Source organism: Pelecanus crispus, chromosome 2 (assembly GCF_030463565.1).
Source record: "Pelecanus crispus isolate bPelCri1 chromosome 2, bPelCri1.pri, whole genome shotgun sequence".
In the NCBI taxonomy this organism is placed as follows: Eukaryota; Metazoa; Chordata; class Aves; order Pelecaniformes; family Pelecanidae; genus Pelecanus; species Pelecanus crispus.
Window position 1 is genome coordinate 40,052,857 of NC_134644.1, and position 52,999 is coordinate 40,105,855.

Genomic DNA, 52,999 nt, shown 5'->3' on the forward strand with positions numbered 1-52,999 from the left:
GCTCACGACAGTGTTTTGAGCCCTCTCCACTTTATCAATTGTACAGACATGCAGTGAGGGTTTGTTCTTTCAGGAGAAATACACCTTGCATTTCACAAGCAAGCCAGCCAAAATGTTGCTGAATACCACTGAATAGTCTTTCTCCCCTTGGAGGACAGGCAGCTGCCTGCCTCTGCTCTCCTTCAGGTAGCTAGCCATCTCCTGCTGGCACTGCAGCAGGGTTGCCCTGTGGATTAACAAGCAGATGCAACTGAGGTTAAGACAGGCAGTGCTATTTCTACTTAAGAAATCCCTTCATCTTCACAGAAGGGCTTTAACGACAGCAAATGGTAATAAAGTTGAAGTGGCTTCTCAAATCTGCTGCTGATTCTGCACTTTTGAAATGTTTTTTTTACTTCTATTTCAGAAACGTAACACAGCAACCAAGAAAAGCACTAAGAACAAAAGCCATCCACCGACCTGGCATAAACCTACACACAATGCACCAAATAAAGCATCTTGATCCTGCAGCTTTAATGCTCTGCTAGCATTAGCAAATTAAATACATGTTCACTGAAAGTTATTTTTATGAAATGCTTTAAAAAAAAAGATAATGTATATGTACTTTTCACAGCATTCCCTGACTCCCAACTCGTATTTATTACAGAGGCAAGATTGCCTTACAAGCCAACTTCATATCCTATTAGCCCTCCTCAGCCTAGGCTACGGTAATTGCCTAAGCTCCCCATGTAGTCAAGAGAAAGACAGGTATCTCTATTTGACAAGGCAGCTATCCCAATATAACATGAACAGTATACATGTGATGAGTTGCCCCCAAGTGCCTAGTGCTCTGTCGACTGTAGGAGAAATCAAGACACCCAGCACAGAACACACAGTCAACCTTGGGAGCTGAAGTCAGGCAAGCTGAATTTTCCCAAGTGATGAGTAAAAAATAATCAATATGCAAAATCATGACCAGTAAGAGCTAAACAGGGAATGATTATTCATTATTTCCTCACAACGCACGAATTTGGACAGGCAACAAGCCTAAAAACAAAGGGAAGTATTTCCTTACACTATTACTACTGTGGAACTCACTGCTACAGAACATTATGAGAGCAAAAGTATAAATGGGTTCAAGAAAACTAGATGTCATCATTGAGGAAAGAGACCTAAATGTTCCCAAAACCAAAATACGTGGCCACAATTCCATATCACATAGGCCATCAGCCACAAAATGCCAGATGCTGGAAGAAAAAAAAAACCCACCACTGCATACCTTCACTTACGCTTTTTCCCAAAACAGTCACTGTTGACAGCAATCTGTAATGTCCATATGCAGCTGAACTGTTTAATATTCTTCCAAGACCTACTTGCAACACTAGGCGGCAGGGAAAACAACTAGCTCATCTACAGCATTGAGAACCTTGAATGTCAAGTCTCACTTGCCAATAGTTAAGGATTAGTGCAATACAGCAATCTCATACAGCTGGATTTGCTTTGTGTCCCTACATAGCCTTGAGCACCATTTTTCAAGTAAAATACTGTGTTCAGAGATCTGTAAGTTAGTGGTACTAGACTACAGCCTAATTCCTTCCCTGAGATATCTTGCCCTCTCATTTAAGAGCTCACAGACAATTGCTAAATGTTTCTGCTTCTCTAGAAACAGTTCAAACAGACACAAAATGGAGTTGAAATCCTCATGGTCTCCACCTCTGTAAAGACACAGTACCATACCATTTACTTCATGCCTCTATTTTTTTCTAAAAAGTCACTTTATTATTTAAAGTTCACATCACTTGTGGGCCACTTATGAAAATACCGCAAGCAACGATGAAACAAGTTCTACAACTCAGGCAGTGGCAAAGCAGGCAGGCCAATGCAAATTACTTTTCAGGCTGTACTGACCCTCCTGTCAGTACACTCTTCCCCTTCTGCAAATGGTAAAAAACTTCAGACTTGTAACATTCTGCTCAAGATCTCCCTCAAAACTTGAGGGGAAAGGTATGATCTTTCTTCATGAATGCAAGCTCTGAGTTTCAAAACAAAAGTGTGTTTATATGTAAAGGACACCACCTCTGCACTGCAGCATAACTTGCTGTTCTCCAAATTACAGACATTTCCTAGAACATTGCTGACATTAAAAGGGAAAGTCAGACATTTAACTCCTACTTTGTTCACATAATTTAAAGAAAAATGCAGACAATTATTAGAAGAGCAAAATCGGTGCAAGATAATCATTCTTCTCATTCAGCTTTGTATCAGTTTCTCAGCTGTATAAACAGATGCTGATGCCTTCTAGCACATCTTTTAAAAATCTGCAGGAAAAAAGTGATGTCAGCACACTGCTTTTCAAGCAATGACACACAAGAAGGAAGGTCAATTAATCAAGCCACAAACTAGAAGTTATACATAAAGGAGTCACTGAAAGTAATCGTAACACACAAACAAATCACAGAAAGGCACTGAACTGGATTTTGATTTTCACAATGTTTGATAACTGGAAAGTTTGTTTCTTTGTTTCATTTCTGAAAAATAAATTAATACAAAATTTAAAAAACACTGATGTACAAGTCTTTGCTGCATAGGAGGTACATTTTCATACTTAAAATAGTTTAAAACATTTGTACAGAATGAACAGAAATTCTCTTTTATATAAACAAAGAGTGTTTTTTTGCCAACAGCAGCTGTCAACTCCAAAAACACAGAATTAAGGTGACAAGAGAACCAGACAGTCTAAGTCACTGCCATTTGTGTCAAAAAAAATTATGCCACCCTTTTCTACAGCTCATCGTGCTTGTATGTAAATTCCCTTGCAGATATAAACCCATCACTGTCTTCATCTTCTTTATCAAATATGTCTTCAACCAAAGCATCATGCTGTGTGTCATTTACCACTGCTCCATGCTTTTCAAATTCTTTCTTCAAGTAAATTTTCACCTATTAGACAAAAGGCAAGAGTTAATGTTTTTAGGCTTATGAAATAATTGATTACTGTAGTGTAAAAGAGGGCCACTATGTTCAGGATGGTAGTATTACGACAACAGATACCTTCCTATGACACTGCCACAACAATACTTGTCTGACTGATTCTGCAGCCCTGTTCAGTGATGAAAGGCTCTGCAGTAATATAAGCAACAGTAAAACTAGCAAATCAGTTCCATACATTTATGGTATCTGACTGATAAGTAAGTCAGAAAAACCTGTCATCTGACATCTATACAGTAAAGTATCAATAGCTAGGCAGAAGTTATTAGCTACCAACTGGTCAGAGACCCAAACAGCTTTTTCACATCCTAACACTTTGACAAGCCAGCAGATGTAAACAGCCGCCTCAAATATATACAAAAATCTGCCCACAGTCTCAGCATTTGCTGCTCTAATGGGAGCTACATTAATAAAGATTTATTTCTAGACATCTCAAAATTTTGAAGGACAAAGATTCAAGTCAGCTTAATGTAAATAACTGTTCCAGTGTTTAAAAGCTAGTTACTAATGGTGAGCAGTGCTTTGAACAACATCAGATTATTTTTACTGAATTTAAGGTTTAACTATTGAGATCCCAAGTGTTCTAAATTGCAGAGCCTTCTACAAGAACATCAATACCAACACACCCACCTGTTAAGCAGATACCACTTATATAACAAGAACTGTAACAGTAGAGTGTTAACAAGATAAATGGGCCACGTTTCAGGTCCATGTTATTCATTTCACATTCTGGTATTTGTTAGGGTCATTGCTTATATTTCTAATACACAGACACTGGACACACTGATGCTGTCTGATGCGCAGTTCAAAAGCTTAGTCTTTTGGGTCTAGCAAACTGTATCTGCCCCAAATCAGAAAGAATGCGGTGGTTTATCATAACTTCTCATGGATGACTTTTGCACATCAGAAAAGCAGACACTGAAAATAAGAGGCAAACAGAAGGTGAATAATGCTGAATACACATCCTTCAGACGGTGAATGCTATGAAACAGGACTGCCCTACAGCAGAAGAATCTAATTCCAGTTTATTAGTAAATCAGCAACTAAGTCCAAAAAGCCCGGAAGTCTGGTTTTATTTCTAAGATATTTTACTTTATCCAAGTCCCTCATATGTGTTGGGCACACATTGGTCACATGCCTATGCCTCAGCTTACCAAAGCCACCTTTGAACCCCCAGTCCAGCAGTTCCACTGGGATCCAAGGCTCAGCATGATACAGCATAGATGTGCATCCTTGGCTTAGTTTTACTGAAAAAAATCTATTGTTAAGGTGTAAGAAAGTATGTGAGCTGAAGCCGTACAAGAAAGGCAAAGCACAGACAGGAGCTTAATTGTTGAGCCAGGAACAGCAGTTCAAGAGCGTTCAGCAGGAAAGATACCAACACAAAAAGGCTTAACACTCCAAAAGCAAAAAAAAAAAAAAAGCAGAGAATTGGAAGGCACAAACATTGAAAGTCATCTCCAAGGAAGAAGAGACCCACCCTTCCCCACATGACTAATGACCACCTGGCCAGCAATAACTTTTTGGGTGTCTTACCATTCACAAGCTGCGTATCAGTTCAGTAGTTATGCTAGCAACTCATTAGTCCTAGTTACCAGTACTGGGTATCACTCAATAATTGCTTTAAGCACACTTAAATAGGGCTCTGCTTGCAGAGTTGCTCTGTGCACAGCAGTAGCTAAAACTGTAACTCGTGTTTAGACACTTCGCTAACAGGATCAAGTTAAGCTTATCTTTCCCTTTCCACTGTCTTATCCTGTTAGGTTTGCTCACAAGAAGGGTAACCCACTCACCTCTTGCTTGGACAGTTTCCAGTCATCATTAAGATCCATCTCTTGGAATGACTCATGAGACCTTGGTCCATTCCTAATTTCTAGAAGGTCAATGTTGAAAATCAGTGTGCTTTCAGGTGGAATTTTTCCTGCCCAAAATGGCAAACACAGACAAAAGTTAAAAACTACTACATATTCAGTGCCATACAAAAGCCATATGCATCAGAGCAATGTTCCAGCGATCCTATTACTTTCAAAGCATCCTGCAATTTGAACTAACAAGGATAAGTATCTGTAACAGTAAGCGTAACTATTTCAGAGCATAGCCTGGACCCTGAGCAGCCCTTACAGCACATATACAACTTGAGATGTAATAGTTTTTGTTAAGACACTAGTACACATTGTGAGCTCCTACTCAGCAATCATCATCACAGGTTTGAGACAATGTTCTTGAATCTTTTTTTTTCTTCATGGCCAGAGCCAGATAGACCATGAGTGGAAAACAGTGAAGGAGACTGTACAGCCAGCCAGGTGGCCACTACTGCAACATACAGCCAAGACTGATGGACAGGGTAGCAAAAAGGTAGAGTACAATTCTCCTGATACACCATAACCCTGCCAGTCTCCAAATTCCTCTCTGCTGCCAACTGATACCTTGTACACACAGCAGAAACTAAGTATATAAACCTGCTCAAAAGACAAGTGTTGGCATCACTCCATTTTTGGTGCATGTGAACAGACTGGTAATTTCCTAATAGTGCCAAAGACCATCCCCTTCCCCCCCAGGATTTCAGTTTATCAGGCACTGGCTTTTACAATGGTGTGATATGCCTTCAATGCTGACAGCTGAAGCTACTGTCAAAGACCTTTTAGCACACCACTTTGCTCCTTATATATAGAGAGGTTGAATAAGACCCAATATACTTCTATACTTGATGGCAGCACCCCAAAAACCATATTCCTTTGCCTTAAGATAGGGGAAAAAACCTAATCCACACTTACTATTTTGGAGCTATGGTGCTAAGTACACCCTGAGCTGCAGCAACAAATGGGCTTGCAGATTTCTGGGATGAATAGATGTGCAGAAGTTTCTGGAAATACAGGGCACAGTGGCCTGCTTACAGTTTGGAACACAGGTAATTTTTCCAAGTGTTACAGAAAAAGGCATCTGACTCATCATTCAAGTCAGACAGCAAGCAAGGCGCCAGGTGGGAGGCTAGGGAAATTATGTGCATTCAGAGGAAAGCATGAAGAATATGGAATAATTCTGTCTTCAAGGGCATCACGTGATAATAGCAACATAATAATGTTCAAATACTTCAAAGTTTTCCTAAAGCAAGTAGTTTCTTACAGCAGCTAGCAGTGTTTACTTGTTCAGCCTTACACTAAGCACACAGGTGAGGCTTGCAAGTCTTTGAAGAACAACTGTAGTCCTTCACACATTAATCAAGGCAATTAGGCCTGTGATGAGCACTGCAACATTTAATATCTTTTTATAGAATTTATAGTTGTGCCCTGCATACCGTTGACTGACTGACCACAAGTTTCCTGTTCTGTACTAGAAACATGACTACTTCTAATACTATCCCTTGAACCCCAAACCACAGCTTCTAGAAAAAGATGTTTTAAAAGGATACTTTCAAGAAAGGAGGGTATGGAGTATGCTTGTATGTATGGAGTACTACTTAGCATGGAGTACTACTTAGCCTATGTTCAGCCCTGCTTGCCAGAAGATACAGACATGCAAACACTCCTCATTCCTAAAACAATCTCAGATTAATGGGAGAGGACAGTAACAGGAAGGATTATATGTTCCAAGACATTTATCCTTTCTGCTTTGGAACCTTGCGTTACCTTATGTCATTTGTGATAACTGTTCTCATGACAAAATATTGTAAGAATTGTTTTAGTTAACTTTTTTGAACAAACCCCACAAAGCAGAAAAAGTAACCTTCCTGCATCTTTCTAACTGTCACTCATTCAACTGCAAATTGCAGACCTGGCCCTCCCATTAAAATAGGAATCTGGAAATGTTTAAAAGGAAAACGCCCAGACACCATCAGTAGTAGACAGGCTGAGAAAATACTACAAGCCATGCTTTGATCTGTCTGTACATCATTCAATACATTTTCAGTAAATGCCAGCATGACTGCCCATGTACCTGCATATCTTACTGTGCATAACAGGGACCACTGCCCAAACTGAAAATAGCTAAAAGAAAGAAAGAATTAAATGCCCCTATATGAAGAAATAAACAGTGACTTTTCACTGTGTCAGCAAAGAACTGGTTGGGCAGCAGTGCGGGGAGTTTCTAAAAGAAACCTGCAAACAAGAACAAGGCTTGTACATGCACATTCATGAAGTATTACCACAAACACAGATGCAACAGCCAAAAAGCCAACTGTTACCTAAGCAACCACTTCCAGTTTGACTGTAAAAATTAAAAAAAAAAAGAAAAAGAAAAGCAGAGCACTGTTGAGCACAGCACTAACAGAAAAGACACTCAGAGCATACAGCACAGCAGCTACCGTCAATTCCTGTTTTTTTCCTGTATTCACCACATAACCACTTAATGGTTATTTCTGCAGAAAATAAATCTATGAGAAAGAGCACCCAACTCCATCAATTTTTCTTATTTAATGGAGTCAGCCTGGAAAACTTGAAAACCTGCTAACCTCTTAGGCCAGGAAGAACAGTAAAATACAGACATTAAAACTAATGAAAGTAAGGGAAGGACTTCAGGTGTTTTACCTTTCCCTTCTTTTCCATAAGCAAGGGCTGGTGGAATAGTTAGCTTCCGCTTCTCTCCCACACACATGTCCTTCAAACCTTTGTCCCAGCCTTTGATAGCTTCCCTTATGCCAAGTGTAAACCACATAGGCTGACCATTGTTATGCTTGTGACTGGAAAAGAACGGAATAAAACGTTTAGTCTTTAGACAGCAAGTTCCATAAAAGGCACATGGAGCAGATGGAAGATGCTCACAGCACAGATACGTAATTAAAAACACATTACTGTCTGGCAGCTTAGCATTTCTTAAATGAAAGACCTAGACTTTTAAAGTCTTAAAACTTATGCCTTGCATGACAAGGTTCCTTAAGAAGTGGAAAGAAATAAAACATCTGCATGGTGTGTTTACAGTAACACTGAGCAACCTGGATCCCCACCTTCACTTCCCTGATCACCTATTTCCACTTTGAAACTTATTAGACTGGGAAGGCATTTCTACTTAAAAATCTACATTCAGGGCCATGCATATTCTTTGGTAAACTGAAAATCAAGAACCAGCTTGATCATAATTACAATATACTTTATAACATGCTTAGAAGAATGAGCCACATCCCTTAAAAAAAATTAGGAAAAAAAAACCCCAACTATACAACAGATAGTCTGAAAAACAGAAACAAATACATGCAAAATATTCAAATTTAAAATAGGCAGATGAGCCCCTTTTCCAGTGTAATCAGGTGGTACACCAGGACTACTTTCACTCTACTGACAGACATAGAATTTTAAAAGCTCAATCTACTACTAGTCATGCAGGAAAGGTGCTTAACAAGAAAACAGAGCACTTACAGAAGTTAGTCAGCAGCAAAAACCTAGAGTGCCACTAGAACTCCTTTTAGAGAAGCAGGTTAACTACAAGAGAAAATTAGTGAGATTTTAGTTTAAATCATCCTCAAGAACATAAACATGCAAAATATTGTCTTTTTTTTTTTAGTATGTTCCATAAAAGCAAACTTCAGACATAGCCTACAGATACTAGTGCATTTTGCTGCCTCCCACTATTCACACTTCGTTGATGTTTTACAGGAAAGGCAACATTAGCAAGTCGTTGCAGGCTTTTAGCAGACTCCCTCGATTTTCTGGCTCTTCCTCCTACTTGCATTACTGTGGCTCTGGTATGTTGATTTGTCTGGTGGGGGCAGGTGAAGAATATGCCATTTCACTAATGAAAAGGTGTCATTGTGCTGCCAGTAGTGGAAGGATATATAAAACTTTTTTTTTCTTTTTTTTTTTTCCCTTTTTTAAATTAGAGGCAGACTTCTCCCTTGCAAGTTCACTTTAGAAACCAGAAATAGCATAGCAGAAAACTTATTAAACCGCTGAGATCATATACCAAAACCTGTGTCTAAATTGCAGAAAAGGATGCCCAGCATTCCCATCTTTTAACAAATACTACATGGCTCTACTTCTGCAGACCAACCAGAAAACAAGAGCTAAGTAAGATTTATTTTATAGCCTCAATCTGGCAAAGGGAAAGGAGATAAGCTTTACTGTTGGTGTTCATCTTGAACAGCATTGTAAGTCAGTGCTTCCTAAGCTGTGGAAGTATAAAGGCAAACCAAGCTTTCTGAAAATAGGTGGCGGTGGAAAGGGTCCCACACACAAGTTTGTGCAGCGTTATTTAAGCTATTTTAATTCAATAACGAATAAAATCTCGGGCATGCTATGAACACACATGCATTGCTTTTGTTTCCTTGTACACGGGTAAACGCAAGTTTTGGGCGGGAAGGGTAATTGTAAAAATAAAATGCTACCCGCCCTCAACAAAACACTCCTCACAGAGCTATTTTGCAGATGGATTGCGGACCACTGTGAGGCGTCCAGATTCAGGAAAGTACTACCAGAAGAGATCACGTACTTTAAAATACATATAAAGATATATATATATTTTTTTTTTTTTTGCCCACGCAAGTTCACCCACCAGCCCGCTCGAAGGCGAGCTACTTACGTGGAGTGAAACATGGAGCCATCCCTCTCCAAGTAGCCCTCGTAGTGAACCAGCATCATGTCCCCCCACTTGGTCTTCCTGTGGCAGAGGAACGGCTTCTGCAGCACCTCCACCTTCACGTCAGCCGCGGGGATGAGCGCCGCGGCCGCGCAGCCCAGCGCCGCGCCCAGCAGGGCGGCCCGCAGCGCCGCCGCCATCGCCGCCCCACAGCCAGGGCCCCGCGGCGCCCACCTCACGGCCGGCAGGCCGCCATCCCGCACCCCTTCCCCTACGAGCCTAGCAGCGCGGCTCCCCGCGGCAGCGACCAGTGCCGAGCCGAGCAAGGCAGGACCGGGGCCCGGTACGCGTCCCCTCTCGCCCGCCCAGCAGACGTGGCAACGGCCCTCACAGCTGGCAGCCCCCGGCTTCTCATGGCTCCGGACCCGGAGGCGCGCCCTCTGATTGGCTCGCCTCAGAGCGAGCCCAGAAGGAGAAGTCGCCCATTGGGGCACGCCCCTGTCCGTTCCTCAGCTTGCCCAATCGGCAGCAGAGCTCCGTAGGCGGGGCGCTGAATGAAGGGGACGGGCGGGCTCTCGTCCCTCCAGGAAGCGAACGTTGGCGGGCGGGGGGCCCCGCGGAGCGCTCACACAATAGAGCCGGCTCCTGCCGGCCGCCGATTGGGCAGCGCTCTCACCGAAGGCGCATTTCGATTGGCTGCGGAAGGCCACCTGCTTCGGGCGTTCTGCGCTTGCCTCCCCTCCCCCGGCGTCCCATCGGTCACGTGGGTTGCGATTCCTAGAACCGTTTGCGCTTCCGTAGCGCTGCGGGGCCGTTCTTCGGCTGGGCGGCGGCGGCGCCTCCTGCGCTAGGAGCGTGGCGCCGAGGGGCAGGCTCGGCGGTGGGGGCCGGGCCGGGCAGGGCGGGCGGCGCCCCGCTATGGCCCTGGGTGCCGGCGGCGCGGCGGGGCGCGGGGGGCGGCGGCGGCGGCGGCGGGCGGCGTGACTCCGCCGGGGGGGCGGCCGCGCTGCATGGGGGCGGGGGCCGGCTGCCATGGAGGGGGTGCTGTACAAGTGGACCAACTACCTGAGTGGTGAGTTGCTGCCCGTCCTCAGCCTCTGCGCGGAGCGGGCTTCCCTAGCGAGACGGGTGCCGTCGTCTTCCTTTCTATATATTCATGCGAGTATGTATGTATGCGTATTTGCTGAGTGTGGGTGAGCGCTGGCCCCTGACCCCGCCGTGCACCCTGGTTTTCCAGCCGCGCTGCCACCCTGTCGCCGTCCAGCGCTGGAGGAGGCGTTTCAGCCACTTGCGGGTGCCAGCGCTCGTCGGGGTTTGTCCTTTGCCCTCCCTGGGGGTGTGGGCTGGGGTTTGGGGTTATTTCGGCTGCGTTAGGTCATACGCGCCGGCCGACTTCCCCGTTCTCTGCGCCTCCGTGAAACTTTTGTTGCTTTGAGCCGCTTCGGAGAGTCGGGGGAATCCCAGAGCTGGGAGGACAAGGTGTCAGGATTAAATCACACTTGGGGGATTTGGATGAAAATGCATGCAAAGAAGCAAAGAAAAGGCCCGGTTTTCAGTTTTTGGGGTGTTCCCGTGGCATGGGACGCTTGAGTTCTGCAGCAGACTGGAAGCAGCCGTGCGTGGCCGGGGTTTCCCCAGCGGAGGTTGAAGGTGGCGGGGTCAGAAACGCTGCCCAGGCGGGGAGGGTCCGGGGCCACCCCTGTGCCCGTGGGGTGTCCGCTGCCGGCCGCGCTGGAGTTGGGGATGGCTTGTAGTTTGGGGTGCGTGGATGAGGTCTTGCCTGGTGCAAACCCTCGCCGTGGTTTGTTGAAACCGTTTGGAAACTTGGTGGTCAGCGAAGAATAACTACGACCTTGACATTGCCAGGTGCAAGTTTTGCTTGGGAGTGTAGGCAGGAGGGCTGCCTTCCTGCTTGATTTTTTTTTTTTTCAGAGAGGCTGGAACAGCTGCACCTCTCTGGTTAGCTCGGAAAGTGTAGGAAATCAAAATTAAACAAAGAAAAAGCTGAAGCGCAGGCAAGTGATGAATTCGTGTGGCAGGGGGATGGGGGGGCAGTGGTGCTTGAGGCTGGATTTATTGGTGTGCTGGAAGATTGCTGCAGCTTTTCCCTTTTAGGCAATAGGTGTTGTGAAAGGGGAATCAAAAATTGTCAGGTCTCAGTGAATAGGCACAGATTTAGTTTTTTTTTTTTTAATTATTTGTGAATGCTTTTGAATTATGGAGTGCGTGGCAGTAGGAGCAGCTATGCTTGGCTTTTCCATTTGGATTGCAACTCGGTCAGTGTTATTAGTCCTTCCGCCACCATAAAAACATCCACGGTTCAGTCGATCTAAAATTTTATGTGTTTGTTTTTCTTTGCATTGCTTAGGTGCTGGGGCGTATTTGGAACCCTTGTGCTTGCTTTTGTGACGTGAGATCTGGGGAGTGAGTGTCTGTGGGAACCAGTGCGTATGTAGGTGACTGACTGGTGTTTGGCATTGTAACATTTGTGCCTGAGTGTGGATATGGTAGGATCAGCTGGACTTGTTTTCTCTTTTGATGGTAAGATGAAGACTAAGAACCAGAAATAGTCCAGTTCCATCAAAATTAATTTTTTATTTTTTTGCTAGCCACATTGATACGTACTTTTAGCCAAGTGACCCTTCATGAAGAAGGATGATGCTTTGCAAATCTCTGAGTGAATGCAGACTGAAGGAATCTCTCTTCCTTGTATGTGTGAGATTTGCCCCAGCTGAAAACTAGATGAGTTGTTGTTCTCAACAAAGAGAAAATCAGCGATGGAGGACTGAAGCATCTTTCTGTTTTCTTTGCTGAAACTTGACTCTGCTAGTAAGTGTGGTCATCAAGGTCACTCCATGCCTTTTCTTAGGTTGTAGAAGGCCTGCCTGGTATGTGTTTGAGAACAGTACATGTGCTGTTCTGCAAGCTGACTAGGCTTACATGTGCTTTCTTTTGCCATAAAATGAAGACTTCCTGCCCTGAAGCCATTAAGTTACGAATTTATGCGATGATGCAAAAAAAAATACCATGCTGCAATGTGAGGTTTATCGTAGCAGTAGCACGGAGCTGGGGAGTGAGAGACAGGAGAGCCTCCTTTCTGGGATTAAGGGAAGCAAGAAGGTTCAACAGGTCATCCAGAACAGTGTTTCTGTCAGTATTCTGCTTTTCTTCTTGCTCAAGGTTAAATACTCTGGTGCTGCATGGTGTAAATGATGTACACAAAAAGTCGGGAAAATGTTTATCGTCTTTTGTGTGTCAGTGTATGCCTGTGTTAGTAACACAGTGCTGATGTAAATGTACACAGCAGGTATCTTACGCCCTTTCCTCCTCATAATGCGGAACACACCTTTGTTTCACACAGAGAGTAGGTAAGACATTCGCCAAAGGATAAGATTAAAACTGTAGAAAAGGAGAATTGCTTTCCCTTCTTGCTGTGAGAGAGGAGCTGATGGAGTTTGTTGGTAATTGAATCTTTTTCTGGGAATTTTGGTTTTATAACATCTTCTGTCATTGCCATCACGAGAGGTCAGGTCCACATCAACCTATTTCCCCCTAGCCCTTGGGCAGGGAGCTAGAACTCTGTTGCAAATGACATCATTACTGACAGCAAGAACATTTCAGAAGTAGGAAACAAGCTTGGCTTTCCATGGGCAAAAGGCAAAGAAAGCGCAGCATGATTGCCAGCAACTGAAAGACAGATTAGCTTGCCTTACTGCTTAAACAAGTTATCTTGTTTTATAATAAATGCACTTGTTTGCTTTATATAGATTAGGATAAATTGAATTAGCGTTACTTGGTTTCTGCCTGGAGATAGGGTTTTTCCTCTGGCATTGATCCTGCGCTCATGTTGTGGTTTCTATATGCAGTGGTTCCAGTGCTGTCTCTGAAATCTCTGAGTTTAGAGAACTGAGATTTTGGAGTTTTTCTCTCCCCTAATGCAATGGCCATCACGTAGTGATTTCTCAGTGTGATATTTTTGTTTAAGTTCAAGTGAAGTGTGCCAACTTTGGATTAGATATGCATGCACACAGGTCTAGCCTATGAAAATCCACTTGGGATCTTGTGTTCGCAATAAGCATGTCCTGAGATTGCTCTTGTCGATGCTTGCCCCACTAAATTGGTTAAAACCTTAAAGGAACAGGGAACTTTGCAAGCAGGATTATTACTGATGTATCACACTTTAGCGTGATAGCACTTTTTCACTTGGGCAAATATATGATGCCTCTGCAAGTTTCAAATTATTAATCCTCAAAACCCAGAGCTGGGTGACTTAAATCATGCAGGCGTGTAAGTTCGCCTCAGCAGAGCCTACAGTCAAAGCATGTAACTTGATCTGAAAAAATTCCTAGATTTCATCCTTTGCCAAAACTCTCTATCTAATGTTAGCATTGCTTGTTAAAGGTTGTGGAGGCTAGGGATGGGTTTATAGCATGGATAAAGGGGAGTATTACTCATATTTCAGTACTGCTTATTGTAGTAAGCAGTCGGGGTGACAGAAGTGTCACCCTATATCTTCCCTATAGCTCTTTGGTCTGTTGTGCTGCCGCAGCCTGTGGTCCTGGCTAAGCATAAAGCATTCCGGTGTGGACAGCATCACAGCCGGATCCTGGCTGCAGTGTTGTAGCAGGACTTGTCTCAAACCGGGGGATGCTGCTTGCAGGACAGAGAAAGGAGAGAGCGGAGGTGAACTGCACCTGAAGGCTGCTCTTTGCTGTTTGGAAACTGGCTCCCACAGGGCGCTCTGACTGAACGCAAGCTGCGATTCATGCTCTTTGTTAAGCATACCTTCTGATGAATAAAAGAAATTTCTTTAGTCTTTGGAGATTACCTTGTAAAAATAATCTGTGATTTTGATTCCTCATTCCTCACCAGTCTTATAGAATGAGCAAACTATTGCTTACCCACAGGGAAACAGAATGTGGAGTTGGGGGAATACCTTCCTTCAATGGTGTGTGTAAAAGCTCGGCACTTTTGGTTGATTTTTCTGCTGAAGTTCAATTCAGTTCACATCTTCAGTATAAGACATGCCTTACCTGGGATCACTGGCCGCAGGCAGGATTGCTGCTGATTCTGGAAAAGGCCGTGTGTATCAGCTCTTGGCTTGGGGATCAAAGGCAGCTTCATCATTAGAAAGAAAAACTCTGACTGCCTCCACTGACTTGCCTCTGTATGCTCCGTGAAATGGCTTTGATCACTTTTCTTCACAAAGTTAAACTTGCCCTGGTATTTAAATATTCACTTAATTGTGCTGAGTAGCTCTAACCCTAATTCATCTTCCTTGAGGCATGACACCCTCGCATTCATGCCATCGCTAGTGATGCTGTATCATACCACATACCATAGTTCACTCTCCTCGACTTCCTGTCTGTAATCATCCACTCTCATTTTATTGTTGTGCTCTGAATTCTTTTCAGTTTATCCTAAGATGCCAAGAGCCAGGACCAAGCAGTAAATTTCAGCTTTCACACAAAACTTTAAATTACTCTTGTCTCTAATGATTGAGAATTCCTTAACAAACTTGGGAGGAGAGCTCAAGAAAATGTGAAAGAGCATTAGTTTTTATAGCTTGAATCCAGATGCACGTGATCCTGCTTAGAGTGGGTCTTTGTGTTGGGAGTTTAGTTTAAGAAATCTGACCTTTTAGTGTGGGAGACATGTATACTTCCAGTTGATATCAAGCTCTGGAAATCAGGTCCTCTGTTTCCAGAGATGAAGTAATTGAAAACTTCACACTTAGATAAACATTTGATTCTGAAAAGCTTTTGTTTATCACTTTTTCCCTTCTTTTTAGCCTTTGGGTATAGTCCAAGTTCTGACTGTATAAAATGAGAAGTCTGGCTTTTGTGGAGGTGGACCTAGACAGCTGAGGTTTCTAATGCCTTTAGGGCAATGGTCTGCCCAGTATTACTGACTGTAGCTGCTCTCAGAGACCAGGCGTTGGTTTAGATGGATGACCGAGTCTCACCCAGTCCTGGCTATGCTTCTCACCTGGGATGCTTCAGGGACTAGTTAGTTCATTCTCTTTGGATTTTGCCTAATTATGTTTGTGTGGTTTGACCTTCTTGCTCATCGCTCTCTTCCCATCCTCCCCCTTTTTCTTCGCGCAGCAATCTTGCCTTTGTCATACCTTTTTGGAACTGAGTAATGGACTCACAGCAGAAAAGTTTGATGAGGCTGCAGGAATAGAAAACAGTGTCCCCTCTCTCCTCTGTAAGTGTTAGAGCAATGCTGCAGAGCCTACACGGTGCAGTGTTCCCTGCCAGGTATGCTGCAGTACCGGTGCCTCTGCATTCAGTTCTGCACTGAAATAAATAAGTGATCTCAGGGAATGGCTGGGTAGGACAGAAATGGAAGGTGTGGCAGAATGATGGTGAAGAGATACCACCTTGTGTGCTTACATAAATTCAATGCGTTGGCTCAGTCTGGCCTGATAACCACCCCAGGGGTCAGAGAGAGGAGCAGCCAGTTTGCTGGGTCTCGGAGGTGTGAACAGAGGTGCAAAACTCCTGGGAGTCTTGAATGACTTAAATTAGTGTGTCTGGGCAGTGGCCTGGATTATTGAACTTTTGCCTCCATCACTCGCCATGATCTCCTCTCTGCCCCTTCATCCTTTCACTGTCCCCCCTTCAAAAATCCCTGACTGCTGGTACGTTGCGCTCTCCGTGCATTGGATGGTCACTGGCACAGAATTGTTTGCAAACAAACCCAGTTGCCCTGTGACAGCAGGATGCTTTTTCAATGCTGCTAGCACTGCACTAACCGTTATGATTGAAATGAGGGTGGATTTTATGGGACCTCTGCGAGAAAAATCATTTGGGAGAGGGTCACTGTGTTAAAGCTGGTTCCAGCTGTTGCTTGCTTCACTTGAACCTCTAGTGTCCCTCAAACAACTGCTTTAAAAAGTGATACCATTGTTGAAGTGCTAAATCTGCTAACTTCATTGCATTTAGGGGCTTTTGGTATTGATTCCTGCTGTTAACGTGCACATAATCAGAGTATAATTGCAATATGGGCATTTCTAGAAGCTGCTCTCTAGGTGAGACAATAATAGCTCAGAGGAGATGCATGAATTATCCGACACTCTTGTCTGCCTGTCTGCTGTCCCTCATGGATACAGACTGTGGATTTTTATTCTGTCAAATTGTTTCGCTACAGAATTAAGGCTGCAAAATGCGTTCCAGGGCCTGGGATTGCCCTTCCCAAAATATGGGTAGCCTTTAGGAAGCTGTATGGAAAGAGCAGGCAGTGGTTTTGGGTGCAAATTGCTTGTATCAGGATAACCCTTTAATTATATTACTTCTGTTCGCTGTATGAGAAAAAAGGGGAAAAGTTTTGAGTTTGGTCTGTGCAAGATACTCTTTTGCTACTTGCTGTTCCCAGCTAGAAACGCAGTGGTGGCTGACAGCATGAAACACATGGCTGCACAAACTGAACTTGGTCTTGTGAGAGGTACGCACCATCAGTTGTTAAGAACTGGCTTGTAAGATTTAGTCTGTGCACTCGGTAGTTGAGGTTGCAAGCGCGCTGGGATCCTGAAAATGACTGTTTTGTCCATTTGTGACATGGAAGTTTTTTTGAGCTGAGTTTTCAGCAGCTCTAGTCCAGCTATCAGTCATTGACACAGCGCTGGGCAGAAGCTGGTGGTGTTCTGCCCCTGGGCGCCGGGAGATAAAGCGGTAGGTGAACACACGGCACAGCTTACTTTGCTCAGGGTGGGGTGAAAAGATGGGTATTGCTTGTTCTTGCTGTGAGATGTCTCTGACTATCAGAGCAGCCACTCTGGGACTCTCTTGCGACCCTGCACAGAAAAGCAGGGATCTGCCTCTGCCCTGCCACCTGCAGCTAAGTCTCAGGTCTTGTCTGTGATATTAGCAGTAGGGATGTGATGAAGGCTTTAATTCTTCCTATTAGGCAGATGTTGCCATGATGTGGAAATTTCAGAATTATTTCCTATCCACGCTTAAAATCTAAATTAAGGTCAAAGACGTCCAAGGGCTATCTGTTGCATAAGTTTTTATAAAGACTTATGCTGAAGCTCAAGAAATTAGTAAGCATAAAGTGTTAACATCATTCTAGTGGAAAGCAAGCAATACTGAAAACCTGAGTGTCTGGCTTTTGTGCCTTTTAGAAATGTGACTGGAACTGGCATCTCTTAATTGCAGCTTGTTTTCCAGGTCATCGGTTTGACTTCTTGAGTATGTAATTCTCCCAGATGGTTTGGCTTTATGAATGTCTGACATGATCTACATGTCTTTAAATGTTTTTTTTTTTTTCCTTCAGGCTTGGCACTTTGGAACGAATGCTGTCTGGAGTCTGAGTTGTGTAACATTAAAGTTTGAATTATGTCCAAATTTCAACTGTGTTATCAAGAAATGTCAAGTTTGCTCAGTGATAGCAGCATCCAGACTTCCTGAAGTATAATGGTGGAAGTAGGCAGATCTTTCAGGCTGTGGAAACTTCTGGAGAAATACTGAATCCTTAGCAGGCACAGACTGCTTAAATATCTGTTTCTGTAGTGGACAATATCAGATCTTCCAGGTACTGCAGGTACTAACTTAAAGGTTTCACACAGGAGTGCAGTATGTATTAGGACCTTAACCATGGTCTGTGAAGTTGTCTGGAATCTCTTCACTTTCTTCTATAGCTGAGACCATAAGCTACTACTCACTTCTATTGTGCTTTGCATTTTATTGAGTTTTTTTAACATATATCTTTCCCCAGCAAGGTCAATTTTTACTGTTAATGGCTCTGTGCCTCTAAAATGAGCTGTGGAAGTATGAGCTATATTTTGTCCTGCCTGTGCACCACCAGTATAAATGGGCTTAGTAAATTCTTCTTCAAAGTTGTGTTAGTGCTGGCACCAGTAAGACCTCAAAAGGTTCAGCTTTAACTTTCTGTATCAGCTCAAGTCTGAATGCTCAGTTCCAAAAATTGCAATATTCCTAGGACAGTTTATGGGAGAGAGTAAAACTGAATAAATCCAAGACTGGTGTCCGTGCAAGTGTCTAAGTGTCTTTTTGCTGCTTTCTTTTTTTGTTGTGTTTCTTTTTTCTCTACTCTTTGCTTGTCTGCAAATGTGAAGCTCCTGTAATTGAAGATTGTATCCCTTTTGCACTGCCCATGATTTGTCAGCCACATGCTATTTTTAGCTGGTTGTTTAGGTTAACCTTCCCATGGCTGCTGACTCAGTGAGTACCAGGTGGTTAGTGCATCTTCTGACAGAACCTTGCTATGATTTTTTTTTTAATTGGTTTCCTTTTACAAAACTGTATTTTTATTAGTGTGGCAATTCAGTTCTGAAAATATATGCCATCCTAGTTAACAATTGCCTAGCATAGTCTTTTTAATACATATCTAATAAAGACGAGTTAGGTCCTGCAAAGGAGGAAGACAGATAATTGCTGCTTCCCCCTCAAAAAAAAGACCCAGAACCAAAAAAACCCAACCAAACAAAAACCTCAACAAAATATATTGACTCCTAACATATTTTTAACCAGCCTCCGAAGTGATGGAGGCAGAGTGCTTTATATGTTGGCTAATTGATTGCGCAGCCTTTGATTGATGGGATGCAATTTGGTTGAGCATCAGCTGCAATTGTAAGCTGTAGGACCATGTCTGAAATGATTCATGTGCAGCAGCAGGATCTCCAGACTGAATTAGAGGCTTGTATTGACTGTGGCGCTGTGCAGTATTTAAAGGATTGGTTCTGTGCCATTGAGTGTCTGAAGCAATTAACTGCTTCTCTCTGCTGAACAATCACCTCCTTTTTTTGTGAGTTCCTCCATATCAATAGTGACTTTTAGGATGGTTTCTTTATTTTGCTGGCAAGACAAATAAATACCAGTCTTGCTGTTTTCTTTTTTTTTTTTTTAATTCTCATTCTTGTGATTTTTTCCCTTCATGTGAAATAAAGAAGTATTGAGAATACTTTGACATTTATAATGTTTTTATATTCTTCTAGGAAATAATGGAAGAGCTCTGGAAGAGTGTGAAAAAGGATTTATGTTTAATTTGTTTTCCAGGCACCCTGAAGGTTCAGTAGCTTATAGATTGGCCCAGATGCCGTGGTATTTCTTGTTTAAAAAAACTCCAAACCATACTCCCACTATTAGCCTGTGGCTTTAGGGCTTTCTAACCTTAAACTGAATTGCACTTGGCTTCAGCAGTAGCCTAAGGAATCGGTCCCTAGCTGGTAAGGAGCAGTCATTCCTCCAAGGTGATTATTGATCCAAGCCCAGCCTGGGCTTCTGCAGCACCGTGCTGGTTGGCAGAGCCCTGGTGCAGGGGACAGCAGAAGTGAGGCCCCTTTGCAAAAATGTGTAGGAGCTGTGTGCCCCACATGGTCTTGGCAAAGTGTTCTTCCCAGAGATGGTTTTCCAGCACAGCGTGCGGAGCTTCGGTATCTCGCTCCGGTCCTGGCCGGGGAAGGTTGTTGCAGCTCAGTAATGAAAGCTGCTTTCCTCCAGTAATGTTGCTGCCTCATTTCTTAAGTTAATGAGCTTGTAGTTTCTAATTAGACATAAATGATGGCTGTTATGTCTTGTTTGTTTATATCTTTTCATACTGGTGTAGTACTTCCAGAAGAAGAAATCAAAAAGGGGTAATTTACTTCTGAAGTTGGGCAGCAGGGTGGGCAAAAGTGGTACCCAGAACTATTGGTTTTGGTCTAGCCTGGTGTTTTGGTTATTCTCTGGGAAGGTATCCAGAAGTGCAAGTCATTAATTCAAGATTACTTTTTATGTGGGCAGCGTGAGAGTTTCAAGAGCTATTGAGAACTGCTTCGTTGAAAGATGGTGTTCAGAAATCAACACATCCGCCTCTGTCCCCTCCTTCCCTTGATTTTTAGGAGTTTCTTGCCCATTACTTTTCAAGACAGTTTGGCTAGCCCTCCCCGCAAGGGAGGAAGGCATGGAAGGCAAGACAGCTGGGTGGCTTTTCGAAAGAGTGAAGAGGTGGGTTGAGGAGTGATGGAAGGAATTCAAGGGTGGTGGACTGAAAAGGTGGTTTTGGAAGAGAGAGTGAGTCAGTGACACCGTGTTAGCAAAACTACTGAAAATGACAGATGGCATCTCAGGAACATGCCACTGTGGTCCAGATGCCTGCAGAATGGACATGTAGCTGCCAGCAAGGAGGGGTTGTGGTATACAACATCCACGCCTATTCACAAATCTTACCACTTTAAAGGGTTTAATTTTCCTGGGGGGACTGAGAATCTTTGGGGCCTTATTTGCAGCAAGTCCTGAATGAGAGAGGTAGTAGAATTGCAGGGGGAGAAGTAACTGAGAAATGCAGTTTTGTTTTTCAGGCTGGCAGCCTCGATGGTTTCTTCTCTGTGGTGGCATCCTGTCCTATTATGACTCTCAGGAAGATGCCTGGAAGGGTTGTAAGGGAAGCATCCAAATGGCCGTATGTGAAATTCAAGGTAACTTAGATACAGTAACGCTCAGCTGCATGAAGTGTGTCCAGTAATGTTGCACTCGAGATTTCAGGTCACAAGAGCTATTTGGTGGCTTGATTGCTTTGGTATATATTGGTAGTAACTCAGTAACTTGAGCTATATGCCAGTTTTTATTCTATAGTATTTTGAAAATGTTAAGAAAGCTGCAAGCCACTAACATAATGGGTATTCTACATGCAGGTGGGTCACTATTTTTCATGAGCCGTGGTGGAACATCACACGGCTTCAAATGACTCTTCATAAGCACAGAGCTGAAGCTAGAAATATGAATAATAAACTTCAGTACTAGGTTTGCTCATTCATATTGGATCACTTGCCACATCTTTGAGGTTCAGTTATGGGCTGGAAACCTGAAAGAGAGGCTTGCCAGAAGAGGATGCCCTTTCCATAAAGACTCCGAGATGATATTGTACTGATCACAAAACTGCCTTTCATAGCCTTTTGTCCCACGGCTGTACATGTGTGTGTCCTGTCTATTCCCTAACTCAGAAGAGAAGTCATAAAATGGCAACAGGGGAAGTTTGGCTCTGTAGAGTCCTCCTCTTTCATTACTGTTTGACCTGCCACCTAACATATCTGTTGATATATATTCAGTTGGGCTGGGGCGGGCTGAGGGACTGGTCTGAAATCTGTGTCGCTTCCAGTTCATCCTGCAGATAACACACGAATGGACCTGATCATCCCAGGAGAACAATACTTCTATCTGAAGGCAAGAAACGCAGTTGAAAGGCAAAAGTGGCTGGTTGCACTAGGAACTGCCAAAGCCTGTCTGACCGACAGCAGGACACAGAAGGAAAAAGGCAAGAACACCCTTTTGCTGGCCCATACTGTTTGCTTTTTATTTTCCCATCCTTGTCCTAGTAAGTGTACACACAAAGATGACAAAATCTATACCTGAACTCTGTTTCCAACCTGTGCTTCCTGTCTTTGGTGCTGCTAAAAGCCAAGCCATGTGGGAACTCTAGCTAGAAATCTCACGTGTTAACTCTCAGTGGAGGGATTTGAAAACTTTGGCTTTCCCTTAAAATATACTATATATAAATAATTTGAAATTGTGTGCCGTTGGGTTCTGTAAGTACAAGGAGTGAGTAGCTCCTGGCTGCAGGCAACTGGGATGCAGACTGTGCATGAAGGTAAGACCCCCACCTGGTGCAGCTGTCTTAGTATGATGACCCAGCCTTTCATACCAGTGTCTCTTGAGCTCCTCAGACCCTTTCCTTCTATGTTCTAACTGGGCTGTCTTGTGCACTTCAATAATCCCTTGGCAATTAAAATAAAGGTTTGCAATTGGTTTTAAATGTGCATACTACTATTCAGAAACTGAAATCCGATCATGGTCAGGCTGTGAAAATTAATTCACTCACCTCTTTGCTTTCACCAACGATCTCACTTTCACCCCAGTGAAAACCCCTCTTGCTTACAAGCGTGGTGGTATTCATGAGTCAGTGTGAGACCTCATGCCTTAACCTTGCGTAACTTCAGCACAATGACTGTGCAGAAGGTGGGAAAACAGCAAATTATTGTTTATATATCAGTGACCCTGGGCAAACGCAGGGCGGGTGGGCACTTTCTTTCCCTGAGGTGAGGAATCGCTTCTCTTCTTAGCCTTATGTACATCTTCACCAGGCTTTGCATCTACCGGTTCAAACTGGGTCGGAACTGAACAGAAGATGCTACTGTATGGTCCTCCACCAAGTGGGGATCTGATGCATAGTGCCTAGAAGCAGGAAAAAGTTGTATCTGTAAACTGACATATGGTAGCACACGGTGAAAAGCTTCTGATGTATTTGCAGAACTAAACCATGTTAGTCTTATTAACAAATTAATTCATTTAGTAATTCTGGGACTCTAATGTCAAAAAATTACTTCTGAAACATCTCAGATGGACTGTTAGTCGTATCTGGATTAGTCTTCTCAGTTCTGCACTCTCCAGTACAAGAAACATATGGACATACTGGAGTGAGTCCAGCAAAGGGCTACTAAGATGATTAAAGGAAATATCTGATGGGAGAGCATAAAAAAGGTAGAGCCAGACTCTTCTCAGTGAATGGACAAGAGGAAATGGGCATAAATTTAGATACAAGCAACTCCATTGGGACATAAACAAAAATGTTTATATTGTGAGGATGAGGGAGCACTGAAACAGGTTGCACAGAGAGGTTGTGGAGTCTCCATCCTTGGCAGTGTTCAAGACCTGACTAGACATGGCCCTGAGCAACGTGCTCTGGCTGACCCTGCTTTGAACAGGGGAGTAGGACTAGCTGGTCTCCAGAGGTCCCTTTCAACCTCAACCATTCTATGATTCAAGGGTATATATTAAATTAATCCCTTTGTGTTGGACAGGATGCGTCTTTTCCCTCCAGTGCTTTCTACCCAGAACCCTGATCTTTTAATTCACAGTGTAATTGTTTGCACCTTAAACTACTTAGCAAAACCAAAAAAAAAATATGTCACGTTGCAGTTTCGTCCTATTTAAAAGGCCCGTTAAGGTCAAGTGTTGTGTACTTGTTTTTTCTCTGTGTCCTAAGTCTAGGAACATACTGTCAAATAATGAAATGGTATTTTACCTGTCAGGAGCATAATTTATGGCCAATCCAGCTTGTCTTTTGAGTTGATGGAAAATGTTTTGAAATAAGGAAGTATTGATTGAATTAGATTGGATAATACTATTTCAGCAACTTTCCAAAATCATATACTGCAAAATTTAACTCTTCTTTTGTTTCACTTTTAGAGTTCACTGAAAACACAGAAGCCTTGAAGACTAAAATGTCTGAACTTAGACTGTACTGTAACCTCCTTGTTCAGCAAGTGCATAAAACGAAGGAAGCCAGCATTTCTGGTGTATCAGAACCAGAGGTACAGCTCTATTTTTGGTGTAAACCACATCTGTAAAGTCTTGAGCATTGCGAGCTCTTCTGGTTAGCCAATGTAGTATTCACTCACAGTTACTTAATATTGCACCCTCTTTCTGCAGAGAACCTGTGGGAGATAATGTACCCACACAACAGTTCATGTTTAAATGGAGTAATGCTGTATTATTGCAAATAACTTTCCCTGTGTTGGGGTGGTAAGTAGTGAGATGAGATATGGTATCTGTGATCTAGATAATAACATCTCTGTAGGTGATGATGTATGGATCATAGTGGATCAAAAAAGCAAAACGTTTTTTATAAAAAGATAACTTGCAGGAAGTGCACATTTGTCTGTCCCTGAGTCATTAATACCCTGCTCATCAAAACACTTTTGTTCTCAACCAATACCCGTAAAAGGTCAAGAGACAATGCAGACCACAAAAAAGCAAAATTGCTAGAAAGAACTGCCTGATAAGCCTCACAAGTTAAAGTTCCAAACCTTGCAAATCTCCCTGACCAAAGAAGCCCCATTTAAGAGGGGTCTCCTAATGACAGTGATCTGTCCCTTGCTTTGAAAGAGAAAGGTGTGAAGAGGGATGCACGTCACTTGCTAGAGAAGCTGCTGTGGAGTTCCAAGATGCCTGCCACTGGAAGGATGGGTCCTCAGGTGCAGGACAGACAGGCAAAACACCTGAAGGTTAATCATTTTTATGTCCAAACAGTCTTTGTAAAGATACCTGATAAACTGTTTATGGTGAATTAACAATGTGGAAGCATGATGTAGTGTATAAATGACTAAAAGGCACTTTTAGAAGTTGCAGCTCACAGGTGTTGATAAGAAACAAGTAATGTGGTGTTTATCTGGCTCATAGTTCATGCTTCGGGGGGAAAACTCGCTTTCCCCGATCTTACTGGTATTTAACTGGAAAGATTTATTATTAAGAGCATTTCAGCATCAATAACTGCGCTTTGCAGAGATGAAGAGTGTTGTGGCAATGTGATACTTCATTCTGCCTGTTTTTCAATTGCCGTAATTTTTTGTTCATGGGAATTTTGAAATTATTATCTGCAGAGCATTCTGTATCTGTTTGATTCGTCTACTTTTCATTTCTCCTGTTAGTGGTGTCTTCTGGAATGCCATTGTTGAACACATCAAGGCTTAGTATTTAATACACTTTTAACACCAGAGATAAGTAACTAAGAGGCATTGCTTTTAAAACACAAGCATACTGAGCTTGTTGTAGTGAGAGGCTGATAAGAGTGGTAATGCTGTGAAGGGGCATAGTCCCAGTAATACGTGATACCAGTTCTCTGAGCAGCTGACACATTGCATTTTAATTCTTGTTAAACAGAAATCATGACTATAGCAGTTGTGGGCTTTGTAGACATTAGTTGCTTCAAGTTGATCTTCTGTGGTGAGTCCATGTCTTCCAATTGGTTTCTTCCCACAGAGCGGGATTGATATGGGAGCTCTGTTAAAATCAACCTGTGACACCTTCCTGAAGACCCTTGAAGAGTGTATGCAGATTGCAAATACTGCCTTCACTTCTGAGTTACTGCATCAGACCCCGCCTGGATCCCCACATTTAGCAGTTCTCAGAGCGAACAAGGTAATGGCCAGTATCGTTTTCTCTCAGTCTTGGCATGGATGGTAAGGCACCCTTTTGTAAAGTAGCATTTGTAGAAGTAGGGAATGCATTTTTATCCGTATTATAGCTAGCAGTCCTCCACTGGAAATACTCTGCTATTTCTTGTGGTTTGCAAGTGAGGTAGGGCCATTTTTTGTAATAAGCAGTGACCAATCTCTTAACTTTTAATGATAGGTGAAAGTTATTAAACATTAACTTTCAGGGCCTGATCAGCTGCAGACAGTGGTGTTTCAAAAAACACCTGGCTGTATGACGAGTTGGTCCATTGTGGGAGCTCACAGCAATTATTTCTCTTCTAAGCTACTGCAGCATCGGATCTGTGGTAATATGCCAACAGGAGTTGATGAGCTTATCTTTTTAGTGACAAAGGAGCTGATGAGCTTATCTTTTTAATGACAAGGACACTTTCTTGAATCCTGGATCCACAACATATGCAAAACTGGAGCATCTCTGGCAAACAGCAGATTAAGGTGTATGTAGGAAGGTAGATGCATCACTGCATCTGGGAAGTGAGATCACTTCACCATATCTAGCCTCATGTTTCTTCTGTTTTTTCATAATTTTTTTCTTAAACTCATTGCTTTGTTTCTTTTCCACATGCTGTATGGTGTCTCACTTGGCACTTGCCAGCTGGCTTCTAAAAGAAGTCTCCTGGCTTTCTTTTTTTTTTTTTCCCTCTTTTTTCTTTTCAATATTTTAATAGTGTTATAATGGTTTTCGCATTTGTCTGTATACTGCCTCTGGGTCAGAGAGTTAGTGAGCGTATGCTTAGCTTTTCAGCTTTTTTGCTGACTCCAGCTTGGGTTTAATAAAACGTGACGTTTGAGAAGCGTGATACAGTCTTCTTGCTTTAAAGAATATTCCCCCTCCCCACTTATCTTACAGATAAAGCACTCTGTCTTGTCCAGTCACACCTCAACGGAAAGGTATAAAAAAGTCTTTACTGTCAATCTCTTTCTAATCTGTTTTTGGTAGCATCTGTTCTTTCCATATTTTTATTCTGCTATTACTCGTACTGGATGCAGGCAGAATTGTATTGCTCTGAGCTGCGTACTTGGAAGCAGACACAACAAAAGGGAGTTGGCTCACCCCACTTCATGTCTCTTCTTTATCAGCCCTTTCCCTTTTATTTTTCTCAGCCACCCACTTGGTGACTTACTGGTCAGTCACCAGCCAGCTCTCTCACACTTCAGTGCTCTTTTCTGTGTCTTAGGTTCCACTCCATTAGCTCATAACATTGTTGATGGAGAGCAGGCTACGATTTGTGGAACAGATAGCAAGGGTATATATTTTAAAGTACTAATGAGGGGATATTCTTTTAGCTACAATACCTGCCTGTGATTTTCTTTTTTGTAATCAATTGTATTTTTTTGATCATATCTCTTTTTAATAAAGGTCATTGTAAATATATTCAAACTCTGCGAACTGAGGTTAAATCGTTAATCCTACTTGCTGCAAAGAGCTGCCTCATATCCTTTTGTTATTTGAGACAAGTTCTTTTGCTTAGAGCAGCCTGTGACAGCCTATAATTTCTGTCAGCAATTTTTCTCTTATTGTTATTTGTGTGTTTTCACAGGAAGAAGCTTACCAAGCAATGTTTTATACACTAACCATTATTCTTTCCCTTTCTTCAGGCAGATGAACCCCTCTGAAAATGGCTCTGTAAAAGCAGAAATTAACCATCAAGAGCAAACCCTTATTAAAAGTCTGGGATGTTTAAACCTGGAAACAAATGAGGGGGGCAGTGACGTTTCTGTTGAAGATCACATAGCAGAGGATTTGGCAGGTAAATGTATATACCGTCTTTTATCCAGAATCGTTACTCTTTAAGTGTAGATGGAGGGAGGTGTAGGCTGCCAGTGAGAATGCCGATACCTCACTTCCCAGGGGAGGGAATGTCAGTGTATTCTAGTCTGGTATCTGCTTGTTGTCAAGTCTTCCCAGCGTAGCTCCTGCCCTTGTTGATAGCTAACTTGAGACTAAATGGGGAAGGAAATAAAAAATTCTTTTTTGGACAAGTGGAGGCTTCTCTAGATGTTGATTGACGTGCATAACAATACAGCCTGGCAGGGCTTGGGCTCATCTTGCACTGTGGACAGACACTTTATTCCCAGAGGCCCTCCGCTGGGAATGCTGGCACCTCTTGAGTATGTAGGGCTGCACTGTCAGAAGGGGGGCATTGAAGCTTTGTGCGCCTGTCTTGGAGGGGTTGACCTTGTAGTCACTCTTGATTGCTCTGACAAATCTTTATGGAAAATTCAGACTTTTTCTGCAACTAAGAGTATATTAGAAAGCACCTTATTTCTTCTATTACCTTAGTAGTAGCGTGAAACTTAGATTCGTGTGCAACTTCAGTAAAACACTGTGGAACTAATTCAGTATAAAATTCCATCCAACATAGCTATATTGTTAAGGGCTGCTGAACTTAACTGGAGTAAGTCTATACAAATAACATATGATTTCTGCTCGTCCTGTTAAATGGACTGTATTGTTCTTGAACAGTGGCTTTCTCTGCCTGGCTATTGTTCCAAACCATACATAGGCAGTCAGTGAATCAGCCGAAGTTTTTAAGCCCAAGTTAATGAACATGGTGATTTTGCTCTTACCTGGGTTCTTTTTGGAGTTTTTCCCATTTCTGTAACTGGTGGTGTGTAGTGTGGTAAGTCCCTGCAGAATAACATACATGTGTTGCCATTTAGCATAATACCTCAAGAATATAGTGCTAAAGCAAGGAGATGAAACTGTTTCAAGTCAGGCTATTGGTATCATTTAGCTACTGAGGTTGTTCCTGTGTAAAAAAGAGAAAAGCCTACCCCTACTTGGGTGCACACATCTGAGTTGCAGAGTTTTGCTGGCAGTACAGGGTGGAGCAGGATGTGCAGTGCCATCCATCTGGGATGGACTGACCCAGCCAGCCTGGGGCTCCGTCTTGCTGATGGCTGTATTTGGGTGCTCCCTGTGAGCCCAGGAGCTTTGCCCTGTCTCAGGTACTCTTCCCTCCCTCTCCCCTTTATTAAGAGCAGTCAATCTTTAAAAATCCTCAGGCATTGAAGTCCCATAAGAAATTTCTGTTTGTCATTTAGTGCTTACAGTGTTTTGAGTTTGAATTTTCAGAGGCTCCAGGCTTTATGCAGGGCACTCCTGTGGAGTCACTGTGGACTTGGGCTGTTTCGCTACTCACCATCCCGTGTGTCTTGGTGAAGGACAGATCAGTAACATCCCTCAAACTCTAGTTCCTTAGCAGAGTCCCTTTGCTTGTGAGTGAGGCATGGTCAGTGATGGCTGAGGCCATTTTTTTCTGTCCTGAGGAGCACGGCTAAAGTCTGATTGCTGTTACCGGCTGCGAGCAATTCTTTTTTCACCCAGCACCAGGCTTATTTAGTGGTTCTGCAAGTAATAGGGAAAGCTGCAAGTTTGTTTTCAGGCTTTGCTCAGACAATATAGTTCCTTGCAGCTGGATCCCTTGAGCCAGAAGCTCAGTTCCACTTCAGGTCTATAAATCCTCACTGGCCTTTGGGAGTCTTCCTTTTCTGGAGAGACATGTTCCCTGAGAAATTCTGGATGTTAGTGTGACAGCGTGGCAGCGAGACGTGCTGTGGCCATGGCATGTGCACTGCAGATGCTGTGAAGATATATCACTTTTGCTTCTTGACTTATTCTCTGCACTTCTCTGTGAGGTCAGAAGGTCTTACCATTCATGGGATGTGACATTTCTTTGGGTGTCTAAGACTTTGTCTTCCTTCAGAGGTGCTGGTGTAGTGCTCTGTTTATTTGAAACAAATGTGCTTGACCCAAAAGAAGAAATAAAACAGACCACAGCGGGGAAGAGGCAACTGGATCTTTTTCTGGGAAGCTTTAAAGATACTCATACAAATCGGGGAGAACATAGCAGTACCCATCTAAGCAGCCAGTTTACTTGCTTATCAGAAGGAGCAAACAAGTCACTATTATTCTTTTGCTTTTGAAAATGCACTGTGCCACTTTATCAGCACTGGGGAAGTTACAGCATGTGAGAAGTAATCTTTCTTTCAAGGAGATGAGTCTGCTCCCTGATTCACCCAATCACTTCTTCAATGCTCCTCTCTCATATTGCTGTCATAGAATCATAGAATCGTTTAGGTTGGAAAAGACCTTTAAGATCATCCAGTCCAACCATTAACCTAACATTACCAAGTCCACACTAAACCAATCAAGGGTAGACTAGACTAAACCATGTCCCGAAGTGCCACATCTACCTGCTTTTTGAACACTTCCAGGGATGGTGACTCCACCACCTCTCTGGGTAGCCTGTTCCAATGCTTGTCCTTGCTGAGGATGTGTGGGCTCACCTGCATTGGAGCCTGGTGCTTGGTCTATCTGATTAAAAGAAATGGGGAGGGGACTGGCTGAAATGTGGTCTGAGCACCCGACAGCAGGGGAACTGCGGTGAGAGTCATGGTGTTGGCAGGGAAAGCTTTTAAACTTGTATGATCCAGATATCCAAGTGAGTTCCTTCAAATAAGACATGTCTTAAGGAACAGGTATAGCAATATGGCTGTGTGGCTGTTTTCTTTTCCTATTTTTGTTTTTTTTCTTCTGTTTCCTATAAATATAAGGCATTAAAGAAGATGGAGAGAACAAGCTGGAAGCTGTAGAAAGCTTTGGTGCCCACAAGTTGCTGCAGTCAGAAACTAATTCTTTAAGTGGATTGAGTCTGTGTGAGGAAGACAGAAATGAAAATGATTCTCCTACCTTCTTCAGTGTCATGAGCAATAGGTAGTACATGTTGCAGATGTAAATTACAAGGATTATTGAAACTTTAAGCCCTTAATTGACTCCTTTTTAAGTCTGTTCTGTCTGTAAAGCTGTATTTGCTGAAATTATTTAACAAGACTGCCTACAGCACAGTAATTGAAGAAGACATCCTTTGTAGAACTGGCTGTACAGAGTGGAGTGGGAGGTTTTTTCCTTGGTTATAATTACAGGCCTTGCTTGCACACCACCAAATGCGTATTTTCTGCAGTCATTTACTTTAACCTAGTGAAACAAAAGCCATGTTGGTGGTTCCATGTCTATAAATTTTACCTCTAAGCAAGTCAAGTGGGCATGAAATGTAATTTTGCCTTCAGAAGTTGCACAAAAGGAGTTAAGGTAACGATCTTTTCTGCTTGTCTTGGGCACCAGGTTCAGTGATATTGAACTTCGGGAGGAGGAGGGCATACCAACGGAAGAGTTTCTGGAGTCCTGTTACGCAATTGTGCCCGTTCTGGGTAAGCAGCTCTTTCTTTTTGTGCCGTGGGTACATCTAATTCCTTTTGACTGCTGCCAGCTGTGACAAAAGGTGGAGCAGTTGGTTTGGAGAATTCATTTCTTTGCTGAAGTGATATAGAAATAGCTCCTATCAGCAGAATCAATTTGACTGGTACCAGAGGATGTTTCTTACTCTTTCACTTTGTAGAGGATCCACTCTCATTTAGATGGGACCCATGTATAAGCTGTCTGGAAATCTCTGGGTATATCTGGGATAGCAATTTCTTGCCCTCAAAAGAACAGCGTGGAATGCTTTGCATGTCTAATGCTGCTGACAGCACACCATCAGCCATACTAGTTATTGCTGCTATTTGATTTTTCCAAAGACTTCTATCTCCAGCTAGTGCAGCCTCCCACCTGCTTGGCCCCTGAATCTAACAGTAGATGTGAGGACCCTGTAAGCATGCACCCTTCCAGATTGTAGGTCGGTGTATTTTAACACTTATACCAGCTGGGGTGGATTGATTCTACACCAAAAAAAGACTTCAGTTTATATCATTCATTTAGTATTCTCCTGCTGTTTAGAAGGGTTGTTAAGAGAGTAGATTGATTGTTACTAAGACATGAGGACTGGAAAAAGACACAATTTTAAAATATGCACCCCCCCTTTTTTTTTTCCTAGACAAGCTTGGACCAACTGTTTTTGCTCCTGTTAAAATGGATTTTGTAGGTAACATCAAGGTAACAGCTTATTTCTAATACTGGGTTGGGTTTTTTTTTTTAACCAAAATATCTATTTTAGGTACTAAAGCTCAAGAATCTTTGTCGAGGGAGTTAATATTGGAAGGCTATTTGATAATGTTACCATCTGTCAGATCAGAATGCTGAAATGCCCCTAATTCTGTTCTTACAGTACATGCTGTGTTTAATAAATCCAGCTGTTCTGCACAAACTTATAAAATACTTGATTGACTGCCAAGTAAAACATCTGTTACACCTAATGAATATGACTTTGATTCTGAGCTGAATAGGTTGTAAGTCATGACGCAATGTTAGCAATATTGTCTTTATACTGTAAAACAAACCAGGAGGGGAAAAACCCCTTTCCTCAAACAAGTAGGAGCAAGGTAGTGTGCAAGAAGGAGCTTCACAGCAGGTTGGGGCAGACCCTGCAGCTTCAGTTCTCATTCTGACTGTCCTTCCAGCTCCAAGTCTGAACAGGTTTGAAGTGCTACTTGTGAGACAAGATGTATTCATAGTGAGACTTCTAATAGCTTTTCTTGCAAGGAAAAAAAGAAAAGCAAAACATATCTCCTGAGTATATGACAAGGAACATTGTATACATTCAGATTTGTTTGGTGCAAAGTAAGGCAGATGTGCACTTATCTTGCTGAAGGTAGCCACTGAAAGACTGAAAATAGCAGGAGGGAAGAATGCTATTTAAAAAAAAAAAATTAATATTTATTGTTGAATGATAGGCAGCTGCTCCTTTAATGTGGAAGATGACTCTGTTTAACTGCCTCGTGTATTTTCCCTAGTATTTTTGTGAGGACTTGTGTATAACAAATTTTGGAATAAATTAAAAAGCTTCAGCATGCCAATGACTGCTAAGTGTAATTGAGAATTTGCAGCTTAGCAGTTGTCAGATGGCAATCTTGCCTGTCCTTGAAGCTTGGGGCAAATGGGACTTTGCTCAGAGAGCAGGTTGAGTTAATTCCTTTCCACTGGTGTGGAGGATGCCATGCGAACCTAAAACATTTTGTCAGACAGAAATGGTAGGTTCCATATAAATCTTTGACTGAGGTGCTTTTCTTCGGTTGTGTTAGCCAAATGGCTAGCCTGATGTCTGGGGTTGTGCGGTGGGAAGGTGTGCCCAGGGTGGCAGGCCGGCTGCGCCAGGGGAGCGTGTGATGTGGTTGGGCATCTGTGGTATCCCTTTGCGGGGAAGAGTCCTGGTAAATAGGTGGTATTTATAGGACAGGCCACTGTTTGGTCTTGAAAGCCTAAAGCTTTGCCTCTTGTTTTTTCTCCAGAAAATAAACCAGAAATTTATAACCAACAAAGAAGAGTTTGATACCCTTCAGAAGATAGTGCTCCATGAAGTGAATGCTGGCGTAGCACAAGTTAGAAACTCTGCTACGGAGGCTCTCCTGTGGCTGAAAAGGTAATGGCCTCGTATCTATGAACCGCTAAGGTGGAATGAGGGGCCTTGCTCCTTGTACATAAGCTTGCACTGGTGGAAAGTGGTTACTTTCCACCAGCTCCATCAATCCAAACTGGCTAGGTTCAAGATTAATGTGTTGTCTGTGGTTGTATCACTGCAACTTTGTCAAAAGGCCTGAAAAAGCAATCGCAGGCAACCTTTTTTCCCATAAAAGTGAAGTTACAGTGATGACTGATCCTGCTGGGCCAGAACATCAGGCAGTTGATTTCAGGCTGCAGCAGAAATGTTTTAGTGAAGTGTTTTCCCTTGGGCTAGGAGAGAGACTGGAGGAGGTGACTGCATTTTTTTTTATTCAGATTGAAAATGGCGCCTTAATTCTGAATTTTATTGCAGTTCTGAGTTGTATTGCAATTTTTGGGGCTTTGTTATACTTTGGGTTACTTTGTTATAAATACATTTTCTTTTTATTTCGTGGGTTCATCCTGACAGAGGCTTAAAGTTCTTGAAAGGGTTTTTGACAGAAGTGAAGAACGGCGAAAAGAATATCCAAACAGCTCTGAGTAAGTGCCAGTTGCTTTATTCTTCATGTGCTTCTGAATTTACATACTTGGCTGTTTTCCTCCTTGTTTAGAACCTGTGTTTTCTTTTCTTCAGTGACTAATGATGCAAATAATCTCCAAGACATAGCTTTTTGGAAAATCACAGTTTTTGAAAATGGCTGTCTTGAGGCAGATTACTAGATAACTGGTCAATGTTGATTTAATAGCAGATAAAGATTCCTTTAACTGTCATACTTTTAGCAAGAGAGACAATCATATCTTAGGGAAAAAAGTGCTTTGTCTCATTCCGTTTTCTCTACTGGTTTACAGCAAGAGTGCTCCCAAATTTATAGTTGCTATTGTGTTAGCTTTTTTTAGTTCCTTGTGAGATTGGCCATCACTCTTTGAAATCACCTCTTTGCTAGTATGGCTGTGAATTGCCTGTATCAGTTAGAAGGGAGTTTGTAACAGAAAAGAAGGAATGTTTTCCAAGTACACAATTTCTGACACTTACTGAGTCAGGCTAGTGCCCACAGCAAGCATAAAACAAAATACAAACCCCTCTTAGACTTGACTTTGTTATTCCTGAGTAAGACCCTCTCTATATCCATGCAGTCTAATGTTATGATAATTCTTTAAAACGGCTTTAAAACAGGTTTTTTTAAAGCTTTTTTTTTTTTAGCTTCTTTTAAACAGCTAAGCAGTCATCCTGTAGGATTAGTAAAAAGAACTACTACACCAAAGTATGTAAGCAGCTCTTGGAAGTGGGACTGTAAATACACTGCTACCAGATGTTCATGTTAAATACCATGGAAAGTCTAGGCACTTATTTGACCTTCTGAATCTGAAGGCTTCAGCACTGAATTACTTCTGGAATTGCTCTGTGTCTGCAGCAGAGCCATGCTGCTGTTTTTTTCTCACTTCTTCCTTCCCTTTCTCCCCCTGAAAAGTTCATCCACTTCTGTATCACCAACACAGCTTTGGTTTACTGTTACAGTTTCTTATTTAGTAGTTGCTGTGCTATTTGAATCTCAAGTAAAGATGGTGTATGTGTTCTCTTTCTACAACCTGAAATATCAAGCTAATGAAATGAAAATAAAATATGGAATATCCACCAGTACTTACGATCTTCTGAGGAACAAACAGTTTTCTAAAGGGATTTGTGTTCAGTTGGGATTTAAATCTAAGCAAACTTTTCGACTTCCAGTGTTTTTAATGTCCCCTGTATTTGCTGATAAGGCAGAGAATAGGCTTGTCAGTCCTGTTTGTTTGCTACACAATACTCTTTTTCTCCTTATTTCATTGCTCTTATTACTGTATGCTTTTCTTAGAGATTCCCACTCCTACTGTAAAGATAGAAAAGCTGCATTCCCCAATCATTACACTGATAGATGAGGAGTACTTCATATTAGAGCAAAACTCATGGCTGTGTTTTACTGACTTTTTACACTCTTCTAATAATAACTGTCTGCAGTCTTTTGAGCAAATATCCTAAAGCAGCAAAATGTAGAGGTTCTCTTTCTTCAAAGTGAACAGCTCAAGGAAAGTATAATATAATGTCAGATGCTTAAAAAATTAACTGAAAGACAAGGATATGAAATGATGTCAGTGACGAACTAAGACTGGTAAAATATGGCTCAAAGGTGTTTGGCTTTTCTATATAGAAAGCTTTGTATATGAAAGAGCAGCTGTCTAGGAACATGACAAGGGTCTTCATCAAAGGCTACACTCAGGGGCGCTCACAATAGAGATCCTGAGGATTATTTGAGTAAGGGCCTGGTGCTTTCTGTTCCAGTGACCCCTGAAACTTGACCCTCAGATGTAAAGAGAGAGTTCTTGGTTAACGCCTGAGCTAACCACCTCGAATGAGGCTGGCTAACCATCAGGTTGCAGGATTGTTTCACCCCATATATTATTTTCTCAGACTTGCACTGAACTGAGAACTAGATAGTAGACGTGTTAGTCATGAAGCACAGCTAGTCAAATAAAAATGACATTTGCCTTCCTCTCTGTTAGAACACTTACTTGCTGTGGATGAGTAGAAAGAGATTTGACAGCAGAGCTGAGACCCCAGTGCAGAAATCCCAAAGCTGTCATCTCGTTTCAGTCATAACTTTGGTGCCTAGAAACAGCCATTATTCGCATCCAGTGGCAAGAATATATCCTCAAACAGTCGTTTCTAAGCTCTAAGTTCTCTTTGTGATGCAAACTTAAAACTGCCACACATCTATCTCTTGATTGATTTTTTTTTCTTTTTTCCCCTCTCCCCTCCCCCTTCCTTTAAGACAATGCTTATGGAAAGACATTACGGCAGCACCATGGTTGGGTTGTCCGTGGCGTCTTTGCGGTAAGTATTTATCTTGGTTACTGATAGAGCTGGGGGTCTTGTTAATGTGATCTTATGTTGTGTGTAATTCATAAACCATGTTAAAATTATAAGCATTAAAATGAATGGATTCTCTTGTCAGACCTTATTTTCCAGGTGAGGGTTGTGGCTATCACTATGGTCAATATTGGGCTTTCAGAGCAGGACCTACTTTCTGGAGCCAGAACAGATGGATCACACTTGCATGCACATTTTTTTCATTATGTGTTTTTCAGCACAGCGTTGCAGAGCTATTAAATGAAGTAATGAGGGTTTGTGGTTGCTTTTTTGAGGATTGATCTGTCTTTGGATGTGAGCATTCAAGAAGGGTTAGTGCAGAATGTGTCAGGGAGTTGAAGTAGAATATATTGGCTAGAGGAAATACTTTATTTTTGTCCAGTCTGGCAGCTCCCCCTCGTGTCTGTCACTGGAAATTATCACTAAAACTGTAAAAGAAAAAAAGAGGAGCCTCATCCAGGCAATCATGACAGAGACTTTGACTGAGAGAAACAGAAATGTTGGGGAAGGCTTTCTAAAGAGCATTTTGAGAATGGGACTTCCATGTTGAAGTGTGTGACACTAGGTTGGGAGCTCCCCTAACAAACTGTACTTTATTTGGGGTTTGTATTTAATTCACTTCCTGAAAATCAGACCTCCTGAAGATGTCTTAAACTGGGGATCTACACAGAGATAATAAAAAAAAAATATATATATATTAGCCTCCCTGTCAGTTAAAAATCTCAACATAGGCACATACACATAAATACATTAAAGCTATGCAATCCAAGTGCAAAGAGGGATGTCTCAGAAGTTTTTCGTGGCTTTAGTTCGGTTTCTTTTCCTGTTTTGCAAATCTAAAAGCTTTGGCTTCTCTCCCAGTTAGCTTTAAGGGCAGCTCCAACGTATGAAGACTTTGTGGCAGCTCTGTCTGTAGAAGAGTGTGATCCTCAGGAAGAAACATTTTACAAAGGAATGCAGAGGGACCTCAACATTTACTTACCAGCCATGGAAAAGCAGCTAAATATCTTGGACACTCTCTATGAAGTACATGGTTTGGAGTCAGATGAGGTGGTATGACTACAGCAAGACCATGGCTTAAAACTTCAGGGACTGTGTCTGTTAACAAAGATTTCTTTCATTTTGGGTTTTTTTGGACATCATTTCTGTTTATTGTATCTTTTCAGGTGGGAAGGGTGTTGTGAGTGTTTTTGGGGAAGGGTATGTATGATTTTTAGTTTTTTGTTAATGCTTGTTTTGTGTTTAAATGCGGAGGTACTGTTTCTCTTTGGGTCATAACTATGTCTGTGATGAATGTTTTTGACTATTCTCTCCTGCCTGTGCACTCCTTCTTCTCTTCACCTCGTAAAAGTAACAGAGCAGAATTTGGCCTTTGCTCCTGTACCTTAGGAGAGAGCTGCATGTTCAGCAGAGCGGTCAGGATGTCAAGATGGAGCCCAGGCAGGTACTGCTGGCTCTGGCTCTTCCATGCCCTGTGCCCGCTCCCTGCGATGGTGTAGGAGGACAGACGTAGTGAGAGTTATTGTTACTTTGGTAGCAGAAGAGGAGGTCAGTTAAATGCCACCTTATAAGGTACATGGTGCATTTGTCCCTTTATTTGATTTGAAGCTTTTTAATGCAGCACCTCCCCAAATATCAGAGATCTTCACGACAAGCATATGTGGTTGGTGGTCTGAGCTTTCCCAGGAACCAGCCTTTGAAACTGGGGGTTGTGTTCCCTGACCAGCTCCCTGTATGTGCCACATTTTCCCCGTCAGCTCCTGCCAGTGGGCCACAGGAAATTTGCTGGCACAGACTGGCAGAACCCAGCTAATTGCAACAGTGCTTTACACAAGCAATTGAAGATCATGTCCATCACCCTGGTTTATTAAGGTTTCGGTGGATTTTTCTATTTTGGGTTTAGGGTTTTCTTAAATGAAATTCACAAAAAAACGTAATTATTTGCTTTTAAATTGAATACAGCTAGCAGTTTAAAAAGCAGATTTTATTAAAATCCTTCCTAGGCTGCCGTTATGGACAGAGACTTCATGAAAGTGGACATGAAATGAGTAAAGTGTAGGAGAAGCTAGAATTTGTCACGGAGCCATTACACATTTGGCCAATTACAAACCTGAAAATTTGAAATTATGTAGATGTGACTGGAAATTAAGAAAATAAGATTTGTACTTTTTCCCATTTTGCTGATACAGATAAAAATGTGCTCCTTAACACTGCTGCTATTAAAAATAATAAAGAAGTCCTTTTAGCTAGTGATATGGTTAAGGACAAAATTCTTAGGTGTGTTGATGACTAGAAGGCTGTCTGTGAATTATTGACTGCCCATTCAAGGCATAAACAGGTCTCTCAGTGGTGATCTGAGGCTTCAGCTGGCTTTGGGCAGAGAGTTGAGTTTAACTCATGTGCAGGAGGAGAGAAGACTGTGCTAAAGAGGTACATAGAATTATTAATCTTTGTAAATACAGGAGAAGTTTCAGTGTCACCCTGCTCACAGAACAAGTACTGGCTTTTGCTAGGCTAAAAACCACGTCGTCAGTAAAATGAATGTACCACAGGCTTGCTGCCCTGCATTGCTCTGTGACAAAAGCCTCTCTGTACACCGAATACTTGATCCTTTCTAAAGAGCCTAGCATAGCGAGCTTTAAGAAAAAATGTTTGATGCTGGACAAAAAGACCAAACATCACACTTGGTGTGTAAAGTAAGATACCAGAACTGTAATCAGGCATTTAAACAGCGTGTCTTTCTTGTTCCTGTCATCTTCTCTGAATTGTGCCTGTCTGTAGTTCCTACGTACACCAAGAGGAATCGGAAGAATGCGGAGGGTTTAGTTTTTTGGGTTTTCTTAAATTAAGTAGTATATATTTATGTTTCAGTACAAAGTCAAAACTTTTGACCAACGCTCCATTCAATTATTTCACTACTCGCAGTGCTAAAAATGAAGCAGAGAGCCTTTGGGATTTGGCTGTCTGCTGCTTCTAAGCATGAATGCAAAGAAACCACCCCTGCAGCACAACAACCAACTCTCCACCCTGCATGGTTTCCTTAAGGTTTTCAGCTATTATGTGGGAAACTTTGCTGTAATAGTTCTTAGCTGAAGGCTCTGGGAAGGTAATGGAGACCACATTTCCACAAAATACCAGCTGGGGTATGGGGAGAGCAGGAAGAGATCCCTCTTCTCTAGAAATTAACTGTGAGGTCATGATGAAAATTGGCTTCCCTTTTTGGTCTGAGCTTTTCCAGTAGCAGGAAAGTGTATTCAGCACTTAAAGTCTTGGAGGTATTTTTGGGGTTTCTGTTTGTTTTGTTTGGTTTGGTTTTGTTTTGTTTTTTAACTAGCGGGAGAACCACTTGTTTGGTAGTAGTGCATCAGACCCAACGCTTGATGCAAAAAGTAAGGAGGCTTTATTTTGTAAGCAGAGAATATAACAGCTTCATTGGGCCATTAGCTTCAGCAATTACTAACTTCTACCATTCTTCTTCTAACAGAGAGTGGTCCACATTGTATATCCTCTAATCAGTGTGGCATCCTGCCTCAGAGCAGGCTTTCTTGTCTTGCTCTTCTCTGTAAAGTTGGTATATCTGACAACATTCTTAAGAGCCCATGGCTTCAGGAGACCCCCATGTGCTTGTTGTTAAATAGGGGACTTGCAGAGAAGGAATTGAACAAGGTGTCCTTGCCTTCAAAACTTGTACTTCACCATGCACTGCTCTTGCAGGGCATTGAGCACTTCTAAGACTAACGACTGCTGTCTTTCCAGTCAAACCACCACTGAGAAAGAAACCCATGCAGCATGTTGCAGAGCTGAACTCCAAGTTACACCTCTAAGGATGCAATAGGCCAGGTGACCAAGTGGAAACAAATACACTGCTAGACAATTCAGTTCTTTTCTTGTGATGTCAGTTTGGCAAGCAGAGAGGATTGCTTTTGATTTTAATAATTGCAGAGACCAAGCAACTGACTTTTAGCCTTCAAATTTAAAATTGGAGAGAAGGTCGGTGTTTTCTCTTTGATTTGCTTGGTTCGTTGATTGGTTAAGGTTGTTTTGTTTTTTTTAATGGCTGACATTTATGAACAACTGACCTGCATACTGATAGAGGTCCACATGACACTCAGATAACAGCACCCTTGCTCTGCATACTTTACATGAACTGCTTTGGTTTCTTAAACTGCACTAGTCGGAAGTTTTGCGTTCCTTTCCTTTAGAAATGCTTTCCGCTGTTTCCTTCAATGTCTAACAGTTGCATATTCTCAGGGATTTTACTTAGCCATGGCAAAATAAAGAGTAATCACAGCCTTACCCTAGGGTAGTCAGGCTGCTTTTTTTGAAATTAGTATAGCCGAGCATAGAACTTTGATGCAGCATATGACACTGACAGTGTCTATCCAGTGCACATCCTTGCTGAGACATGGTAAATCCCAAAGCAATCTGATAGAAGTGCTGTCTAGTACTGAATAATGGCAGTCAGCATATTTGAATAGAGATACACACATCTTTGTAATGTAGTGCTGTTGGCATTAGAGCAGAGCTCTCAAATAATTTCAGTTGAGTTCTGCTTTAGCAATGGGAGGCTTTTATTTATTTTATTTATTTTGTTGTTATTTTTTTAAAACAAACTATGTTCTGGAGCCCCCTCTGCTATTTTAAGACACCGTACTAAGTTGCATATTGAAGTTCCGTGACATTACAATTGTAGAGTATGAACTGGATACTCAAGTGCTTTAGTGTAAACTTAAGGAATCATTGAAACATCCCGTCTTGACACTGTTGTAATATGGGTCTCCCGTTAGCAGATGCACTTAAAGTTAAGGGCCATATACCTTCACTTACAAACTTTTTGTAAAGCATCTTAATCTTAATTAGATTCAGGTTACAGCTGTTTGCTCTAAAAATGTTTCATAGTGTTACTTGGTTGGCTGGACGTATAAAAAGTATGCCCAAAATGTGCTCCAGTTTGCAGTGTGCTTTGGCAAAGGGGTGTGGACCATTGTAGAAAACAGTGTTACATATGTCCATATGCTGGACCTTCTAATCCTTTCTTTTCATTATCAATTTAGCTTTTGTGAAAAGCTTTAGGGAACCCTAAAATGCCTTTTAGACACCAGAAGAGATCATTAGCACATTCCTATCTGACTGTCTTTCCCTCTTCCCCCAACCTGGTGACCACCCCTTCCTTTCCTTCCATTCCTCAACTTCTTTGCTGCCAAAGCTGTTGCTGTCAAGTTGAAGCATCTCTCCATAAGATTGCAAAGCAGGAAGTTTTGTAAGTGATAAAAATGTAAACTTGGAAAATCAGACCTGAATTCTTTGGCAGGCAACCAAACCTACAGTCAGATGGAGAATGTGCTGCTTTGCTCTGAAGTTTCTCCATGGTTTGACATATTTTGCCAGGAAAACCACACCACCTTGCGCTTTTAATTTCACCAATGAAATTTAAATTGGGACACTTCAGACTTGGCGGTTCTACCTCTTACGAGTGACAGCACAGGGATTTTTTTTTTTTTTTTTTTAATTGACTTATTTCTGTTCTCTTGCCTGCATAGTACAGATGACACAACAAAAAGAGAAGGGGCCCGGGAGTAACTGAATTCATGCCTCTCTGCTAACCTCTGTAGCCCCTTGGTGAACAAACCTGCAAACTACTGCATGCTCCAAGCAATATGAAATCGCCCTCGTGCAGAAGGGGTGTCATAGCACACTTACTGGCTCTGAGCAAGCCCAGGCAGTAGCTGATCCTGCTCACAGTTCACACAAGGATTTAAGCACTTGCTGTGAAGTTAGAATGTAGGCATATGCTTCACTAAACACACGCTCACTCTTCTACTGGCATGCACTTCTTCAAAATGTGGCCTTTGACTATCATTTTTAATATCCCTTTCTCGGTGTATTATTTCTCGCCCCAAATATTCCAGATGTGCTAAAGGGGTTTTTAAACATACGAAACGTCCTTGTTTTCATATCCTGATCTTTGCTTAACTCTCATTTACTTTATTTTCCATTGCAGCATTCAGAGGGTCCAAAACTTATTCTTTAATTCCTTTGTTTAAAGCCATCTTGAAAGTTTGAGATTTATGTCTACTTGAAACTAGACAAGAAAATTGCATTCCAGAATATGGTGACTAAACTGAAAACCAAAGCAGCTTGCTTTTGTGGTTTCCTTTCCTATTTTCTTTCTTTTTTCAAGACAATTTTGAGCATACATTTTATCAATGTCAAGCTGAGCTTACTGCAAGCCTTACTTGTACATACTAAAATGTATTACATACATACTGAAATACATTTAAAGATGAAGGTAAGGTATATTGCCTCACACTTTAAATTTACTTAATTCTAAGGGCTCGTTCATGGCCCCAAAAATCACCTTTTCCAGTGTAAGCATTGCACAAATTTTGCTGTCGTAAGCAGTTGGGGCTCGAAATACTTTGGAGTTTCCAATCTGCATCATTGCTCAAATCATACAGCATCTGTCTCTTTTCTTTTGGAGCATTGTTAAGACCTTTGTCAGACTTTTATATTATTTCATTATAATAAACTTATTTTAAATAAGCATGTTTTTAAAATCTCACTTTCTCCTTGCATGGATTTTGTTTCTTGTGTTACAAATAGAGGGCCTAAAGTGCTCTTCAGGACTGCATCTGTTCTAGGTACTGTGTGAACAGTCGAAAACAGTATGTTTCTGGTTCATAGAAACTACCTGTATGTATCTTTGTATGAAGAATGTTAACACACATGGAGCCTGTTTTGATTACGAGAATAAAAGCTGTCTGGCATACGGTTGTGGGTCCTTGACCAGTATAAATACGTGAAGGCTGTAGTTACAAAAGCCAGCTTGGCAGTGTGAGAGGAGTTTGTGTTTTAGAATTGCATGTATTGTTATGTCCTCCTTTTGCCTGGACTTGAATCTCTTCTGTAGAAGTTTCTGAAGTCTTTGAAATCCCTCTGTGGTTATCTTGAGATGCAGATCAGGACTAGTGCTCCTTACTTAATGTGGGTGTGACATCTCCCTTTTTGCCCCCCTTTTCTTTCTCTCCATATAAACACAGCGTGGACGTGAGAGCAGATCTGTGATACCCAGTTGTCCATCTCTAGTGAGGGCAAGTGCCTCCATTCGATGCCAACAATCCAGGCGGAGATCCGTGAAGCCACAGAGGCATTTTCTCAGCTGGGGAAGAGCAGATGAGCCCGAGCCCTGTGGCAGAGGGGAGGACACATGTATCCTGTTGCAGCAACAGCAGCGCTGCTCAGCTAGAGCTGGCTGTCTCCTGTGGGGACAGGAGACTCTGAACCTTTCTGATTGCACTGGGCCCCAGAGCATCAGCTCTGCAAAGGCTTAGAGCTGCATTTGCTTCAGCAAGGGCTGGGCTCTGGCAGGAGCCCCAGACTCAGCATCCCTCTGTCTCACCTGCTGGGGCTGAGCTGGTGGACAGCTGGCAACTTGATGGGGGGGATGAATAGTTTAGAAGGCCTCCCAGGGCAGAGATCACATCCCTTTTTCACCACTCCAGGATTTTATTCATCATCTCTCCTTCCTAAGGAAATGAGCAGACCCTGGCAGTTCCAGCTTTGCGTGGTATGGCTAAATAACAACGGTTGTGTCACTAGTGTTTTTAGAGGTCCCGCTAAGACGCTGTCTTGGCCCTGTTCCGTGGGCACATGGAAATAACTTGGCACGTGGGTGAGCGTGGGTGCTGCTGGCACGAGCTGTCATTGCAGCCGTGGCGCAGATTGCTTTGGTGGCTCTCCTGAAGTGTCAGCTGTGCCACAACGAACCGCTAAGCCCAGTTCATTGTATTATCTGGGAGCTCTTCCGAAGCCATGCCCTTACGTGTCGCAGTTGGATGGGCCATTGCTGGGGCAGAGCCCTGCCCTACGCAAAGTTGGCACTTCTGGTGTTGGTATCTCTACTGTGTTACACTGTACTAGACAGCTGTAGCTCTTCACACCGAAACAAAGAGGATGTGCGCAGAGACAGACATTAAAAGGACAAGCAGAACGTGGTGGCTGTGGCGAGGAGGTCGGTGGCTGTGGAGAGGGACTGTGCCAGCGTGAGTTATTGGAGTCCCCTCCATGACTCCATGCTCTGCTCTCCTAAATAGCCAAGCACAGGCCAGCAGCACTGCACAGATGTATGCTAATAGAAACCCCATGCACAAAAAAATCTCCCAGGCAAGTGTCTCCTCACCCCAGCTTCCACTGGTTAAAAAAAGCAAATCTGTTGCCTTTATGCGATTCCAGATGAACTGCAGAAAGAGCCCCAGCTAAAGCTTTGACAGAGTTTGTGATGTTTGTTAGTAAAGGTCATAGGCTGTGATAGTGGCCGCTAAATTCCTGTCCCCACCCCTGTCCCTACAGGAATCTAGATCCATGGTTTAAAATAAAAAATGATGTGCTGAACGTGTAGGGTTCATAGGAACTCACAGGGGCTGCTGTTAAAATGAGAAGCTCAGAGAGGACACATTAAAGATTCAGCAAGGACCAAAATGTCCGTAAATATATTTTTTTTAGGGTTCTCCTATATGGAAAAACACTATATTTTCTGAATGTAAGGGTGAAAGGCAGTGCAACGTCACAGCACCAACACTTTGACCAACGCAACCAGGCGGAGCGAAACCTTTACTAGGTTGCTTGCTTTTTAACCCAGCTGGAAACCCTGCTACGCTGGGGCCCTGTGGGGCTGGCCTGCAGTTTTACTGCCTTATGGGAAATACAAAGCTACTGAAATGCAGAATATGGGACCATAATTCAGTGGTACAGCCTGGACGGAGCACAAGTTTTGAACACTAGTTTAATGCGTTTACACAAAGCTGTTCCCCAAATTGGAGCCATGAGGAGAAAAGTTTTCTTTATCATTTGGGGACTGGTAGAGTAAGTGTCAAGCACAAGTATTAGGACAGAGAAAAGGAAGCACAGGAGATGCTGCGGTACACTAGACACTTCCAAATATTGGTGCAACCAAGCTACGTGTCTGTCCATCTGGAAGATTTCATCCAAGATATTGCCATGTATTTTTTCCTAATATTTCAAAACGTTGACCTAAATATATTTCTTAATCAACAGATACTCCTCTCCTGTGTCTAACACAGATTTTAGATTTGTTTCTTGTGCGTTATCATTAAAAAAACACATCAATGTTAGAAAGCTTCCAGCTTTCCTTCTCTGCCCCATGAGGGGATGGTTCCCAGAGATGCTGTGGTGATGGCAGTGCAGGCTCAGCCCCTGACTTTGGGGATTAGGGAAAAAAGGCTTTTCCAAGTTTTGTTCTGTTCTTGTATTCCCCTTCACCTTTTACCAGCCTGTACTATGCTGGTGTTCTGGCTTGCAAGGTCTAGTAAAATTTCTCCAGGATCTTTCACTGTTTACCCACCACTTTAGCAAGGCATCACCATTAGTGCAGGTGTTTCGCCTGCAGCAGGAGTACCTGAAATTGGTAATACTTGTGTCCTTCCAGAGCTGTCAATCAAGGAGTCACTGAGATGCTGCTTCCCTGTCAGGGCCCCCTATGGGTCCTGGTGCCAACCAGCAGCACTTGGCCGCTTTCTAAGTGTGTACCTCCCTGCTTTCAGTAAGATGCACTGGTGTGTGGCCTGTGCAAAGTCCTGCAGAGATGCTGAAGAGAGAACAGGTCACTTTTTTCTCAAAATCAAACAGATCTGAGACTTAAAAATGCATTTTGCATCGATTTGTCTTTATCCCAGGGCTCCTGCTCCAGCTATGGCTTTCCGCCAAAATAATTTCCAATCAATTTAGCATCTGTTTGCAGTGTTGGTATCGCCAGCTCATCTGTAGTCTTCAGAGACCAGACGTGCCTCGCATAGTTTCCTACAGGACATAGTTTTCCGCTTGCTTTCTTGCTTAGCAGCTGGTACCCAACCTCCTTCCTGCAGGCGAGGGGAAGCTGTGAGCCGCGCAGCCTCTGCGGCCTGTGCTGCGTCCCCAGCGCTCGCCTGCCCCGCTTTCTCCCTGTCGTGATATTTGAGCCGTGGTCTCAGGTATTCGACATTTTGCTGAGCCCGCCGCTCCACGTACCTATGCATCGAGTGGCAGCCAGCTTTCCCCAACACAGCAAAGCAAGAAGCTTTGCTCCGCCAGCAGGATGCACCTGGGGTGCCGCGGATGTCTCTCTGAAACCTGCACCGCTCCGAGCACTGTGGCAGCTGGGAGAGCTTTCTGGCCAAAACCACGGTGCGAAACCCTTGTCAAGAGCAAGAGGCAGGCTCACCCACACAGAGCTTTTTTTCTGCTGCCCCTGACCCTTGTGTTGAGGCACCTGCAGTCCTGCCTCAGCAGATGCGCCGGCCAGGCACAGGCACCTCCTTGCAGGCTCTTGTCTGTAAGCAGTCGTCCCCTTATCAGGGACATGCTGAATGTCCCAGTTGTGCATTAGATCCTGCCAGGACATTTTACAATTTATTTTCTTCATTCTGGCTTATAAAATTCCCCTTCCCTCCCCCAGTCTTTGAAGGATTTGTATTCTTTCACCTTGTAATTTACAGCACGCTGTTGGTGTATAAATAAATAGTTACTGCTACTTTTACCCACCTCACGCTTCATCGGTCACCTTGAGCAGGCTGCTCTCCCCAGGGGCTTGAACCAGCCCCTGGGTGGAAGCTGGGGAAAATGCCAGATTTTTTTCAAAGAACTTGGACATGCTTCTTGTGAGCCAGCCTGAAAGTTTTTTCATGTGACACTTCATTTTCTTCAATCCGTCCTTTACTTGTGTAAAGAGTTCATACATCCAGGCTACACTCCTTCTGAAACAGGACTCTCTTCTGTCGAAGCTCTTCCGCCTTGGATAAAGTAATTAAATGTTAATTTAATTTTTCTTAAGCCTGTATCGTCGGGCAATGTGAACAGCCTATGAGTATGTAGCTGTTATCAATACAGGAAGAGGATTCATCTGTCTACATTTGTATTTTTTTGTCCACAGACCAGCTCAAGTGGAGCTCTGCTTTTAGCTATTGATAAAGAGACTTAAAAACATATAAAAGCGGGATATTCCTGCACAAATACAACTTTTCAAAAATAGCTATTTGTTATTACCCTTTTTATTAAAAAAGAAAGAAGCAAAGAAATAATCAGCCCAGTGCTGAGGGAGTTCTGCCTTAAAGGACTTCTCTTGTGGGCTTCGAAGAGAGGGTCTGGAAAACTGCCTTGGTTTATATCCCTAAATAAACGTCAGACAGACTTGACCATCCCCGTAAATCAGAGCTGTCAAGCATGTGTCCCTCAGCCTCAGAGACAACCTTCAGTTGAGCTATAGGTGGTGAGGGTGCGTAGGGGAAATCCTTCCACTCCAAAATGCTGGTGCAATGCATCTGCCATTGATGCAACAGAAATTAAGAAGTCTTCAATCTTCACAAATGGATGCACTCAGCAAAACAGACCACCCTGCCGTGAAACCTGGGCATGTGTGTTGCAGGGCAAGGAGAGAAACACAAGGACCCAACATCGCCCGTGGCTGTGCTGCATGGCACTGCAGAAACCCCACTGCTGAGACATCGCTAATGGCCTTTTGGGTGGTTTTGCATTTCAAGGGAAACTTTTCCTCTCTAACCTGCAGCTGAAATCCCGCCATCCTCAGGGCTGCAAAATAGAGGGGCAGTACAGCTAAGGAGAGCATGGGTTTCCTCTTGCAAATGGCCTAACAGATACTTGACTGCTGAGCACAGGAGGAATAATCACACAGTTTGTATGTCCTTAGGGCTTGGTTCTTCCTTGCCTATACTCAGTACAAACTCTCTTATGTCAACGTATTTGCCCCAAGGGCCAGTCACAGCAGTTCAGTCCTCCCTGCCATGTGGTTACTCCCTGACAAACCTACAGGACATTATTGCTCATCAGATAATGGGATAGTGTGGAGCAGAGAACAAATATTTAACATCTTTAGATTAGCATAACGGCTCTGTCTCAGACAGCTTAAAGCAGAGCCTGCTGACCCCCAGCAGCAACAGGTACAGCTCCCTGGCTTTGTTTAGAAGCTGTAATCCTGCAGCATTTCACACCAGATGTTGTCTTGCTTAAAAAGTCCTGGCACAGAGCAAACCTCTCTGCCCTTCCCTGCGCCCACCAAGACCAGTGAGATTACCAGCTTCACCCCGCTGGTCCCACGCTGCTGCTTTGGGGTTACTGCTGGGTTTGACAACTAATCTCTGGTCAAATGACAGTGAAACAGTAACTCGCCACTACATGGTTTATGATGGTTTATCTCAATGCACTGGAGCATCACAGCTTAAATCTGGCTTTTTATTGTACTTCACAACCAGCCTCCCTGTGGGTTTTGGCCCATAGTATACACAAATGCACAGGACAGTTTGGGACTGAACTATTCTCTGTTTCTTACTTCTAATTAGTCATCCTCCCCTTTAAATCTGGTAACAACTCAAAATCTAAGCAGTCAATATTATCTTGCTTGGCACATCCTGTCCTCAGAGCAGTAGTGCCAGGTAGGTAAGAGGACAAGCCCGATGGAAATGTGTAAAAGAAGCTATATTGCTATGAAGTGACAGGGTTGCCAGGCTCCCCTATATGCTTGTCCATCAAACACCCTCCGAGAGGAAAGCATGGGAAGCACTAAACATAACCTGCCCCAAATGTCTGACTGGCTCAGCGCAGCCTCCCCCAGCTCCTGCGTGGTGAGTTCCATGGGGGAGCATGGCTGATGGAAATGAGAAGGGGGTTCTTCTCTTCCAAACAAAATTCATCACTAAATAGTTTCTGGGCCCCTGTGATAGGGCTGGGGAACAGTATGGGGTCCCCATCTATTCTCTCCTTGCTCCACCAAATTGGAGATGCTCTGGTTAAGAGGGCAAAGGAAAATAAGTCTTACACACCTGCATTTCCACGTCTTAAGTCAGCACTCAGTAGTGGTTCAGTGAGAAATGCTGTTGGGTGTCTCTTCCTCCTGGGAGGGTGATGGTCAATAACTGTCCCCCCACTGCTCCCCCTGCACAGTGGATGCTGAGGACCTTGACAGATCTCTGTCTCCTCTCCAAGATTAATCCTGAAAGCGTCCTCCCATGCCTGGCACAAGGGTCAAACACATACGTCTTACCACGGGCTTGAATTTAATGCTGATGTCAGTTCATTCACTTATTAAATGGTGACACTTTAGACTGGCCGAGAGAGGGTCATCAGTTGCCGAGTTTCTAAATATACTAAACACGCTGCTCTGTGAGGAGGTTAATGTTACATCCCCTTCTTCCCTGGCTGATTTATCACGCCATTACCTCAGATTCCTCCTCTGTCAAGGCTCTGCATATGCGTTGTCGCACACCAGCCAGGCAGGCTCCCAGCCATGCCTGCAAACCAGCTTGGGGAGTACTTTATACTTCCCTGTGTCCTGCAGAAGATGCCACTGGTAGCGTTGGCCCTGGGGACAGCCCAGCAGATGGCTTTTCCTGAAAAGCATGTGGCACGAGGCCCCTTCCCACCCTGAGCACGATGGGCAGAGAGGCTCCGGCTCCCTGCAATGCCCTGCAGCACCGCTTGGCTTTTACTGTGGGAGGTTTTGATGGGTTCAGCTCCATGGTTCTCCTTCCCGCTCCTTCCCTGGAGAAAATGAGTGGAACCCCTGCAGGGAGGGCTACTTGTTCAGTAGAGGGTGGGAAGCCTGCAGCAAAACACAGCTGTTTAAACCCTGGTCTCTCTCACTTGAGAAGATTGTGCATCCAAACCAGACCCTCCATCAGATGCACAGGAAACTGTCAGAGCAAATTAAAAGCCCTGAAAGGCCGGGGCTATAACTTAGTGCTTTTTAACTCAAAGATTTTGTTGGGGGCGGAGGGAGGGAAGTAGCCACTAATGTAATTTCCAGCAGGAGTACACTCCTCTAATATAATTTGGCCTGGCTACCCTTTCAAATGCAGCCTTTCCTTGCTGGGCTGGTTCAGAGCCATCCTCCTAAATGTCCCAGTAATTACCAATGCAATGAAAACATGTGCCCAAGCTTTGCTTTGGCATCTTCAGACCTGGAGTGACACCAGCCTTCAGCACAGAGGACCCCAGTTTGCAGCAAAGAGCACATTGCCAGGCATGTAACTGAATGCATTACTACAGTGGGTTTTTTTCACTGGCCATGTTCAATAAAGACCCCAAAGGGCTCATTTGCTTAGGCTTTGTTCCTTTTTTCCCTTTGATTGAGGCTTGGCAACACTCGAAGTCTGCGAGTTGCACAGTCCCTTACCAGATCAATAAGCATGAGATACTCTGAACCAGATTCCTGATCCAACTTTTACATTCACTGTTTATCTGCTTCAGTCTGTCTTTCTGCCAGCAACTTACATTGCCTATAGCAGCGTTCAATAGCCCATTACTTGGCGCTTTCCGTGCAAGAGAATGGTTTCCAGGGAAGGGACACTTGCTTTGCTGTATCCATCTCCTTAGGCAAAAACTATCAGAAGAAGAACTTAAAAGTCTATCACAAAGTGCTCTCTGTTGCCTCGCCCTTTGTGAATTAAAACATTTTTTCCAACAACTCTTTGAAGATCTTGCAGCATTGCCTTGCCTGCATGATACAGTTGAGTATCATCAAAGAATTACAGCACAGTACCGGTTTACTTCTCTTGGGTTTATTTTGGTCTTCTTTTTTTAATACATGCCCTGATTGTATGTGGCAGCGGAGTGCCAGAGCTATTGAATTGTCCCCACAAGCAGCTAACCGAGGACTTATTCCTGTTATTACTCAGAAACAGCTGGTGCTCAAGGACAGTGCCTGTTCTGGGGGACTCCTGGTTTAAGGATAACCACCAATCCCCTCTCCCCTTGTCCAAATTGGTGGTACTGAAATGGGAATTGTACCATGCAATTTTTAGGGACATTAAGGTTGACTTCTCTAAGAAGCCATCCTTTAAGAAGGTAAGAACCGTGGCCAAGGGGCTTTGCTGTGATGTTTGTGGGGCTGCGACATGCAGGTGTTAGAAAAGGGATGGCATGAGAGGCTGAAGAAGACACCGATGAAACCCAGTGCCTGCAGAGCAGCGAGGGCTTTGCAGGGTTTTGGAGGGACTACAAAAGATATGAACTTTGGTGCATTTAAAGGAAACCATAAAACAAAGGAGGAGATGAGCTGCATGGCCAGATTTACAGGCAAGGACAGGGTTGGCAGCTCTAATTTTCAATGATTTGAAGTGAAGAGAGACATGACGTAGGCGTTTGGGAAGCCAGAGAGGTGAGAGTCACAGAAGCTGAGATTTTAGAAAGCACAGGCAGAAAAATATACTGCCCCAAACACTCCCTCATTCTCTGGCTGTCAATACACTTCCGTTTCCCCTGGGGACAGACAGCACTGCCCTCCTCTGGGATGCCCTGTTGTACGCCAAATCCTCGGGAGGACAGACTTGCCGGCTGCTAATGCAAGGCAGGAGCCTCTTCCCAAAGCCTGCTGTTGGGCATCACCGAACCCTAGGTGCCAACATCACCGGTCCCATCATCCATCCGCACCCAACGCCGTCGCTTTCTGGCTTGCAGCCACCAGCTCAGCCTCTGGTAGGAGTTACAAAGCAGCCAGTATGTTATGAGGTAACAGGAGGAGACAATCCCCCAAACAGCAGCCCACAGCCTTATTAAGAGTAGTCCATGTGACACCGATTACAACCAGAAATCAATGCAAGTGGCGTGTTTCTGCACATGGCGTGTTTCATGGCTCAGTTTGGGTCTGAGGCAGCGGCAAGCCCGGGTGCGGGGACGCACAGTTGCACTCCCGGGCGGTGCACGCTGGTGCGCCCGTGCAGGGCCAGGTCCGGCGGCAGGCAGGGAGATGCAGCAGGCATGGGAGAGGAGGCACTGGGTTTTTTTCCCCCTCTCCAGCATCTTAAACTAGGTAATTAAATTTTAAAAATTGTGTTGTTAAACCCAAAATGAAATAAATGGAAGTAAGGACATAAGAGAACTAAGGTAGCATGATTTATTGACATGAGTTGCTAATACATGCAGTAGGTAACGACATATATTTAATTATATATTAAGTGCAAGCTGCATTTTTTAGTATACATTTAATACAGTGCATGGCCTAAGATCATACTGGTTTTGTATTTGTCTAGCGTTGCATACTAATCATTAGAAAACTCTCCCACAAGCATTGGCTGCTACAAAAGGCCAAGGAACCGAAATACCCCAATTGACTTTTGAACCAGACTTGGCACAATGTGTTAAGAAACTCAGAGAAGGTGGGAAGATAATTCACAGCAGACCAGGCACCATCCAGCTGAAAGATCCCCAATTAATGATAAAGCAGGTATGTCAGAAATAAGGCTGAAGGATTTCTTTTGTGGTCTTTTACATCATACGTACTTAACACCTTCCCAGATGTCTTTCTCATGCTTTATCATCTGAGGGAACAAGACAGTAATGGTAGTAAGAAATGTGTTTCAAATATTTTTTTTTCCTTATCTTACATTGCTTTCTTTCTGTTAAGATGCTGAATTGTTTGTGCTGTATTAATAAAGTCCATGTAAAATCCATGCTTTGCGAATGTTTTCTGACCAGACCGATATGCCCCTTCGTGAACATGTGCAGCGCAGTACAATTTCACCCACACGATCACATCTCCTCTTTACGTTTCCTACCCTCCGTGCACTCAGCTTTACAACTTCAACATCCTTTGGAGGTAGGAGCTTTGAAAACTGATGTGACTTAAAACTGCAGGTGAAAGGCCACTGGGATTACCAAATTTCTCGAAGACTCCAGCCTTTTGGGGAGTAGAGATGAACTCCTTGGAGAAGGTGAGATGTTCCGATGAAGTGTCTCCAAGCCCAGGTTGGTAACAGATGCTGCCAGAGGTTCAGCCGGAGAGTTGGCCAGCCGGATGTGCTGCTGGGAGCATGGCTCTCCTTGGGAGCCTCCCGCCGGGATACGCGCTCCCGCATGGTGTGACGCTGCTGGAACCCACCGCTTGCACAAGCACAGGAAACTAAAAGGCAGCTGTGCTAGTGCCCAGAGTTCCAGAGCTTACGGCAAGTTCCTTGACCTTTTATTAAGACCTCTGTTTAAAAGAAAAAAAAAAGCCACGAGATGAAAAATTTTGAATGATTGAACTGAGCTAAAAATGCTGGTGGCTTGGCTTCATAGCAATGTAAATAGCCCAGGTAAGCGATAGCCACAAAGAGTACACTAATTTTATTTTCTTTTTAATTGGTGATTTCCAATATCACTTTGGACATGCAGAGTTAAAGTCTTCTATACAGGTGGTAAAAGTTGTATGCATCTCTTGATTGCTTTGATGCATTATCATTGTAACACAACATCCACCTTCATTTAACCT

The 52,999-nt window shown here is 43.2% G+C and overlaps 2 protein-coding genes across 3 annotated transcripts; one reads left to right on the forward strand and one right to left on the reverse strand.

Moving 5' to 3' along the window:
* Positions 1 to 2,204: 2,204 nt before the first annotated feature.
* FKBP14 (FKBP prolyl isomerase 14) lies at positions 2,205 to 9,671 on the reverse strand. Its single transcript, XM_075705288.1, has 4 exons — positions 9,475 to 9,671; positions 7,491 to 7,642; positions 4,761 to 4,888; positions 2,205 to 2,919 (listed from the first exon to the last, which is right to left on the reverse strand). Exons 1-4 carry the CDS (start codon positions 9,669 to 9,671, stop codon positions 2,761 to 2,763), a joined length of 636 nt encoding a protein of 211 aa, XP_075561403.1. The 3' UTR covers positions 2,205 to 2,760.
* Positions 9,672 to 10,503: 832 nt separating this feature from the next.
* PLEKHA8 (pleckstrin homology domain containing A8) lies at positions 10,504 to 37,894 on the forward strand. 2 transcript variants are annotated; one of them, XM_075706464.1, is made up of 14 exons: positions 10,504 to 10,581; positions 20,764 to 20,893; positions 21,574 to 21,729; positions 23,661 to 23,785; positions 25,233 to 25,391; positions 26,316 to 26,366; positions 27,069 to 27,216; positions 30,026 to 30,185; positions 30,594 to 30,679; positions 31,342 to 31,400; positions 32,693 to 32,823; positions 33,313 to 33,383; positions 35,648 to 35,709; positions 36,607 to 37,894. In XM_075706464.1, exons 1-14 carry the CDS (start codon positions 10,504 to 10,506, stop codon positions 36,802 to 36,804), a joined length of 1,614 nt encoding a protein of 537 aa, XP_075562579.1. In that variant the 3' UTR covers positions 36,805 to 37,894. The 2 variants fall into 2 exon arrangements, with proteins under 2 accessions (XP_075562579.1, XP_075562580.1); XM_075706465.1 differs by lacking the exon at positions 10,504 to 10,581 and adding an exon at positions 19,474 to 19,524.
* Positions 37,895 to 52,999: the final 15,105 nt, after the last annotated feature.

Excerpts from the sequence above, each read along its gene's own strand:
- FKBP14 (XM_075705288.1), bottom strand. The coding sequence starts at position 9,671 with ATGGCGGCGGCGCTGCGGGCCGCCCTGCTGGGCGCGGCGCTGGGCTGC. Across the intron at positions 7,643-9,474 it reads GGCTCCATGTTTCACTCCAC|TCACAAGCATAACAATGGTC; the intron begins GTAAGTAGCTCG and ends GTTCTTTTCCAG. Across the intron at positions 4,889-7,490 it reads TTATGGAAAAGAAGGGAAAG|GAAAAATTCCACCTGAAAGC; the intron begins GTAAAACACCTG and ends CATTTTGGGCAG.
- PLEKHA8 (XM_075706464.1), top strand. The coding sequence starts at position 10,504 with ATGGAGGGGGTGCTGTACAAGTGGACCAACTACCTGAGTGGTGAGTTG. Across the intron at positions 21,730-23,660 it reads CAGGACACAGAAGGAAAAAG|AGTTCACTGAAAACACAGAA; the intron begins GCAAGAACACCC and ends TTTCACTTTTAG. Across the intron at positions 35,710-36,606 it reads TTGTCCGTGGCGTCTTTGCG|TTAGCTTTAAGGGCAGCTCC; the intron begins GTAAGTATTTAT and ends CTTCTCTCCCAG.